General features: G+C 39.6%; 1 protein-coding gene and 1 long non-coding RNA gene across 2 annotated transcripts; one reads left to right on the forward strand and one right to left on the reverse strand.

The window, feature by feature from the left end:
• Window positions 1-1462: 1462 nt before the first annotated feature.
• Window positions 1463-27125, reverse strand: LOC125357679. Its single transcript, XR_007212187.1, has 5 exons — window positions 26611-27125; window positions 20885-20894; window positions 9955-9963; window positions 2740-2742; window positions 1463-1476 (listed from the first exon to the last, which is right to left on the reverse strand). It is a non-coding gene; the product is annotated as an uncharacterized LOC125357679 (long non-coding RNA).
• On the forward strand, window positions 18831-19274 carry LOC125357678 (ferritin heavy chain-like). Its single transcript, XM_048354615.1, has one exon. The coding sequence runs from the start codon at window positions 18879-18881 to the stop codon at window positions 19272-19274; it is 396 nt and encodes a 131-aa protein (XP_048210572.1). The 5' UTR covers window positions 18831-18878.
• Window positions 27126-72089: the final 44964 nt, after the last annotated feature.

The following is a 72089-nucleotide window of genomic DNA, read 5'->3' on the forward strand; positions in this document are numbered from 1 at the left end:
ACGCACAAAGCAATGAGAAATGATGTTTCTGTTGGTGTTAAAAATCCAATGAGTCTGGCACCAGTGGCTTACACTTGTAAGCCTAGTTACTCAGGAGGCTAAGATCTAAGGTTCTCAGTTTGAAGCCCACTTGGGTAGACTAATTTGAGAGACTCTTATGCATAATTAAGCAGCAAAAGCCAGAACTGAAGGTATGGCTCTGGTGGTAGTGTGATCGCTGTGAGTAAAAATGCTGAGTGAGCTATAGCCTGGAGTTCAAGTCCCAGTTCTGGCAAAACAAAATCTTTAGAGGACTTGGTTGGTACTATACATTGGAAGAGAGAGATTTGCTTGGTGTCACCACAGCTAAATTAATGACATGAAATGTTGATCATTATTGTGAAAACTAAGCATTTTGTCTTTAGTCTTACCCCTGAATTACTTTGAAAAGTAAGAAGACAGACCAAAGATTAGTTGGGTTCATGGTCAGATTCCTTGCTGCTAAGATTTGCTGCTGTGGCTTAGAATTCTGGAGTTTACTGTAAAAATAATGGTTCTAATAGAGGGTGTTGAAGGTCCTGGAGGCCAGCTTAAGAAATCTGGTCTTTCCTTTTCCATCTAAGCATCTGAGAAGCCAGAATTTTCTCCCATACTTCAATCAAAACATCACACTGAGCAGAATCAGGCATGGAAGTTCAGCTGTCTTTTATTAAGGAAGAATTCCAGAGGACTGCAAATATCCAAAACAATGGCAGCCTTCTAAACAGTTGCTTATTAATAAAAATTGTAAAAAAATAAAAGGCTATTTCATGATTCCCTTTATTCTTTTAAGCATTGGTGGGGTTTGAACTCAGGGCTTTGTGTTTGCCAGGCAGGTGCTGTAACACTTGAGCCACAACCTAGCCTTATTTTTGCTCTTTCTTTATTTATCCAATAGTTATGTCCAGTCTGACTTGGAGCAGAATCTTCCTATTTAAAATTCCCACATAACTGGAATAAGAGATTTGAATCACATCTCTCAGCTTTTATTGTGTAAAATGGGGTGCACAAAGCATTTGCCAGGGCTGCTCTTGATCTGAAATCCTCCTGATTTTGTCTCCTGAGTATTTAGGATTAAGGGTAGAAAGAAAAAAGAAATAACTAGAAACAGTATGCTGACAAAATCTCTTGCTTCAATTTCTTGGAGTTCATTTCAATAAGCATCATTTTATATGGTCATATGCACATAGTTACTGAGCTATTGTGATCCTCTGCTAAGAATATCCTGGACATTACAAATGAGGGAAACCATGTAGCCTATGTTTCTTTGGGTCTGGTGTGCTTCACTTAATATAATTTTTTTCCAAGTCTTTCCATTTCCTTAGGAATGGGGCATAATTTAATTGTTCAGCATTGTGTATATATGAAGGGACCAATCCATAGGTAAAGAGTAACATGTGAACCATGATCAGACATTTGCAAGATGATACAACCTGTCCCAGTTTTCCTGGCTAATTTCTGGAACCCCATCTTCCTCTCCTGTGTATATATTTTCTGCTTTGCTGCATGAGTAATTGTTGAACAGCAAAAGAACAATCAATTGTGAACTGCCCCATATGTCATAAACAAAGCCATGATTCTGTCACAGAAGTATGGCAGATTGGACTACTGACAGTTCTTGAACAGAAGGATTCTTACCTGAGGCAATATCTGGGCAAGGGCATTAAGCTCCTGAAGTTGTTCTGGGAAGATGTGACCTTGATGCTACCACTACTTCCCATTCCTCCCTTGTATTCTCCAAAGACCTATGGAGTGTCCAGTGTTGGAATACTTGCCACAACCTAGTGAAAGATCTCAGTAGATTCACTCACTTGGTGGGTGGCCAGGCACTCCTTCCTTCTTTGTGGGCTGCCATTACTGGGAGGTTGATGTGGGAAAAGGGAAGGAATGGGTGTTGTGTGTTTGTAAGAAGTCAGTTGAGAGGAAGACCATGGCTTTGTCCCATAAGCATGGATTCTGGATCAGCAGTATGAAAGCAGGATTAATTTATACCAATGACAGACCAGAAAGTATTCCTGAAAGAAGTAGATTTTGCCAAGTTGGAATTTTCCTGCCTATGGATTTGAAAGAAATCAGGTTGGTTTTATTTTATTTTATTTTTTGCTTTTTTGAAAAAAGTGTGCCCTCACCTATAAACACAATCCCCTTTCCCTTTTCTTTTCAGGCCATTTGTAGTCTTTTGTCCTGACATGCCAGGTGAAGGTGACAGAGCTACCACTCTGAGAATCTGCCAATGAGACAATGCTACACATTTGTTTTGCAGTTAATAACAAAAGGTCCAAAGGACATTTGAGGAGTTGGGGAGAGGATCTGTTTCTTCATCATTTCTTGTTTTTTTATACAATTTCGGATCATTATTATTATTATCCAGGAAAAGAAAAAATCAAATCTCGCCAGTATGAGATGTGTGGATGTAGCATAAAATTTCCCAGAAAGATAAATCTGGGAAAGAACTAAACTTTTCCCTTTATTATCCACTAAGCACAGCTATATAAAGTTTCTTTAATGAGAAAGAACTTTCATTTTTATTTTTGGCATTACTGGGGTTTGAAATGTTAGGCAAACATCCTAGCAACTGGACCAGGCCTCTCATCCCCCTTATTTGCTTTAGTTGTTTTCCTGTTAGGGCCTCACCATCTGAAACATTTAAGGACTAGCTTCAGTTCCTGGCACCTGGGATCACAAGTGTGTAGCATCATGCCTAACTTATTGACATCTCACTAACTTTGCCAGGCCTAATATTGTGTGTGTGTGTGTGTGTGTGTGTGTGTGTGTGTGTGTGTGTGTGTATTAGATAAAAAGATGCCAATAGATCCAATTATAGCATCATCTTTCTCCCCCCACATCTGACTACAGAAGTTTAGGTAGAATCTTTCATGGAAGAATCATGTAGTTCTGGGTAACTTGAGTTTGTTCTCAGACATAGAATAAAATATTTTCTTGTCTGAGTTATTTTGCGTTGGTAGATTCCTTAAACTCCTAGCCATCAGGTCTATATGTAAAACTCTCTGCACCTTCTAACTGTCCAAAGAATATCTCTCGCATGCCCTAGCCACTGTTGTGTATAGTTTGACTTTTAAGAGCTCTTATTAAACACGTTAACACAAACACATTCTCATCAGGAATGGTTGGAGATTGCTTTTGGATTTCTTTTTATTGGTAACACTTACATTTCCTTGCCATTATACCTACAAGACCTGTTTTCTTTCTTTTTCGTCCAATTTTTATTCTCAAACTGATGTACAGAGAGGTTACACTTTCATACGTTAGGCATTGGATACATTTCTTGTACTGTTTGTTACCTTGTCCCTCATGCCCCCCTCCCCCTCCCCCTTACCCCCCACCCCCCCGTGTTCAGTTCACTTACACCAAAACAGTTTTGCAAGTATTGCTTTTGTAGTTGTTTGTCTTTTTTTACCCTGTGTCTCTCAATTTTGGTATTCCCTTTCAATTTCCTAGTTCCAATACCAGTATACACGGTTTCCAATATACTCAGATAAGATTACAGAGATAGTGTAGGTACAACCACAGGAAGGTGATACAAGAACATCATCAATAACAGAAGCTGCAGATATACATGGGACGTTGAAAGTAGTTACAACTGTGATATAACAATTGTCTCCATAACATGGAGTTCATTTCACTTAGCATCATCTTATGTGTTCATAAGGGTATAGCTATTGGGCCTTGTGATGCTCTGCTATGGCTTGCCTAAACCTGTACTAATTATTCCTAATAAGGGAGACCATAGAGTCCATGTTTCTTTGGGTCTGGCTCCCTTCACTTAGTATAATTTTTTCCAAGTCCTTCCATTTCCGTACAAATGGGACAATGCCAATCTTTCTGATAGAGGCATAAAATTCCATTGTGTATATGTACCACATTTTCCTGATCCATTCGTCTACTGAGGGGCATCTGGGTTGGTTCCAGATTCACGCTATGACAAATTGTGCTGTGATGAACATTGTTGTGCTGGTGGCATTACTGTGATTTTGTTTGTGGTCTTTTGGATAGATACCCAAAAGTGGGGCTGCTGGGTCATAGGGGAGTTCTATATTTAGCCTTCTGAGGAATCTCCATACTGCTTGCCAGATTGGCTGAACCAGTTTACATTCCCACCAACAATGAAGTTGGGTTCCCTTTTGGCCACATCCCCTCCAACAACTGTTATTGTTAGTTTTCTTGAGATGGAATCTCAATGTTGTTTTGATTTGTATTTCTTTTATGGCCAGTGATGTAGAGCATTTTTTTCATATGTCTCTTGGCCATTCTCATTTCCTCATCAGAGAAGTCTCCTTGTAAGTCTTTACCACATGATGAGGGGGCTATTGGTTTTTTGCAGTTTTGTTTTGGAAGAGGGTAATTTTTTTAGTTCTGCATATATTTTAGATATGAGGCCTTTGTCCGTTGAATGGCCGGTAAAGATCTTCTCCCAGTCTGTGGGCTTTCTGTTTATCTTGCGAGCTATGTCCTTTGCCATGCAGAAGCTCTGCAGTTTGATGCAGTCCCATTTGTCCAACCTTTCTTTGATTTGTAGCCTTTCTGGGTCTTTGTTAAGGAAGTTCCGTCCTGTGCCAAGGAGCCCAAGTGTTTCTCCTACTGCTTCCTTCAGTGTTTTCAGGGTGTCTGTTTTGATTTCAAGGTCTTTAATCCATTTGGAATTGATTTTGGTGCAGGGTGATATATAAAGATCTAGTTTTAGTTTGTTGCATGTGTTGAGCCAGTTTTGCCAGCACCATTTGTTAAAGAGGCCATCTTTCTTCCATACTATTGTTTTAGCTCCTCTATCAAAGATTGAGTAGGTGTAGTTCTGTGGGTTCATTTCTGGGTCTTCAATTCTGTTCCATTGGTCTTCAGGCCTGTTCCGGTGCCAATACCAAGCTGTTTTTATTACTATAGCTTTATAATACAGCTTGAAGTTTGGCATTGTAATTCCTCCAGCACTGTTCTTTCTGCTTAGGATTGTTTTTGTTATTCTAGGTCTTTTATTGTTCCATATGAATTTCTGGATTGCTTCCTCTATTTCATTAAAAAATGGTGTTGGGATATTAATGGGTATTGCATTGAATTTGTAGATAGCCTTTGGCAATATTGCCATTTTGATTATATTAATCCTCCCAATCCAGGAGCATGGGAGGTTTTTCCATTTCCTTAGTTCTGACTTAATTTCATTTTTCAAGCTTTTAAAGTTCTCCTCAAAGAGGTCTTTCACTTCTTTGGTTAAGGTTATTCCTAGGTATTTTATGCTTTTGGGGGATATTGCAAAAGGAGTTGCTTTCCTGATTTCAGCCTCGGTCTTCGGGTCGTTAGCATAGAGAAAGGCCGTTGATTTTTAGGCTATGTTCAATCTGTCTTTCACATCCAGTCTGGATATGGTATCTGCTTGCTTCAGACTAGGATTTCCTCCCCTCTAGTCAGATACTCTTATAGGAGCTCTTCTTCACATCATCAGGTCTTTTAGGGTTGTGTTTTTCTGAGTTATAAAGTCAGATATCGGGAGAGATGGATAGTAATCCCTCGGTCTCACTGAAGAAAGAATTCAGGGGCAGACAGATAGATGTATTGAAACAAAAGCCAGACTTTATTAAAACAGAACGGATTAGAAAGAGACAATACACCAAGGAAAACAGTGTACAGCCTGATCAAAGCCTCTACTCTTAGGTACTTTCATAGTTAGCATTTAATGGATATGCTAACGGTATGTGAATAATTGTGGAGTTTTCAAGGAGGTAGGAGAGCATTTGCAACAACTAAGTAATGGGGTATGGTTTATATTCAGTAAGGTCCTCAGAGCCAAGGTTGCCATTAGAGGAAATGTGCTGGCATAAAACCATAACTATAATGAGATGTAAATATGACTGAGAATGTCCAGTTTGGGGTCATTGCTGGAACAGTTGGTTGTTATACCAAGAAGTGGGGCTCACCCTTAACTCACCATTACTCCAGGACAATGGTAGGACAAGATTTTCCCCAACATTGTGATGCACCCATTTTCTTGCCGCTTTTTGTATTCCCTTTCCATTGCTTGCCCCCAGCTCACAGCCTCTTATGAATTGATATTTGCTTCAAAAAGGCTGGGGAATGATTTGGGGATATTCTGAAATCTGCCTTTGATTTCTTCCCAAGAAGACTCAGAGTCCCCAATTTGTCCTCTCCCTTGTTTTTCTAACTCCATTGTGGTAGGTAGATAGCCTTTAAAAAATTATACTGTCCTTTAGTCCCTATTTTTTTTCAGGCTCATCTTCCTTAAAAATGAGGTGTCTCCAAAATTTTTGGAAATGTTGAAATAAACCTTCCTTGAAACTGTAATGATACATTATAATTTCTTTTAGTATACTTCAGTAGGAGAAAAAATGCTGGTATCATGTATCAACTTGATTTCACAACTTATCAGTGGGATGAGAGCCACAGTTTGAAACACTGGCAAGCACCTTGAGCTTTCAGATCCCTATTTATGGATACTATGAAGAGGGCAATTTCAGTTTCCCTAATACTACTAACAGCTAACAGTTACTCTAAGGGACTTTTAACTAGGGCCTCTTGCTTGCTAGGTAAGTAGTTTAACATTTAAGCCATGTTCTCGACCCTCCCAAGGAGTTCAATATTTTAATTGTCCATGTTAAAATTCCCAGATTTCCTTTATCCTGGTAGAAAGACTACTTTCCTCATATATGGCAACACACCAGAGGTTATAGATTGGTCTGATTCCTTTCTCTCATATGACTGAATCACTGTGTTGGTAGGTCACATGCTTTTGCTATTATTCAGTATTTAGCAAAATATTACACTTCTAAAGAGAATATCTCAGCTGTTACAAACCTAATCCAAGTTATGTATGTTCTGGAAAGTTCCTAACTCCTGCCTTCCCACAGTTCTCCTCGAGCCCAGCTGCTGGGACAATTCAATTAGATCAATCTTTTCATTCTTGCCTTCAGCTTTACAAGTACTGGCTTGTCAATTAGCATCAATGCTCTCAGTGCCATCTCTGCTCTCACTCCTTTGACCTTGAAGAACACTAGCTTGCTCTCTGTCAGAGCCTTATAGAAGTCAGATCCTAGGGGCTCAAAGGCAATTTTTGTCACTTTTAGCTCTGTGATCTCGGACGAGTTATCTTTTGCATAATATCTTTCCCTCAAATTCCTTGGAATAAACCCTGCTTTAATTGACGTAATCCACCCAAACCAAGGACTGAGGGAATAGGTGAGGAGAAATAGAGAAGCCCTTGGAGATGGTAAGAAAGAAAGAAGACGGGAACTTGGTTCAGATTTAAATAATGAAAATGGTGTGCCCACATATTAAACTGAAGAAGAACTTAGCCTCCTTCGCCTGGGTAGAAGAAGGGCTCTTAGAGGGACAAAGAGTTAAGCCTGAACCTTTGTAGATTCAAGGAAGGAAAGCAGTATGGAATCCTATTTGGGATGTAAATGATTTGCATATTTTTTTATTTGGCCATAAAGTTCAAGGTAACCTAAGCAGGAGAGAGCAACGGTTCTTTGTCCTGGTTTTAAATCTGAATCCTATATTAAAAACCAATCGAATCAATCTAGGGATGAATGGGGCCTGGGTAGTAGGACATTATGGACATTCTTCTTCCTTATCCACGTCCTTCAAATGAGACAAATTTCCATGCTTAATTCTGATAACCTGACAATACTCAAGTTATATAAAATGTGTGTTCACTATGATTGCCTAGACTTGTGTTCTCCTCTTTAAGATTGGATGCTCAGGTCTTCTTGCAAGGGAAAAAATGTGTTATTCATACCTTAATGAACAGTTTATTTGTAAAGGAAGCAAGCAGAAAAAAGTAATAAAATTTCCTGCTTTTTAAGTAATTACTGGCTAATTTATAATTATTTGCTTAATGTTGGGTGAAATAAATTTTACTAAAATTCTACATGGCAACCATAGGAGACCTGGTCTATTCTTAGCATGGTAGCTTCTAAGAACCTTCCTTAGAGACACCTGAATGTTCCTTTTAACTACTTTTTGCTGTTCTCTTTTATTGCTGCCTCTAGAACACAGACACTGGACTAAGTTGGTGAGGGGCTGCCTGAGGAGCTGAGAAAATGATGGAGCAAGTATTCCTTGGGGCTCAGAGCCCTTTTATACCACTCCCCTCCCCAGCACTTAAGACAACTTCACTGATGTTATAAAAATGTGTTTCTTTAGAATTACCTGTCCTCGAGTTCATTCCTAGTATATCTTTGGTTCTGGTATACCACGATATGTGACATTAGCCAGGTTCTAGCAACTCATGCCTATAATCCTAGCTACTAAGGATGCTGATATATAAGTATTGTGGTTTAAAGCCAGCCTGGACAGGAAAATCCTTGAGATCTTTATCTCCGATTAGACACCCAAAACCTGGCAGTACAGCTGTGGTTCAAATGGTAGAGTGCTAGCCTTAAGCAAAAGCTCTGGGACAGTGCTTGGGCCCAGAACTACACACACACACACACACACACACACACACACACACACACACACACACAATCTCTAACATAATTGAGTCTTAGACTTTCTCTGTAGGATTCACTTTCTCACAATAAATTCTCTTTCCAAAGGCTTGTAGAGTGACATTGAACACTGTTGTATATGTTCTTTTCTCTGACATTCCTTGGCTCTGACCTTTTACCATATGAAATTTGCTGGGTGTCTTCTGGAGTTTGGACTCTGACAATTTGCCTTCAGCTTCTTACCGCTTTCCTTTTATGAATAACTTCAGTAAATGAAAATGTATAACTAAAGTGTGCATCTGTTTTTTTTAATGAAAATGTAAGCACATAGTCCTATAGAGTACAATTAATCTTCTTTCTTTTGCAAGTAATGTTTAGCACCCCCCCAATAATCTTATACTTCAACTTCAACAGCCACAAACAAATGGCAAGCTTCTGACTTCTAGCACCTGACATAGATTACATAAAAATAAATCTCATATCCTATTATTTCATTTATAAGGCTCGGTAAATAGTTTTAAATGAAATGTAACTAGGAAAATGTACTCAATTATGCTGATATCATACAGAGAAATGAAGGATTCCTTAGCATCCTTAAATATCCAATCAATATTTACAATTTCTCTTGTTGATCCAACTATGAGAGCTTTATTTAAGAGAACTAAGCTATGTTGACCTAGTCCAAGGGGTGTATTGCTTACATCTGAGTTCCATTATATGCTGCCTCAAGGTTTCTAGCCTCAAATTAGGCAAGTGCTCCCTGCAACCCCTTTCCTTTTAGATGGTGCTTAAGAAACTAATCAGTGCTTTCCTCATCCCCATCCCTTCCTCCCGCCATATTGGAAAGAAAATCTTCAATTACATTTGGCATTGTTCTTGAGCAATGACAAAGAAAAACAACACAAAGTGAGGAAAAACAGAAGTGATTCATAAGTCTGCATTTCTCAGAACCAAATCAGGCTCAGTAGAGACAATTTAATTGAATATAGCCTAACTGGTTCCTTGGTTGTAGAGCCTTATGCAAGTAACCATAGCTCAGCTAATCTAGTTGAACTACATTGGTTTGGTCTGTTGGACTTAGCACAGAAGCCTCATCTAAATCAGTGCAAGACAAACTTTGTTTAATGGCCTTCATGGTTATCTGGACATCCTAATTTAGTTTTAAGAGACATTACTTTGAAGTCACCAATAATTTGAAGTTACAATTTTCAAATTTGTGCCCTGAAAGGGTATTTTCTATATTCTGATCATCTTAGTGACATATCAATTCCAAGACCTTTTCATAGCATTATCTGAAGCTTCTTTCTGTTTTCTTTCTGAGTTTTCTTAGTCATGAAAGAGTAATTTCTTGTTAATGGCCAGATCCAGTATTTCTTGAATCTTGGGCTTTCAGTGGATGAGATCTGTGAGGGTCACGTATTCTCTAAATGCCAAAAGCTTGCCTTTTAGACTACCTATGTTAGGTTAAATTTATTTCTACTTTTTTTTTCTTACCTGCCCTGGTGCTTTGAACTCAGGGCCTTAGCACTGTCCCTGGCTTCTTTTTGCTCAAGGCTAGCACTCTACCATTTGAGCCACAGCACCACTTCTGGCTTTTTCTATACAGATGGTGCTGAGGAATCGAAACCAGGGCTTCATATATATGAAGCAAGCCCTCTACCACTAGGCCATATTCCCAGCTCCTATTTCTACATTTTTTATGGTATCTATTGTGAATGAGTTTGCTTTCCAACAAGACATTACCGATGTCTAAAAAAAATGCTATTGTGTTTGACATGTTGATTTTATATTCTAAAATTTTTATTCAACATCTAATAATCTGCATCCCATTTATGATAGAGTCTTGGTTTTTTTCTATGAATAAAATTACATCATACATCATTTATCTTCTTTCTCTCCTACTTGGATGTTCTTTATTTTTTCTTTTGCATAAATTCTCTTTGTAACACTTTCAAGATCTCAACAATGAAAATTACAAAACATTTGATAAAAGGAATTATAGACGATACAGAAAAATGTGAAGACGAGTTGAGACGTAGCTCAGTGGCAAAGTGCTTGATTAGCAAGTACAACATCCTGGATGTGATCCCTACTATCATAAAAGAAAAGAATAAAGATACAGCTTAAAAAAAATCAAACAAAAATGCAAAGCCTTCAATGGTTATATATCTAAAGAACTAATATTATTAAAATAACTGTTCATACCTAAAACAATCTTGGGATTCAGTGAAATCACCATCAAAATGCCAATGACTTTCTTCACGGAATTAGAAAAACAGTTCTAAGATTATCATGTTATCAAAAAGACTCATAATAGTCAAAGTGATTGTAAGAAAACAACAACAAAATTGGAGGCATCATAACACCTGACTTCTATATGTTCTACCAAATGAACATCAAAAATGTGATTCTGACATAACCACTTGTACATAGACCAACAAAACAGTAGAGAGTGTCAAAAGTTAATTCATGAACATATAGACAACTGCTTTGACAAAGGCACTGGGATGATAAATTAGAGAAAGGATAGTCTATTAAATAAATGATGCAAGAGAATGGAATTAAAGTCCTTATCTACCACTAATTACAAAAATTAACTCAAAATTAAACACATAAATGTAAAACTTGACACTGAAAATTATTAGAAGGAACAGGAAATTCTTAAGGACATTGGAATGGAAAAGTCTTCTTTGGGACAAGACACTGAAAGCACAGGAAACAAAAGCAAAAACAGACAGGATTCCATCAAACTAAAAAATAAAACCCACTTCTCTTTAGGAAAGAAAATAATCAACAGAATGAAGCAACACCATGAAGAATAGGAAAATCATATTTATAAACTGTGGTCCTGGGCTGGGAATATGGCCTAGTGGTAAAGTGCTCGCCTTGTATATATGAAGCCCTAGGTTCACCTCAGCACCACATATATAGAAGAAAGCCGGAAGTGGCACTGTGACTCAAGTGGTAGAGTACTAGTCTCGAGCAAAAAGAAGCCAGGGACAGTGCTTAGGCCCTGAGTTCAAGCTCCAGAACTGGCAAAAAAACAAAACAAAACACTTGCCTCATAAACTGTGGCCCTGACAAATGGTTAATACTAAAATTATATAAGTAACTAAAATACAAATAACAAAAAAAAAAAGAAAAAGAGAAAGAAAAATAACAGACTGATTTGAAAATGGACCATAGATTTTTTTTTTTTTTTTTTTTTTTGCCAGTTCTGGGCCTTGGACTCAGGGCCTTAGCACTGTCCCTGGCTTCTTCCCGCTCAAGGCTAGCACTCTGCCACCTGAGCCACAGCGCCCCTTCTGGCCGTTTTCCATATATGTGGTGCTGGGGAATCGAACTGAGAGCTTCATGTGTAGGAGGCAAGCGCTCTTGCCACTAGACCATATTCCCAGCCCATGGACCATAGACATATAAACATTTCTCAAAAGAAGAAATACACAAGGCCACAGCAAGATTCAGAGGCTCAAGTTTGGTTACAGTTTTAATGATAGCTTTGTGAGCCAAAATGCTCCTAGGCAGAGCCACAGATGGAGTGTGTACACTTCTGAAGTATCTGAGACCATAACAAATCGGTAGGCAGACCTCGTGGAGCTGGTTCATGGCCATGGATTACAATAAGTGGTTTCCCCTCCATAAAACAAAGGTAAAGATGATACAAGTGGATATGGAAGGAGAATCTTTTTCCTTTTTGTGGAAGTCTTCCAGCCTAAATGAGCTTGAAGCTAAAGCCAGTCTCTTGGAAAGCACAGGAAACACCCTGAATTGAGGCCCCACTGACTACCCATGCTTCATGGTACAGAACCATAAATTGGAAAGGCTTAGCTATGCTGGACCTCTGTTGCCTGGTTGGATTCATTGGTGGTTAAGGGGGTGAGGGCTCCGTGGCTGATCCCAGCACCTGTTCAGCCCAAGGGCCTGCAGTCTTTTGTAGTCTCTGAGAGCATTTGTGTTCATTTTCCCAGTCGCTGTTGCAGAGGGCCCATATTACATCTCAACAAAAAATAAATTAATAAGGGAACATAGATGAATTTCCAAACAAATGGTGAGGTGAAAATTAACCTGGATTTTTTTCTAGAAATATGATTTAAACATCAAAGATGATTTGAAAAGCTGGGATAGTTTTGTAAAAAGTATCATGTTTATGATCTTGCCACCAAAGCTAACCAAAATTAGGATTGGAGGTTTGATACAACCATATTAAAAGTTACTTGATTTGTTTTTTGTTCAGTTATGCTTAATTGCAATGATTGCCTAAAACATGATATGTATAAAATGTCAAATTAAACTAATTTTAATTAGTCTTTGAGTTTTCAAGATGACATTCCAAACAGAATTTTATCACTTTTTAAAAGTAAAATAACTTTTAAAAACTTACTTTTGTAGATATTTATAATGGTTCATACATGCACATATGAGTATGTTGGGTGCAATTTATGAGACATATTTCCATTGTTAACCAGATAATAAGTGCATGTGGTACATATATTCAAAATGTCAAATCATGAAGTTGTCTCTTGGCACTCTTGTCTCCATTTTCCCTCAAAGCAGTTCTTGTCTCCACTGTTGGAAATTTTTCCTGAAAGAGTCCATGTGTATACATGTATAGTTTACATAAATGTTCACCTGATAGATGCATTCTTTTGCATCTTCATTTTCTCATACCTGAGAATATTTAAGGAAATTGACTTTAAGAAATATTTTCTAGGGAATGAGATAGTGAGCACTTCCCGCTATGTGCTTACCAAGTTGATAAATCAATTTTGTGAAACCAGTTCATCAGATGAGTAAGTTTTTCCAGGAAGTAATTAGTACCTTTCACTTCAAAATGCGTGCTGCCATGGGAGCCATCGAAGGAGTACTGGAAGATCTGATCACTGCACAATACCAGGATGGCCTCAGACCCCAAACTTTTAAGTTAAAAATTCATTTTATTTTTGTACAGAAGTGTTTGAACTTAGCTTCAGATGGGAGTTTTAGGAGCAAGAGAATTTCTTGGAGTGGGTCATTTTCTTGGGCCTACCAGGATGAGTTTACCTTAAAAGCTATTGAGTTACATTACCTGAGAAAACTAAACAAGCATGTCAGATGTTTCCATAGAGAATGAAATTAATATTCAACCTAGGATAGGTTTTAGTCCTCAGAAAACATACACAAACTAAGGGGAATAGTTCTGTCAAGAGAAATAATTACAAATTAAAACCCATGAATATATTTTCATGGGGATGTAATATTTTCTCCTGTTATTAGTAATTCACTTAAGGAGTCTATGAGTACCACAGCTTAGGCAAAAACTCTTTTCCTTCTGTTTCAGAATGGTCAGACTTTACTTCCCTGATTAAACTTCTCACTGAACCCAATGAAAATGTGCCAATGAATTCTGACTCCTATAGACTCCTGTCAGAAAGTAACAGCTTTTCTAGTCATGATATCCCTTGATTAAAATGCAAAGAACATTCTGTTTTAGAAAAGCTTAATAACTTGAGGACATGCTAAAAAATTAAGACCCTTTAGTAGGAAGCAACAGAAATACATTCAAATAACTTACTGAATGTTCTTCTTAAAGAAAAGAGCTTGCTTGTAACTTCTGGTTGAAATATGTTTAACTATGACATAAAAAACATGTTTTATGTAGTAAAAAATTAAGAAAGCTGCAATAAAACTTGGTACTTAGGAAAATGGGAAAGTCAAAGCAAACACAGGCTCTCTGGCATCTGTGGACTCCTGAGCAGGGTAAGTGTTGTGTCCCCTAGGCAAGTACTATTGAAAATTTTAAACTAGCTTTATGTCACTGAATTGCAATTTATGAGACATATTTCCATTGTTAATAACATTTTCTGTATTTTATTTGATAATAAAAAAACAAAAGAAAACCAACCATAATGAACTTGTACTGGCCATATGTAGGCAGGGATATATGATCGGTTTCTGCATTTTACAATTTTTATTGATTGATTGAATAATTGATTTTTGAACACACTGAACTACCACCCAGAAAAGCCCCAAGGACAGCATCCTCAGTTACCTCATCATTATCCTGTTCTTGGTGAGTACCAGGTACTTCCTATAGGTAAATGACCTGACACAAGTATCTCCTCTATGTCATTAACTAGTAGGGCTTCTCATAAAGGACTGCTAACCAGCACCAGTGGTAGGTGTTGCTGAACAGTGCAAACAAGGATCCAGATTTCAGATTTTTTATCTTTTCCCACAATGAATCAGCTCTCTCTTGAAGGTAGATGCTGCTAAACTTGGGATGGGAACAAATATGAAGATTTTGTTAAAAGGTAGCCAAGACATTTCCAGAATTTTCTAAGGTGGAATTAAGAAGGGGGAGAGAACAGCCTCATAAAAGTGAAGGAGTAATGGAAAATAAGTTAGTTATTTGTGAAGTGAATGAGATTGAGTATTTCCAGTGGTCTTAGTATTGAATAATATTTTAAAATTAGTGGCCAAGTCAGAATAATATTGCATAAAAAGAAATATAAATGTCAGTGGAACAGAATTAAAAAAACTTACATAGACACAGGCATTTTGATTTATTTGCAGAAGAGCCAGGAGTGGGGAAATTATCTCTTCAATAAACGATACCGGGAAACTGGTTATCTGTATGCAGAAGACTGAAACTATGCTCCTGTCTCTCATCCTGTACAAAAATGAACTTCAAATTGATCAAAGATCTTAGTGTAAGACCTGAAACTTTAAACTTTGAAATTACTATAGGAATAACACTGGAAAATCTAGCCACGTGCAATTATTTTCTGACTAAGGCTCCAGTTACTCAGAGGTAAGAGCAAAAATTGCCAAATTAAAAAGTTTCTACATTTAAAAATTTAAAATTAGCTTTAAGTAGTTGTACAAAGGGTTTTAGAGAAACATGCCAGTTTATGAGTACAATTCATCTTGATCAGTGTCAATACCATCAATTTCTCCCATCTATTCACTTTTATTGATTGGACTTCCTATTTTATTTCATGGAAATGGTCCTTCATCCCACAATCTTCCAGAAATTAACTGATAGAAGGATTAGTGGTGATTGAATCATAGAATTTCAAGAACAAAATGAAGGTGATTCCTTTTAGTACAAGCAGCTGTGAATAAGTTTGGGTCTATGAACAACAGTGTACCATATTTCCTCAGGGAACCTTGCTCCTATCAAAGTCTTATTTTTGGAAAGTACCAGAAACTATAGTGTTGGAGAATCAGGCTTTATGATTTGATTTTTTTCTTATTCTGGGGACAGATTTAGAAAAGGGCATAGAATGGAGGCAATCAATGGTACAGACACCTTGACAGAAAATGAACAATGAGTAAGTTGTTGAGCACCAAGTACAGAGAATAGGCTCACTCATAGTTGAGGCTCCTGGAGGTAACAACAAAAATCTATAGTCAATCGAAATAGACTCCAGGGAATGGAAACAACAGGATTTTTTCTTGATCTTTGTCTTCTTCTTCTTTTTCATCTTGTTTGTTCATTTTTCTGTCTTTGGGGGCAGTCAAGAAAGGCACAAAAATGGAGGAACAAATATAACAGTGGTATTCAGTAGGAACTATGTTGAAAATGAACTATAAAACTTGTCAACTGGGACAGGAGGGAAAAACTGGTATAGAATGAAGAAACAGGTGATATTGTCCACAAAGAAATGTATTTATTACCTGACTTGTGAAATGCTAGCCCCTATGTAGATCATCTTTATAATGATACTAAAGAAAAACATGCAATATCTAAAATCAGAACTAAATTGACCAAATTTAAAAGCATTATATAATTTACAAATGTATTTGACTGTATAAATTAACACTATAAAATGGATTTTATTATTTAATTGCAAATAATTCAGCTTGAAATTGACTAGGTAAAGCAGAGTTAAAAGAACAACAACAACAAAAAATCATTCTTCCAATGTAGTTAGCCTTCTAAATTTGCTTGTATAAGGAAAGCAGAAATGCTTTAGATCTCTAATTTACCTAAATTAGAAATATTGAAGATAAAAGTTCTTTTGTGGCCTATGTTTCAACCCACAGAAAGCAACTCCCTTTCTCAAACACCATGCACAAATACTCACATACATACACACCAGAGGCACAGGCACACACACAAGCATGCACACACACACACACACACACACAGACAAACACAGAGTTCTTTTTCAAGTTTGTGTTATATAACAAAGACTCATGCGAATATGCTAAGATTATTGACAATATCCACTTTTCTGAGGTTTAAAGTGAGTCTCAAATGCATGCAAAAAGTGTGTAAACCATGTGAAAAGTACAACTTTTTCAAAATGAACACATTGATATGAAAACCCAGTTCAAGAAACAATCAAGAGCTTGATAGAAATGAAGTCAATATTTCACTCCTTGGTATCCAGTTTCCTGAACATGGGACTTTGCTGATGAGATCATTCTATTTATTGTTGTTTAGAACTCTGCATATTCCTTAAATATATTATCATTTGAGAATATCACTAAATAGCATTTGATCATATGATTATGCCACATGTTAGTTTTCATTCTAATCCTGATAGACATTTGGGTAAATCTTAGTTTTGGACTACTAGGAAAAGTGCTGATATGCACTATTTCCTGTGGAAATATATACACACAGCTGTGTATATAGGGTTATAATTCAGCCATATGTTTAGCATCGTAAGTACTGACAGAAACATTCCAATATGTTGGCCTCCATTTAAATTCACATCAGTGTACGAGAGTTAACAGTTGCTTTATATTCTTGCTAACACTGGATTTATTTATTTATTTATTTATTTATTTATTTATTTATTTTTGACAGTCCTGGGCCTTGGACTCAGGGCCTGAGCTCTGTCCCTGGCTTCTTTTTTTTTTGCTCAAGGCTAGCGTTCTGCCACTTGAGCCACAGCGCCACTTCTGGCCATTTTCTGTATATGTGGTGCTGGGGAAGCGAACCGAGGGCTTTATGTATAAGAGGCAAGCGCTCTTGCCACTAGGCCATATCCCCAGCCCACACTGGATTTTTTTTAAAGGAGATTCAGTAATATTCTTTTATGTATTTAATTTCTACAATCATGGTGCCCAATTGTGTGCCTTAAGTGTTTACTTAAATAATCTCCCCCATTTCAAGAGATAATCACTGCCCTAAATGTCTTATCATGTGTAATATCCTGGCCAGGAGAGACCAATATCTCAGGCTCTATTAAGTCTTCATTGTAAGGAGCAATCCTGCCTTTACTTCCAGAGCTACCTATAAAAGTTCTTATACCTAGTACAAAAGGCAAATGTGGGCTCTTTCTTTAAAAGATGAGAAAAAAAATCCATTAAAGATTCTACAATATAAAATTGTTCTGTTTATCCCTTGGTGTTACAATTTTCATGGTTCTTTTATTTGTTATTTCATGTTATGAATAAAAATTAAATTAGCATATTTTCACCATTAATCATTACAACACAAACGCAAACCTTGTAAGCAGAGTTACTAAAATTACAGATTTGTATCTTACACATACAGGTGCATTCTGTGCTAACCAGATTTGTCCTCTAAAATATACTCATTCCAATTCCTACCATCCAATGTTCTGCATCTCTCATCACTACTTGAAGATGAAACAGTATTTGCTGCAAATCACCAAATTGTATTGGTTCATCTTCAGAAGTCTCTAATTACTGAACCCCTGAATTCTTTTTTGCTTTTTCAATTTTGGTCCTAGGGTGTAGATTCGGCATTAATTCATGTTTGTCTTGCTTATACTGTTGGTCCTCTACCATTTGATCCATGTTTCTAGCAGCTTTTTATTTGTTGTTTTGGAGATGGAGTCTGAGACCTCTTCTGCCTAGACTGGCTTGGAAATTCCATTCACCAAGATCTCAGCCTCCTGAATAGCGGCTAGAATTAGGTATGAGTCACTGGTGCCCAACAAGAATGATCTTTCTTAGTAAATCTATGCGCCACCTTTTTTGGTGGTGTACACACCTGCTGACTTTCAGTGAGTCACATTGTCTCTATTGAACCTTGTTTTTATGACTGCTGATGGAAGTAGCCACACCCTGTAATTGGAATGTCAGTATTTTCCTACTGTGCTCCCTAAGGCATGAGTCTTTACCATCTCCTTAAGATATAAGACCAGAAACATTCCTCGCCGAGAGTCATCACGGTTTCCAGTTTCAACAGTGCTTGAACCGAACCCGGCGCTCTCGACCCTCATCCCCGGTTGCCTGCCCAGAGCCACCAACCTCCAGCCACCTGTCTCACTCTACCACGCCCTTGGACCGCCCCCGGGGCTCTGCCGCACTGCCAACGCGTCTCTCCTAGCTCCTGCCATGACGACCCGCATCCCCCTCGAAAGTGCGCCTGAACTACCACCAGTACCCATCAACCGCCAGATCAACCTGGAACTCTACGCCTCCTACGTCTACCTGTCCATGTCTTACTACTTTGACCGAAATGATGTGGCTTTGAAGAACTTTGCCAAATATTTTCTTCACCAATCTCATGAGAAAAGGGAACATGCAGAGAAACTGATGAAGCTGCAGAACCACCGAGGTGGCGGCATCTTCCTGCAGGATATCAAGAAACCTGACCATGATGACTGGGAAAATGGGCTGAATGCAATGGAATGTGCATTGCACTTGGAAAAAAGTGTGAGTCAGTCACTACTGGAACTACACAAACTGGCCACTGACAAAAATGACCCCCATTTGTGTGACTTCATTGAGACTCATAACCTGAAGGAGCAGGTGAAATCCATCAAGGAATTGGGTGACCATGTCACCAACTGGTGCAAGAAGGGAGCCCCTGAATCTGGCATGGCGGAGTAACTCTTTGACAATCACACTCTGGGAGAGAGTAACTGACAGCTAAGCCTCAGGCAGATCCCCCAAAGCCACAGTGACTGCCCATCACTGAGGCAGTGTATGCATGCTGGGATTACCATTACCTTTTCTATAAGTTGTACCAGAACATCCTAAGTTCTTTTAATTTGTACCATTCCTTCAAATAAAGAAATTTGGTACCTAAAAAAAAGATATAAGGCCAGAACAGATAAATCGATTATTTCATCATCATATACATTGTGAATATACTTTAAATCTTGTCCCTTAAAAATATACTTACTCATACCTTACTTGGGTCCAGGCATATCACATTTTTTTCTACATGCATTTTTGTTGTTATTTATAAAGGTGATATACAGAGGGGTTACAGTTAAATCAGTCACATAAAGAGTACATTTCTTTTTGAACAATGTCACCTCTCCCATCACTCTCTCCCACAAGTTGTATACTTCATTTTCAACATAGTATCTGGTGAGTATCATTGCTGCATTTTTTCACCCTTTGTCCTACCATTTCTGTGCCCCCTTACCCTCCCAAAGACAGATAAAGGAAAAAACAGTAATAAGGAAAAGAAAAGAAAAACAGCAAAAAAAAACCCAAAAAACAAAAAAAAAACCCTCTCCTGTTTTCATTTCCTGGAGTCCATTTTGATAAATATTGGTTTATATAATGAAATGCGCAAGGCTTTGTGCCTTTGTATTCCTCTCCTTAGAGTATCTTTCTTTGGTCTCTGTGAGAATTTCTAGAGACCTGTATAATTTATTGTGGCCTAGTGTACTTAAAAAAAATCCAGTGTGTTTACTTGTACACTCATAGTCACAGTCTAACTCCCACAAATGAAAGAAACCATGTAACCTATGTTTCTCTGGGTCTGGCTTACTTCACTTAACATAATTTTTATGTTGGCATAGATCACAGGCATATCAAAATTCTAGGTGCTGCTTCTATTAAAATTTTCTTCAAGAAAGCAATGCTAAATACAAGCAGAAGTCTGGGTCATACCTGACTATAATCATATTCCAAGGTACCTCTTAAATTCCATGGGAGAATTAAATGAGTAAGCTCTTCAAAGCAGCTCATTCCCACAAACAGTTATGACCAGGGACTTGAATAACACCAAGAAATAACCTCTCTCATCTCCAGTGTTCTGCATGCCACTGACACCATTCCTTGATGCTCCCCAGAGCTTTCAGTAGTTCATGAGGTTTTTTTTTTTTTTAATCATATCTTCCACCAGCACAAAAGACTCAACTAGTTTTTCAGTTTCAGTTAAATATCAGGAATAGATTCTCTTGGTGGAACTAGAACGAAGTGGTCACTCCTGGGCCCATCAACTGGGCCATGGGGGTGGGATCAGGTAGGGACACATCACTTCCCAAGGGAATCATTGGGATGCAGCAGTCACAATGAGAATAGTATGTCCTTACAAAGAAACTTTCCAAGCCATTCATTCTCTTAGTTTAAAATACATGTTCTTGGTATAGGTCCACCAAAAGTGTAGCCATGAAAACAAAGGGAAACATATTTTCCATTGCCATTGAGAATGCTTCACTCTTTTTACTCTGAAATATTCAGCTTATAGCAACAAGGCTGACAGCCTAACAGCTGATTTTTAGGAGAGAGATGTGACAGCAGGAGAGAGCTCTAGCAGTTACAGGCTCCCGGGCCCTCACAGACCTGTAAAACCATGACCTGGGAGGCAGCTTTTACGTTCCAGTGTCCCTCTCCTAGTCTATCATCGAGGTGCCTTGGCTGGGCTTCCTGGCTACAACTCCTCCATTCCAGGAAAAGCTACATCATTTGTTTATTTTTATAGGTTTCTTTTTATTGCTATTATAAAGGTAATATGCAAAGGGGTTAGATTTATATGTCAGGTAACGAGCACATTTCTTTTTGGACAATGAGCTACTTTAAATAGCAACTGAAGTTACCTTACTTAAAGACTAGAGATTATATTTATTTATTTTTAGGGCTGGGAATATGAGAAATCGGTTTACCTTTCTTTTAAACATTAAGTGTAGTGCACTTTGCTGACCTATGACTGCAGTAGAGGCAGCGGCAGTGGTGGCAGCGGCAGCAGCAGCGACCTTGCCTACCCAGCCAGGCCCAGGACCACGTGTGCCTCACTGGTGTGAAGCTGCTGTGGCTGCCTGAGAGCAACTGGCGTCTCATGGCTTGGAGACTTGTTGGCCTGGCACCATGTGCTCACCAACACAGGCACTAGGGCACCTGGCCTGGACTCTTGCTCTAGGTGAAGGAGACAGCCAAACTTTCCCATAGGATCACGTGCCCTACATTGATGGGACCCAACCCCCACTTTTTAATCTAGTGCCATAATCATCCTGAGTCCCGAACTGCCCTTTCTCTATCCTTCTTTCCCTCTCCCAGACCAGAAGCTCTGGTGTAACCTTTGTATTATATTCGGGTGCAGAGACAGACATCACTGTGACTAGCAATATTTCCAGTTGACCCAATATCCTAATGCTTTTTCATGTTTGTGTATGCAAGAGCCATCGTTTTATGTGACTTTTTTTTTAATAGTGAGAGATTGCAGTGGAAAGAGTGTAATCTAAGCTTCTTTCTTGTGGTATTATGTTGCACACTATACTTCCCACTCCTCATAGTAAGTTCCAGGCAGGATTCAGACTTCAGGAGCTGGTGGCTTCCAATGGCTCACGCAGGTGCAGGGGGAGGCCCATCCTCAGAGCCCGCCTTCCTACCTAGTTTCCAGTTGCTTCAGCACCTTCACCACTTATCTTCTGTCTTGGAAAAGTATAAACGCTTCAGTTTCTTTTTTTTTTCCTTCAAATTTTATACCAAAGTTTTGGTTGTTTCTCCTCTGCCTCTAATACTAGGGCCCTAGGTGGAAGGACTGATATCCTGGATCAGTCCTGGTCCTAAATAATGTGCTCAGTGGCTCAACCTGTCTCCAGCAAGAGTGGTGGCTGCTCTTGGGTCCTGATGTTCTATAAATTCCAGAGAACAGTGTAGCAAAGGTAGGTAGGCAGGCAGGCAGGCAGATAGATAGACAGATGACAGATAAATTCTTGGGATTTCAGGCTCACATTGCTCCAGGAACCAGCACTGACTCAGTCTGTGTCACTCCCATTCCAGGTGGAAAGAGCTAGATTAATCCATTGTATAACAAGCTGCTGCAGTTGCTGCCGGCCAATGGCTTGGGGGGCAAGTGGTGACAGAGTCAACAAAAAGGGGGCCCAGGCAAGACAGACTCCAGAGACCAAACTCGAGGTACAGATCTAGTTTATTGCACAGTTTCAAAGCCTATATAGGTGAATCACCCAATATATGATGTAATCAACAGTCAGTAGGTAACAGACACCTTTACTTAGGGACTCTTTGGAATAGGGACTTTCCAGCAGGTGCAGGCTTGGGGAAGAGCCAACTCATGCCTTAATGCCCATTGGGTTTGCCCAAGAGCATGTAGTGACTCTGCTGTTCACAGCAGAGTTCAGGGCATGCGTGGCTCTATGCCGATAATCGCTAGCTCCCCTAGGGAATTTCCCACATGTCCCCCTTTTCACTTTTTAGTTACTCACGATCTGGTCTTATCTCATCAAGAGGTTGATACTGGGCGCCAATATGCATTAGCTGTATTGTCTCTAGATGAGACTTAATAAACCTTAAAATCCATTTATAATGCAAAGTCCTATCATTAACGCAAAAAAAAAATTAATAAAGGTCCCATTAATGCAGAAATAAGGGTGGTAAGCCAAGGGGACCAATCAAACCAGGGAGAGTGTTGTTGGTCTTGTAATTTCCTTTCAGGAATGCTTTTCCCCAATTGAGCCATGGAATATCTGATGACCCCAGAATGGTTAGAATAAAAGTAACATTGTTTGCCTAACACTGCACAAAGTCCTCCCTGGTGTAAAAGCAAGAGGTTCAGGCCCCTACGATTTTGTAGGGCTACCTCAGCAAGGGAGTCCAATGCTTTATCTAGGCGGGAGATGGAGGCTTCTATGTCTTTGAAATCAGCATTGATAGCCTCCTTCAGATGTTTCTGATTCTTGTCCTGTAATACATAGGCAGTTTTGCCGACCCCTATGCCTCCCGCAAGTCCAAGGCCCACCAGTGAGGAGACAAGTGCTCCCGCAGCACCTATGGCTCTTTTTGATTGAAGGCGATTAGAGAAGGATGCCTCCATCTGTTCTTCTGTAACATAGGTAACGTGGGGAAACAATTGTACAAGTACGCAAAATCCTAGGCTAGAACTAAGCACCGTCCCAAACACGCAAGGGGTAAGGCCAAAAGAGCAGGCCCACCACGCATCAGGGTGTGGGGCATAGTAGGTATTATCTTGGGCCGTAATGGGGGTTTTACATAAAGGTAAAGAAGCCTTTTGGTGGTGTGAAACAAGACAGGTTCCAGCTCCCTGTACTTGTTCCGGGGTCATATGGGCTGCTCCCTTTGACCAATGGCAAAGAGTAGAGTCCGGGGAAAAGGTAATATTAAAGGAGACAGCAATACCCTCATAAAATGGAGGCTGAGCCGTAAAACAAAGTCAACAGTGAGCTGTAAGATCAGGCTGTGACAGGTTTATACTGTGGTATATACTCCCTGAAGCAGGAACATAATTGGAGAAGCCACCTTTACAAGGGCAGAGGGATTGGGAGGCGTAGAGACAGAAGCAGAGGTCCCCTTTGGGGGAGGGGTTGTCTTAATGATAGGGTTAAAAACAGGGTTGGGTCCCACTGGAGTTGGAGGTCCTCGTTCTACCTGCTTGTGGATGGAAAAAAGGAGGCCACGGTCATACCAGTGTAGATATAGGCGTAGCCCCCAGAGCTTAGCCATCCTCCAGTCTGCCTTTTCCCCCTCATCTGTGAGGGTGATAGTCACAGGGTTACAGCGGGGCGATGGCAAAGTCACTGTACCACAAGGAGGACTGGTTGTCGCGGCCCACTGCAATGAGATCACCTGTACCTGTTGGGGAAATCCAGGGGGCACTGGTTTCACAACCCCACTGAGCGCAGTAATAGTCATTGGGCCTCTCGCATTCCCATTTATTTTTTTCTGGTGCTGTTCCTGGGCACACATAAAACTGTAACTGCTGAAGGCCTGTGCGGTAGCCAGGAAGGAGAGGGCGGCACCCATATTCGTCGTAGTTGTCGACCATTGCCTCCTTCCCCCCTCTTCCCTCCCCACTCCCCACTCCCCACCCCCTGCCCGTGTAGCTTTATTGCTAATCTTAGGGTCCCAAATAGATCCCGCGAGATGGCAGAGATCAAAGTTAAACGTGAGCCATTGAGTATTATCAGGGACATGAAAGGTGATTTCCTTGTCAACCCTTCTTACAGAGATTTCGCTCAGGAACCAGCGCGTATCAACTGGCTCATGGGGGTTGGGGATTACCAGCAGAAAACCAGAGATACTTGCTAAGTGAGAGTTTGTGGTTATAATGGCACAAATCAGTAGAAACAGGTGTAGGATCCCTAAGGCGACATGGCCTCAGCCTGGGAAATTAGGCCTTTAAGGCCCCCCCATGTGATAGGGTGGACCTTCCAGCCTTTCCTCTTTCGGCGACACTGTGAGCCTCCTCCGGTATTTTAGACTTCAGGAATCCCCTCCATTGGCGTCTCCTCCAAGTTCATTTTTTGCATTTTCTTTCTCATTGGCTCCATCAATGGGCTCGTTGCTTTTTTGAGTGGCTGGTCGGTCATATCTGGCAGGAACCCACACGGGTTTGTCAGCTCCTTCTGGAAATAAACAAGCAAAACCTCGCCCCATTGTTAGTAAAGGTGCAGGGTCCTGCCAGGTATCAGAAACTAAATCCTTCCAGCAGACTAGAGGCAGGGGTGTGGGATGCGCCCCAATACTTGTGGGCAGGGGAAAGACCCTGGTCATCAAAGGTTAAAAAATTTAATGTAAATAATGCTTCTACTAGGCGATCCTGGGGCCACCCATGTGCCCCTCCTGGTGGTCCCCTCTTTAATTGATTTTTAAGGGTAGCATGTTTGAGCTCAACAATGCCCTGTCCTTGGGGGTTAAAGGGGATACCAGTTGTGTGCTTGATGTTCTATTCCGCACAAAAGGTGGAAAAAAAGAGAGCTCGAGTAGGCGGAACCATTATCTGTCTTGAAGGAGAATGGAACTCCCATAACTAGAATTGCCTGTTTTAATGAGGCAATGGCCATGCGTGCATTTTCTTTAGGTTGGGCCACCGCAAAGACAAGTGAGGAAAAGGTGTCAACACAAACATGAACATACTTTAGTCTACCAAAACTTGGGACATGTGTAACATCCACCTGCCAAAGAGCATTGGGTTTATGACTGCGGGGGTTAACAGTCCCAGCTACAACAATAGGAGTACATGCGCAAAAGGTGTTTACAAGTCTGTTTTGTGAGCCCTGGAATCAAATAATGAAGGGAGTCCGCAGAGTTGTGAAAGCGGGAGTGAAGGGCACGGGCTTGCTCTGTAGGGGAGGCAAGGAATGAGATCAACTGATCTCCTCATTACCTCTTGATAGGGCCCCAGGTAGATTAAGGTGAAACCGTATATGTTGTAAGTACAGGGGTTGCCCACGCAGTTCTAAAAGAATTATAAGCTGTTGCATGGCCACGTGTAGTGGGCCTGCCATAGGTTTTAAAAAAGAAAATGGTAGGGATTTGGAAACATTTATAGCATACTCGCTGTCCCCCAAAAGGTTAAGAGGATCGGGGCAATCAAGCAGCAGGGCTAAAATGGCTAAAAGCTCCTCAAGTTGTACCGGTCCCTCGTAGTCTTGCCGAAAAATTTGCGGTGAAGGGGGCCTGGGGGGTATAAAACATATCCAAAAACCCTCTTGGAGGAATCAGTGAAACCCACTGCAGCATTGGCTATTGGCTGTGTTTTTAAAGGCAATTGTAGGGACACTGGCATCATAGGCAAAATGGAAAAAATGCTTATGCTGGGGGGAATGGTTATCAATTGTCCCAGAATAAACTAACACAAAGGTTTGGTTTCTGTGCCCCGAGTGGCTTCAAACTGCAGATTTTAGGTCAATGAGTCTTACAAAGGGCCACTTTACTCCAATTAAAAGCAACAAGGTAGTCCACACAGAAGTCGATTTTAAGCATCATCTTACCTGAAACTTATTAAGGGCCAAAGTTACGTTTGATAAACTTATATGAATCATCTGTCCTTTACCGTAATCCTACCTGGAAACTGTTATAAACCCTGCAAGGCAAATTGGAATAGCAATTAAACAATCATTTTGGCAGCCTTAATTATTATTTTTTGTCCAATTTAAAACAAACATTTTGGACAACTTTATTTTTAAATCTCGTATCTAGAAATCCATTTTTTATCTCTAAAGTCTTTTACTAACCTCTGCTTTAACATTTACACTTTAGTTTTCAATTGTATTTGAAGAACTCTGAAATCTAGGGGCACTAGTCACAGTCCATTGCCTCAGGGTGGCCTATTTAAAAAGGGCCATTTTTTTTTTTTCTGCAGTCTGAGTTACTGCCTAGAACACCTCTGAATTCAAATGACAGTTTTCCTTAATGTAAGAATTACAAGTGCCAGAGTTACAAACTTGAGAATCTGAACTTAGCATCTTTGCCTTCTTTTAAGACACATCCAAACTGTAACATAGGATATAAATCAAATTACATTATACAAGTAAACTTTTAACTCTCTTTTCAAAACTTTTTTTTAATTTTTAAAACCTCCTAAGGGGCAGTTTTAGATTTCAATAGCATCATCACATCACCTATTGTACCATCAGGTTTTTATGTTCACCTGTAAGGAAAAGATACAGAATGGGCATATACCCATCCTATTCTTTGGGGCTTGATGAATTGTCTCTGTGCCAGCTTACCCTTTTCCACCATGCATGGACTCTGCCAGGGTCTGTCCCATCATGCATGGATGGACTCCCCCCAGGGCCTGTCCCATCATGGCTGGACGGGCCAAGCTGCACCTTTGCCAGATCACCCCTCACTCCTGAGGATAGACACACAGGCCCATCCTAAGTTTTTTCTGTCTTTTCCTACTGTTCTCTGAATGAGAAACCCAAGAAGTTCTTTACCAGTGATAATCAAACATTAATATCCAAATTTCTAACTTTTAGTCCCAAATTTTAACAGTGGAAATAAAATTTAAGTTCCTAATGCCTTTTGCTAAGCCCCAATAACTTGATTATATTGTAAACAACCTTTTGCATTAAGATACCAGATTTTTAAAACTGCAAATTAAAGAATCCTTGGATATCTTTTAACTGTTTTTTTTTTTAACTTTGCAGTAACCTTTGAGACTTTTGATAATGTCTAAACCTCATGACCTTTATGGAGTTTAAACTTAAGCTCATACTGACAGTTTTGATGTTGAATATGTTTATATTTATATGTATACACATGTACTTTTGCAAAGAGATCTTAAAGCACATAAAATAAACATTGAGCCATACATTTTTGTATGGCAAGAGATATTTTTGCCAACTGTACTCTTGCAGATGGCCAAGATTACAGATAAAACTTTTTTAACAAAGCACTTTATCAGGACCTCATTTTTCCAGGGCTCACTTGTTTGAGCAAGGCATTTTAGTACCTCAAATACTTTTCTGCTGAAGAAAGCTGGGTGGGGGTCCCCTGAAGCTAAACTGAGCCCACTCAGTATTGACTCTAGTCTTTAGCCCAATTCTGACTAGAACATTATTAAATTATCAATTTACATTTTGAGTTGGGAGAAGAAGATAGTTACCTGAAGCTGATCTCTTCGCCCACCAGCCCGACTGTCTTTTGCCAATTTTAGCCAGGAGCATTTTTACAATTTTAACTTACTCTGAGACTAAGATTAGCCAGCTGTTTGAAAGAGGTCCTCAGCAGCCTGCACTTTCCCAACTGACTTCTTGCAGAAGGGGACACAGCACATTGCAGACTCTGATTTTCCCCATTGATGTGCAAATGAACAATAAAAATATGGAAAACAAAAATTAATAATTAAAATTGATACCAACCTCAAAGACAGAACCAATCATGACAAAACAGGACAGAGAAACAGAGATTTTATGTCTTGGATGGCATGTCCAGCGTCAACAAGATGGCTGTCAGAATTATGGAAAGACCATGGGACCTTGCAAAGTCTCAGGGGGATCCTTCCCTGTGGAGATTTCCATCCCCCAGGAATCAGCCTGCCGAGGCCACCCACCAGAGGCTTCAAGGAACCCAGATACCCTGCTCGGCACTGGGAAGAGTAGAGACAACTGACCCACAGAAATAGGACAGTAACAGACACTACCACCAAAACAGCTTGTCAAGGTTTTGGTCCTTAAAATGTTGCCAGACCAAGTTTCAGGGAAATTCCTTGGCAGATGCTGCTTGTCCCATGTCTTCCTGTAAAATAAGTTCGATTACAAACACTGCAAGCAAAAGCAAAAGCAAAGACAAACACAGACATGACCATACACAGAACGAGGAACCAAATCAAATTTTTTAATACATAACTCATACATAGGCTAATTGTCCACAAAAGCCCTTTTGTAGACAATAAATAAAATTGACAATACATATAACACACTCAAAAATTCCTGCAACGACTGCTCAAGAGGACTTCCAGTCCTTCTTGCTTGGTCTCCGCTGGAGGGATAGGGTGTCCCTGCATCCACTCCAGCCCAGGGAGCTGTACTGCATCCAGTTTCTCCCTAGTGGGCCACACCTGGACCTGTGCAACAGACAGACAGAATCTTACCTCTGGAGGATTTTCCTGCGACTCAGAGGCCCACTTGGGAATTGACAGCAGGTGATCATGCAATGCAGGGGGTAGAGCAAGTCACAGATGGGTTAAGCAAGCCATTTACAAAAGCAGAATTTTGTGGTCAGGCTGACCTAGTACCAACATTATTTTAACAATTGCCACCATATTTTCCCATTACCACTAAGCAAGCGTGAGCTGGCCAGAACAATCCACTTCTCAATCATAAGTAAACCAACCCAACAGTTACCATGGCATTTCTACTACTATTATGGTTATTTCTATAGTCTATGACTAGGATAATTTTTTACTGTCCGTTACCATGGTTGCTACCTAGGTACAGAGGGGAACAAGGGCTCCCATATCCCGTGGAGGTGGCATTTCCCCGTTTCCCTGAGGGGCAACAATTACAGGAAAGGCATCACAGCCCCAGAGGGTCTGGCCTACAATTCAGGTAGGCCATAGAAATGGCTGTGGGCGTTGGTTCATCCCAGGGAGGCCCACGAGGAGCAGTGGGAATTGAAAGGAGAGCCTTGGGGAAGGTCCCAAAATAGGGGAGAAGAGTAATGCCCTCTATTTTGGGACTGGGAAGAAGGGGGTAAAGGGGCCTGCTAGCCTTGGCGCTGCCCCTGCCTGTTGTTGTGGAGTCATTCTCAAGCAAAGGGGTCTCCGTGCCTTTATCTATAGCTGTAGTGGTGGCATTTTCAAGGACAGCTGTGGTGACGCCTCAGAGGCAGCTGATGATGGCAGACACAACGGGGGAAACATCAGGGGTAAAGTTTTTAATATGCTCACCTCGCTGGGCCGGATGGGCCACTCATTCCCAAGTGGAATCATCCCAAACCTCCCCCACAAGGACCCAGGGGCAAAGATCCAAAACAGTATCATAAAACTTGTCCAGTTGCTTATCAGAAAAATGAAGATGCTTACTCTCCAAGATCCCTTTAAGAAAATGAATCTGGCTTTCCTTTCTTTGTGAGTTAGTGTTTCCCTTGTCGCTTGGAGAGATCCACTTATCTGCTTATGTGCGTCCCCATTAGGGCACCATTGCTGCAGTTGCTGCGGGCCAGCAGCTTGGGGGGCAAGTGGAGACAGAGTCAACAAAAAGGGGGCCCAGGCAAGACAGACTCCAGAGACCAGACTCAAGGTACAGATCTAGTTTATTGCACAGTTTCAAAGACTATATAGGTGAATCATCCAGTATATGATGTAATCAACAGCCAATAGGTTAACAGACACCTTTACTTAGGGACTCTTTGGAATAGGGACTTTCCAGCAGGTGCAGGCTTGGGGAAGAGCCAACTCATGCCTTAATACCCATTGGGCTTGCCCAAGAGTATGTAGTGACTCTGCTGTTCGCAGCAGAGTTCCCGGCATACGTGGCTCTATGCCGATAGTCGCTAGCTCCCCTGGGGAATTTCCCACATGTCCCCCTTTTCACTTTTTAGTTACTCACGACCTGGTCTTATCTCATCAAGAGGTTGATATTGGGCGCGAATATACGTTAGCTGTATTGTCTCTAGACGACTCTTAATAAACCTTATAAATCTATTTATAATGCAAAGGCATATGTGGCTCTATGCCGACAGCCGATACCGCCCCTGGGGCATTTCCCACAACAAGTCTGTGCCTTCTCCTTAGCCCTCTCTTGCTGTTGATGCCATAGAAGGTGTCTCTGGTCTATACCTGGACTTGGATTAAACTCCTGCTGTGTCCTGAGAAACAAACAAAAAATACTTTAAACATAATATACATCAGGAATTAATTTGGCTATAGAAGATGCTGAAATGTCCAGCCTGGAATTACAAGTACTTCTAAACCCAATAGAGAGCCATCATATAAGCCAGTTAAGTGATTTTTGACAATTCTATTGGTGTATATTATGAATGATTTAATAAGATGACACAAACTTACAGGGAAGATTGACATTTTCTCTCAGTCTGTGTATTTAATGAGAACTAGTTTTTGATACATGTCAAATGAATTGACACAAACTTAACTCTATCAGTTGCTTTGCTGCCACTCATGGACTTCTTATTCTGATTATTTAAAAATTTAAGTGCCAGCTGGGCACCAGTGGCTCATGCCAGTAATCCTAGTTACTCAGCAGGCTGGCGTCTGAGGATCGCTGTTCAAAGCCAGTCTATGCAGGAAAGTCTGTGAGACTCTTATCTCCAATACACTACTCAGAAAAAGTTGGAAGTGGTGCAGTGGGTCAGGTTGTAGAGCACTAACCTCAAGTACAAAAAGGCTCAGGGATAGTGCTCAGGCCCTGAGTTCAAGCCGCAGGCCCGGCACAATAAACAAATAATATATAATTTACTCTGGGGGCTAGGATGTGTGTGTGTGTGTGCGTGTGTGTGTGTGTGTGTGTTTGTGTGTGTGTATAGCTCTGCCTGAAAACAGAGTGTAACTTTAGGATTGGGGCTTGAACTCAAGACCTCCTCTTCTTGCTTGGATTTTTAATTAATTATTTTTCATCATAGCTGGTGCTTTTGCTAACTTATTGGTGACAGAGTCTTGCAGACATTTCTGCATGGACTGGTTTCAAATGGATTCCTGGTCTCACTCTTGAGAATGGCTAAGAATAGGTCTCTGGCACTCACCGAAGGCCTACTGTAATTAAGATCTGAATACTGAATGAATTCCTCACAATCTGACTATGAAGAGATTGAAGTATTCATGGTGTGTACTTCAGAGCTCCCATTTATTGTTGGCAATGATATTGATTGCATAAATTAGCTGCCTAAGTATTCAAAAATTTAAATACATCTTACAAATGGTTGAAAGTTTTCTTGGAATTAATGCTTGATTTTTTTTTTTTTTTTTTTTTTGGCCAGTCCTGGGGCTTGGACTCAGGGCCTGAGCACTGTCCCTGGCTTCTTTTTTGCTCAAGGCTAGCACTCTGCCACTTGAGCCACAGCGCCACTTCTGGCCGTGTTCTGTATATGTGTTGCTGGGGAATTGAACCCAGGGCCTCATGTATACAAGGCAAGCACTGTTGCCACTAGGCCATATCCCCAGCTAATGCTTGATTTTGAAAAGCAAGATAGCATACTCTGGGTTGATAACTGTGAGTTTAAAAAATACTAATGAAGAATATTCAGAAGTATTCCACACTGTTATAATTTTCTCTGCTTCAAAAGTTTACCAACTTTCTGACCAAACATGATTATTTCAGATAATCTCATGTATGTATGAGGTATGAGAGTTTCAGTATTACGTACATTGTTCTAAAATATCCCATTTGAGTTCTTTAGCATGATACCTTAGTATTCCTTTTTACTTAAAGAATGTATGTATATTTATGTAGATTGAATTTTATACTTCTGCAATGTAGATGATGAATCATTAAGGTCTTATTAATTTCAGATCACATTAAAATCAGAGCAAGTTAAAACACTCAGGGATGAGAGAGTCGGGGCTGAGACTAGAAATGTATACAGTGCATCTCCCATGTCTGTTTTAGCTCCAATTTTGGCTTCACTGTGCATAAGGAACAGAAGAAAAGCTCCATAGAAGTGCTGGGAACTACAAGTAATGTTCTTTTTCTTCATTAGTGAGATCCGAGCTGTAATAAAGCTGGGAGACTTCACATAGAGTCAGAACTCTCCAGACTGTAAGGGGAATGTTTCAGATTAAATAGCCAGGAATAAAATAGAAGTAACTTATTATTTATAAGTGTTCTATGTTCCCCTAGGAGTTTATGTACTGGAAATTTAGTCCTCAACACAGCCCAAATGCCATGTGGAGCAATTAGGAGTTGGTCAGAATCTGGTGACTCCTCACAGATTATGTTGTGATCATTGAAGTAGATTCCTAATAAATGGATGAGTCCAGTCTATTTCACTCTAGTACACTCTACCATTCTCTAGTACATTCTACCATTTCTACCTTTCTTTTTCCAAATCTCTCTTTCATATCTGAATCAATACACACATACACACACACACACACACACACACACACACACACACGGTGAAGATATTCAGAAAAGAACACTTAGAATTTGACAATCTAATCAGAAGAGTACCAGGTGATAAATGTTTAATCTTCATCTAATGATCCTTGAGATCTTTGGAGAAATTGTAAAGTTATAGAGCCAATGGGTGCTGCACTTAATATATGCCAAGATCATATCATATCTTTGGTGATTACAACTAGATACTTGATTGTGCATGAAAAATAAGCTGTAACAAAGAAATGAAAAAGAAAAAACACTGCTCTGAAACATGTCAAATAGCATTCTAAACAGAAAAATAACTGGAATGGAACTGAGATGTGTTTTTAAATTTTTTTTCTTTATTGTCAAAGTGAAGTACAGCGGGGTTACAGTTTCATATGTAAGGCAGTGAGTACATTTCTTGCTCAACTTGTTACCTCCTCCCTCCTCTCTCATTTTCCCCCCACCACCTCCCCTCTTCTTCTCTCCCCCCATGAGTTGTACAGTTGGTTTACACCAAATACTATTGTAAGTATTGCTTTTGGAATGACTTGTATTTTTATCTTTGTCTCTCAATTTTGCTATTCCCTTTCCCTTCCATAGTCCTAATACCTGTATGAACTGAGATGTGTTTTACAGGCAGCTGGTGAACTTTCATCCCAGTCTTTGGGTGACAATAATATTTTTCCTGGCAGAAACATTGTAAATATATTAGCTAAGTACATGTAAAGTCAATTATCTGGGAAAAAGGAGAAATCTATTAAGTATTAGCAGTTGTCATTGTTGAAAGTATATGCAAACTTGGCTTCATATTTCATGTAGAGAAGGTTCCTAGTATTCTTGCAGAAGTGTTCCTAAGGAGAATGATATTAAAGACCAGCACATATGGAGGCACAAAATCAACTGGAGAAATCTGAGTCTGATTTAGCAGAATCTTCAGCCTTTGCTATATCAGTTGTGAAAAGTATGAATCTTCCTGAGACACCAAGAAATAGTAACATTCATGATATCAGCATAAATGTGCCAAACCTGTGCTCTTTTAAATAAAATGTTGAAAAAACCCTTATAGGTAAAATCCAAAGGGGAAAAAAGCCATGTAAGTTTACTATTTAATTGTTCACCATTTGGTAAACAGCTTTGTGAGGTGCTGCACAGAAGTTGTATAAAGTCAGTATGGAAGTTCTTCTCTAAGTGGCTCTCTGGTCTTATATGAAGACAGGATATTCCTACTATTAGCCTCCATTATTAAACTAACAATTCTTTGCAGTGTATGGAACTTTCCAAGTTTGGATTTCTGTTGTTCTTGTTATTTTTTAAAGATTGTCATCCTCTTCTCTATTATAATGTTTAGCATATTCACCATTTTAGAAGATAAGTTCAGTGTTATGGACATCACACTGTTATGCAACTAATCTCTAGAAATGACGAATTTATCAGACTGTTGGCACTTGCCTAAAGCAGCTGTGTGTAGCAATTTAGCATGAGGAGACATTGCTAGAACTGAATTCTCCTTCATGCCTTGGAGAGGGGCTCTTTTCCACTAATTTATCATTGTAGCAGTCTTCCATGGCTGCTGAAACAAATCATCAGAGGTCTGCGACTTAAGACAATGAATGTTTACCATTATATAGCACTAGATCTCTAGTGTGACCTGACTTGATGGGCTACCATCAAAGTTCTGGCAAGGCCGTGTTCCTTTTTGAAGAGGAAGAGAGATTTATGCCCTTGCCTTTTTGACCTTTGAGAGTTTACACATGTTTCTTGATGTGTGGTTCTCTGTTTTCATCTATAAAGCTGGAGACATAGCATCTCTGATTCATATTTGTTTCTCAGATTCATCTCTTTTGCCTCCATCTTTCATTTTGAAGGACCTTTCTGATCACACTGAGCCCACCCAGAATCATCTTAGTATTTTAGCTGTTGATTTGCACTCTTCCTTCCATCTGCTACTTTAAGTCCAACTTGCTATGAAATCTACCATATAGGTTGTAAAGATTAGGTTAGGGGTACTTTGGGGGACCGTTATTCTCCCTACTTTAAGCATCAACTATTTTCATCCATCCAGATAGTTAAGGTGCTGTCTTACAACCAGTTCAATGAACCTCTGAGGAAAGAAAATGAGAAATGAAAAAGTAAAAATAAAAAATGAAATTTTAGGATATTTAAGTATGAGACTAATTTTGCAGCAGCTTTGCATGGACTAGAAAATAAAAAAGTATGACATTGCTACCTAGAAAAATATCTCAGATTCTGTCAGGTGAAAGATGGAAAACAGTGATTTTAGCCTGGTATTGGTGGCCGCATGCCTGAAATCCAACCTACTTAAAAGGATCATGGTTTACACCAAATGGTTTCTAAGTGTTGCCTTTTGAATGATTTCTCTTTTTGTTCTTTGTCTCTTGATTTTGGTATTTCCTCTCCCTTCCCCAGTTCTTTTTTTTTTTTTTTGGCCAGTCCTGGGCCTTGGACTCAGGGCCTGAGCACTGTCCCTGGCTTCTTCCCGCTCAAGGCTAGCGCTCTGCCACTTGAGCCACAGCGCCGCTTCTGGCCGTTTTCTGTATATGTGGTGCTGGGGAATCGAACCTAGGGCCTCGTGTATCCGAGGCAGGCACTCTTGCCACTAGGCTATAACCCCAGCCCCCCTTCCCCAGTTCTATTACCCATATAAACAGTATCCAGGGTACTCAGATGCAATACAGTGGTAGCGAGGGTACTGCCACAGGAAGGGAGTACAAGAGAAACAAAACTAAACAAACCACTCAGTCAAACAAACAGACAAGGAAAAATTGAATAAAAAGTAGTACGAGTTCACATGGCATGTTGAGAATAATTACAACAGTGGTATAACTCTTGTTTCTGTAACGTGGAGCTCATTTCACTTGGCATCTTATGCGGTCATATGTGTGTAGCTATTGGGGTATTTTTGTCTTCTACCAAGACTAGCCTATTCATGTACTAGCTATTCCCTGTGAGGGACACCATAGGATTTATGTTTCTTTGGGTCTGGGTCACTTCACTTAGTATGATTTTTTTTTTCCAAGTCCTTCCATTTCCTTATGAATGGGGCAGTGTCATTCCTTCTGATGGAGGCACAGAATTCTATTGTGTTTATGTACCACATTTTCCTGATCCACTTGTCTCCTGAGGAGCATCTAGGTTGGTTCCATGTTTTAGTGCACAACTCTTGGGGGGAGAGGGGAAGAGAGAGGGGGGAATGAGGGAGGAGGTAATAAGTAGAACAAGAAATGTACTCACTGCCTTTCATATGAATCTGTAACCCCTCTGTATCACACTTTGACAATAAAGAAAAAAAAAAGAAATATCTCTAAAAAATAAATAAACAACAAAAGGATCATGGTCTGAAGCCAACCATGGCAGAAAAGTCCATGAGAGTCTTATTTTCAAATAACCTGCAAAACCTGCAGTGGAACCATGGCTCAAGTGGTACAGCACTAGCTATGAACAGAAAAAGCTAAGTAGTAGTACAAAGACAGTCCAATTTTCTGAACACACACACACACACACACACACACACACACACACACACACACACAGAGGAATCCAGTTTCTTAGTTCTTGAGGAAATGAAATGACTTATAAACAATATCCTAGAAAGACTAAGAAACCACCTACAACATGTTTGCTTCTTCTGTAAATGCTTTTATAAATTGAAAATTTTCTAACACTTTATGACTGTGAACTTGATGGGAAGAATAAATAAGTAAAACACTAATGAAAAATAACTTCCTATTATTTGCTCAAAATTGTTCCTCGAAGAGTGGGAAACTGTCAGAGTTCTAAATCATGCATTACTTGAGGAGATAGATAGCATAATTATCAGGGCACTTCTTTCTGTAAGCTGTAATTTAATAAATTAAATAATCCTGTTTGAATCTAGCTATGAGGACAGGAAAGAAATATTGAAATACACATTCAATTAGGATAATTCTATTTTATATGAGTTCTAGGCTTCAGAATATGGGACTATCCTTCAAGATGACACATCAACTTATCACTGGCAGAGAAGACATTCTAAATTAATAAAAACTGAACTCTGCCTTCTCTTTTACCCCATGCTGTCTTATCAGAACTAAAGGTCAATAAGTCAGTCAGACAATATTGTTTAGGGAACTTTGATGTTCAAGTCACTGTGATTAATTCAGCAAAGCATATAAAAACAGTCATTCAGAAGGAATCTTAGGAAGATAACGGGGCACCATATGTTGAAAGAAAGGTATATATGTAAAGAATATATCTTAGTTTCATTTTGCGGGCAATTTACATGGTGGATATATGTGCTATTACTTTGTTGAATGCGTGAATAAATGAGAAGACTGATTTAAATTAGATTTGAAATCAGATTTCCACATTCTAGCCAATATGGAACTTGAAGTCTCTTGGATCTGAAATACCACAAGCTTTAAAAGTGAAGGGTCATTTACTCAATTAATTTACACCGGGCCCAAGGAGGCCAAATAGAATTACTGTATCAGACACTGCTACTTAAAATTCCATATGTTTCATTTTTAAAGTAACTGCTGAATCCTTTTGATTTTTATTATATTTAGTTGAAGACCAGCTCAATTTTCTTATGAATTTATAAGATGGTTTACCAACCTGTGTTCATGGGTTGCTATGGAGGCTGCTGCCTAAGTTACAGTTTTTATGAGTCCATTGTATAGCTCAGAGATCTGGGAGTTAGCTAACTACTTATGGTTGCAAGTCTGGAAGGGTGGTACTTAATCATTTAGGGGCCCAAGAGCAATGGAATGGCTGCTGAACAGTTTAAAATTGCAGAGAGAACATCAGATGTCAACTATGTAACAACATATCAAGGTCATGTACAAACTGGGAGTATTGACTGAAATCTTTCATGTCTTGTTAACTTTTGGAAAAGCAAACCTAAACTCAGTGGAGGTGGTGAGAATGTTTTGTAATCAAATTTCAGTAGAAAGGTGAATGGTGCTTTATTACTATTCCCACCTTCAACTCCCTAGACCTTAATAGTAGAATGCATACTGGAGTGAAGTTGAATCCATTTGTTCGTTTATTCATCTATCCATTTGTCCACTCACAGTATGCTATACATATAGGTGCCTGGAACCCAGCTCTCTGCCCATCTGAAGCAAGCAATGCCTTTATAGTCAATAAGGAAGGAGATGACAAAGATAATGATGAAGGTGAGAAATTATGTGAAGGAAAGTACTGAAGGGAGGCCAGTAGGTTTCTGAAACTCCATCCAGATAGACTTGAGTTAGAATTCTGCTTTTCTGTAACTTCTTATACTAGTTGATGAGCCTCTTAAGCCATTGTTTCTGGGTATAATGATGGTGGCAACTTCATTTAATTCTTTTGGGGATCAATATTAGTCTAATGGACTTCAGCAGCTGTTGTTATTATTCTGTTGTTTTTATATAAAACTTCCCAGAGTTTTGGGGGAGGGGGGAGTTCTTTCTTGTGTGAGGCAAAGAATTCTATTCAGATTTCCCCTGCTGGGGATGTACTGGATTTGCAAATACCTGCTTGTGAGATTTCACTGTGAGGCTTTCAAGAAATTTCCAAGGCATTCACCTTGACAATAGGGAAAAAAATAAATAAATTCTAAAACTTAAAAAAGTACCCATACAGCTGTCATCGAAATCATCCATGCTCAGAGAATTTCCATGGTGAAATCTAGCAAATGCTGCAAATCAGAGCTCTGGGGTGCCCATTTGATATACTCGGTCATTATTGCAAACAAATTTGAACCTAACAGACCTATGGGACTACAGGGAGTAGGTGGATAGGGCTGAGGTAGGGAGGAAGCCTCCATATAATTCAGATTTTTAAGTCCTATACTGAAGGAACATAGCCAGGGTAAAAGGTGATGCCAGAATGAGAAGAAAAACATGGGGAAATAAATCTTCTCTTAATTTAAACATTTTACCTAAGACTTAAAAGCACTGTTTAAATGTAATATTCATTGGTGCATTCTAGAATTGAAATCACAGCCCCAGAACAACCCAAATGTTTGTTCCTTGATAGCAGCTGTTTTTCATATAATTGGAAGAAATGGAGCACACATGTAGTCACAATATTTATAAACACTCATTTGCAGATCCTTGCAGTGAACAATACTGTTCCGAGGCACCCCAGTAGCCCTTGGGTAAATCTTCTGCAAACCTTTAGTAGGAGGATCTTCAGTAGTTGGGAGGTATTTTAAAATTTGATCTGAGTCTTATTAGTGGTAGTAATTTTTTTAGTGTTCTGATCATTGTTGCTTATATTAAATCCCATTCCTACATTCCTTTGCCTCCATGGGAGATAGAGAATTTCAGGGACTCCAGAGCGTCCACAACTCCTCATTTATTTCATTACTGAAACTAATGATGCTGTACTTAAGTTCCTCCAAGTGCTTGCTATGTTTAGTATTTTGAAATTTCTCTTTCTGGTACTGTTTTATGAAATTTTCATCTAGCTAGGGATCTTTTTTTTTCTGTATTCTCTTTCATTTTTCCATCTCTGTTTCTTCTCAGTTTGTCTTTATCTTTTCAACTGTAAAATTCCTTTTTGTTTGACAATGTCCACATTGCCTGTCTCTTAAAGTAATAGAGCTCAGTGTGATAAATCACCACCCAGTGATTTTTTTATGCTACCTAGAACAGCCTTTTTACAGCCATACCTGTTTCTGAAGGGACTCCCTGCCCCTCTAAGGCTAGAAATTAGAAGTGTTTTTTTACAGTTGCTATATTTAAGTAGCCTGCTTAGATGTTTAAGTCCTGTAGCAAGGGAGTACAACCATGGTCAAAGGTGATACCAATTTGTTCCAAAGTAGGTGACCAATGATGTGTGAAGTCATTTGCATTTGTTTTCAAAATGAACCTGGAACTTAAGAGTGTAGGGTTGGTCCAGCACTGTTGCTGACACCTGTAATCTTAGTTACTTAACAAGGCTGAAATCTGGAGGTTGTGATTTGAAGCCAGCCTGTGCAGAAAAGTCTCTAAGATGCTTATCTCCAATTAACAATCAAAGAGTTGGAAGTTTAGCTGTGGCTCAAGTGATAGAGTGGCATCCTTGAGCAAACAAAAGCTCAGGGACAGTGCTCAGTCCTGAGTTCAAGCCCCAGGACTGGCATACACACATTGAAAAAAAGTGTAGGGTTATTAATGGATATTTTGTAAACTATCAGACTGTTTGCTTGGAATAGAAGACCTTGGGGCCAAGGTAGAAAGAGTACTGCTAACATCTTAGGGACTATCTGAGTTACAATGAAATTGGTGGTAAAGTGAAATTATCTCCAATGAACATTTCTTCCTTCTTACAGACCCAGGATAACTTCTTGTTATGCATGGCGTACTAGAAAAAAACCATAGCATTAATAATAGAGAAACTGAATAAATTTTGAATTTAGATTGATCTATTTTTTTCTATTTTGTGCCTCTATCCTGGTTTGTACTCAGGTTTTTTATTTTTATTATTATTTTTTTGGCACTCCTAGGGGTTTGAACTAAGAGCCTGGGCACTGTCGAGACTAGCACTCTATCACTTGAGCTACAGTGCCACTTCCAGCCTTTTCTGCTTATGTGGTACTGTTTATTTGGTGCTATTCAAGCACTCTACCATTAAGCCACATTCCCAGTCCTGGACTCAGGTTCTTAAGCTTTCAGTTGACTTTCTTGCTCATGGCAGGCTATATCACTTGACTAATGGCTCCAGCCCAAATTCGTTTACATTTGTGACTGTGGATAATTCTGCCTGATTTTTAGCTCTCTTGTTTACCAATGTGGACTGTTTATTGCATTAAGATTATATAAAATATGATGCAATAACACAGAAAGACTATAATCTGGCTGTTTCATTTATGATCCAAACCCAGACAATTTTGAAACTGAAAGAGGGAGTAACTAACAATTTTACCAGGCAAAAAGAGACACGAATAGGGGATAGCAAATGAGGATGTCCAGTCATGGTCAATAGAATTGCTTTTGGTGAGTGACTGATATATTTTTGTGAATTCTGATTTAGACTAGGAATTCAGTAAGAATGTTGCAAAGTAGATGTTTTGCTCTGTTTAATTTTATTGCATGCCCTTCTACCTTGGTGCTTTAGTATGTTCCAGTGAGAAAATAATAGTTCATAATCATCCTACAAAATTAAGAAAAGTGAGGGAAGGGATTGGGAGGGATGGGTGATTATGATGAAAGGGGGTGGCACTGACCAAGATATGCTGTATTTACAAACTGTTTTGTTTTAATGACAACTCCTTTGTACAACTATTTTAAAGATAATAAAATAATAATAATAATAATAGTAACAGATGTCAGAGTTTTAGGTAAAGAATTTTATGGCTTCTAAAATGTAGGCTGTTTTTACAAGTGGCTGGGGGCAGTGATCTAGAAATTCCAGATGGATTTAGGTTAAAACAGAACACAGAAGCCCAAAATGCACAGGAAGATATTAAAACTCAAGAGGGCCCTTGTTTCCACTGCTGGGTGGGAATAGAAGCAACATTTTTATAGGTTGTCTTGACCTGAACTTTTGTTTTAATTCTTAGTTATACAAAGGAGTTTCATTTGAACATGTCAGTTTGTGAGTACAATGCATCTAGGTCAATGTCACACCTTCCATTGTTCTCCTTCATCTTTCCCAATCCCACCTTTCCACTCAGTTTATGAGCTCCATTCTCATATATGTCTGTGTATTATGTATATGGCATGTTGATTATATGAATATACTCATATATACGAATATATATGTATATTGAAATTAGAACTGCATTCGTCCTTATTTCCTCTCTCCATTCACCTGCCCCTCTTCTCCTTGACCATCTCTTTACATCAACAACCCATGTACCAGCTTCCTAGTGTTGATTTTGTTAAACTGGAAGTTAGTTGTTTAAAGGAGTTTTACCATTGGAAACCTTCTCTGCATATGCCATACTTTAGTTACTATGTGTGTGTATATGTTCATATAACCCTTTATTGCCCTGTACTCTTTGTGTGGCTTTTGACTTTTTGCAGTGTGGCTAGGCCAAATTGTAGGGTCATGTATAAAATATCTACAAAGTGTTGATGTCTTAGCATGACAAGAGAGTGTAAAATATCTCAATGACATTTTTTCTTTCAATTTTTTATTGTTAAAATGTGATACAGAAGGGTTACAGATTCGTATGAAAGGCTGTGAGTACATTTCTTGTTCAACTTGTTACCTCCTCCCTCATTTCTCCCCCTCCCCCTTACCCCTTTCCCTGTCCCCACAAGAGTTGTGAAGTTGGTTTACACCAAATGGTTTTTAAGTGTTGCTTTTTGAATGGTTTCTCTTTTTGTTCTTTGTCTCTCGATTTGGGTATTCCCTCCCCCTTCCCCAGTTCTATTACCCATATAGACAATATCCAGGGTACTCGGATGTAGTACAGTGGTAGTGAGAGTACAGCCACAGAAAGGGACTACAAGAGAAACAAAACTAGGCAAACCACTCAGTCAAACAAACTGACAAGGAAAAAGAGAAAAAAAAAAGTAGTACCAGTTCATATGGCATGTTGAGAATAATTATAACAGTGGTATAACTCTTGTTTCCATAACATGGAGTTCATTATACTTGGCATCTTCTTATGTGGTCATATGGGTGTAGTTATTGGGGTATTTTGGTCTTTAACCATAACAAGCCTATTGCTGTACTAGCTATTCCCTATGAGGGATGCCATAGGGTTTATGTTTCTTTGGGTCTGGGTCACATCACTTAGTATGATTTTTTTTCAAATTGGTTCTATTTCCTTAAGAATGGGGCAGTGTCATTCCTTCTGATGGAGGCATAGAATTCCATTGTGTGTATGTACCACATTTTCCTGATCCACTCCTCTTGTCTACTGAGGGGCATCTAGCTTGGTTCCATGTTTTAGCGATGACAAGTTATGCTGCGATGAACATAGTTGTTCTGGTGGCTTTAGTGTGGTCTTGCTTGTAGTCTTTAGGGTAGATGCCCAAATGTGGAACTGCTGGGTCATAGGGGAGCTCTATGTTTAGCCTTCTTAGGAACTTTCACATTGCTTTCCAGAGGGGATGAACAAGTTTGCATTCCCACCAACAATGTAGTAGAGATCCCTTTTGGCCACATCCTCTCCAGCACTTGTTATTATTAGATTTCCTGATAGTAGACATTCTTACTGGGGTGAGGTGGTATCTCAATGTTGTTTTGATTTGCATTTCTTTTATGGCCAGTGATGTAGAGCACATTTTCATGTGACTCTTGGCTATTCTCATTTCCTCTTCAGAGAAGTCTCTTTTTAGGTCTTTAGCCCATTTGTTGAGAGGGTTGTTGGTGCTTTGATTGTTTTGGAGGATTTTAGCTTTTTGACTTCTGTGTATATTTTAGATATAAGGCCTTTGTCCGTTGTATGGTTGGTGAAGATCTTTCCCAATCTGTGGGCTTTCTATTTATCTTAGGAGATATATCCTTTGCCCTGCAGAAGCACTGCAGTTTGATACAGTCCCACTTGTCCAGCCTTTCTTTGATTTGTTGGATTTCTGGGCCTTTGTTGAGGAAGTTTCTTCCAGTGCCAAGTAGTCCTATAGTTTCTCCTATTTCTTCTTGTAGAAGTTGCAGGGTATCTGCTTTTATTTCTAGGTCTTTGATCCATTTGGAGTTTATTTTGTTGGAGGGTTATAGATAGGCGTCTAGTTTTGGTGTTGACCCAGTTTTGCCAGCACCATTTGTTGAGGAGGCTGTCTTTGTTCCAACCTATATTTTTAGCTTCTTTGTCAAAGATTAGGTAGCTGTAGGACTGTGGGTTCATTTCTGGGTCTTCAGTTCTGTTCCATTGGTCCTCAGGCCTGTTCCTGTGCCAGTACCAGGCTGTTGTTATTTCTATAGCTTTGTAGTACAATTTAAAGTTTGACATTGATATTCCTCCTGCAATGTTCTTTCTATTTAGGATTGTTTTAGCTATTTGGGGATTTTTATTGTTCCAAATGAATTTCTGAATTGCTTCCTCTATTTCATTGAAGAATCATGTTGGGATATTGATGGGCATTTCATTGAATTTGTAGATAGCTTTTGGTAATATTGCCATTTTCACGATGTTAATCCTCCCAATCCAGGAACATAGGAGGTTTTTCCATTTCCTTAGTTCTGCCTCAATTTCCTTTTTTAGGTTTTTAAAGTTCTCATCATAGAGTTCTTATACTTCTTTGGTTAAAGTTATTCCTAGGTATTTTATGGTATTTGGGGCTATTGCAAAAGGTGTTGCTTTTCTGATTTCAGCCTCGCTCTTCAGGTTGTTAGCGTATATAAAAGCCATGACTTTTTGAGGATTTATTTTATATCCTGCTACTTTGCCAAAGTTTTGAATCAGCTCTAGTAGCTTGGGAGCAGAGTCTATGGGGTTATTTAGGTATAGGTTCATGTCATCTTCGAAGAGAGAAAGTTTAAGTTCATCTTTTCCTATTTGGATCCCCTTTATGTTTTCTTCTTGCCTAATTGCTCTGGCTAGGAATTCTAGTACTCTGTTGAAGAGGAGAGAGTGGACGTCCCTGTCTTGCTCCTGATTTTAAAGGGAATGACTTTAGCTTTTCACCATTTAGAATTATGCTTGCTGTTGGTTTGTCATAGACTGCCTTTTTTATATTCAGGAATGTGCTCTGGAATCCCAGTTTTTCTAGGGCTTTTATCATAAATGGGTGCTGGATTTTATCGAATGCCTTTTCTGCATCTAGTGATATAACCATGTGATTCTTTAGCTTGCTCCAGTTGATGTGGTAGGTTACATTAATTCACTTGTGTATATTGAACCAACTTTGCATCCCTGGAATGAATTCAGTTGTTTTTTTTTCTTTTTTTGGCCAGTCCTGGGCCTTGGACTCAGGGCCTGAGCACTGTCCCTGGCTTCTTCCCGCTCAAGGCTAGCACTCTGCCACTTGAGCCACAGCACCGCTTCTGGCCGTTTTCTGTATATGTGGTGCTGGGGAATCGAACCTAGGGCCTCATGTATCCGAGGCAGGCACTCTTGCCACTAGGCTATATCCCCAGCCCGGAATGAATCCAGTTTGATCATGGTGTATGACTTTTTTGATGAATTGTTGAAGTTGGTTGGCCAGAAGTTTGTTGAGGAACTTTGCATCGATGTTCATCAAGGAGATGGGTCTATAGTTCTCTTTCCTTTAGGTGTTCCTGTCTGGTTTGGGGATTAGTGTTATTCTAGCATCGTAGAATGTGTTTGGTAGTGAGATTTTTTTTTTTTTTTTTTTTTTTGGCCAGTCCTGGGCCTTGGACTCAGGGCCTGAGCACTGTCCCTGGCTTCTTCCCGCTCATGGCTAGCACTCCGCCACTTGAGCCACAGCGCCGCTTCTGGCCGTTTTCTGTATATGTGGTGCTGGGGAATCGAACCTAGGGCCTCGTGTATCCGAGGCAGGCACTCTTGCCACTAGGCTATATCCCCAGCCCTGGTAGTGAGATTTTACTCTCTATTTCATTGAAGAGTTTGAGGAGTGTTGGTGTGAGATCTGTTTTGAAGGCCTTGTAGAATTTCGCTGTGAATCCATCTGGACCTGGGCTTTTCTTGGAAGGTAGATCACTTATTGCAGTTTCAATTTCATTGTTGGATATGGGTCTGTTCAGTAGATTTACATCTTCTTGGTTAAGCTTGGGCATATCAATTTTTGCTAAGAATTTGTCCATTTCTTCCAGTTTCTCAAATTTGTTGGTGTATAGGTTTGCAAAATAGTCCCTTATATTCTGGATCTTTGGTGTTTCTGTGGGGATGTTACCTGTTTTGTCTCTGATCTTGTTTATTTGGGTGTGTTGTCTAGTGTGTTGTCTATGTTTTTTGGTCAGTTTGCTAGGGGTTTGTCTATCTTGTTAATTTTTTCAAAGAACCAACTCTTTGTTTTGTTGATTCTTTCTATGGTTTTTTTTTTCTTTCTGGATTCCAAGTCATTTAATTCTGCTCTGATTTTAATTATTTGCTGCCATCCATTGGCTTGGGGTTTGGCTTGTTGCTCTCTTTTGAGGAGTTTGAATTGCTTTGTTAAGTTGTTGAATTGGGATTTCTCCAATTTGTTGATGTGGGCACTCAGGACTATAAATTTTCCTCTGAGTGCTGCCTTTGCTGTGTCCCAGAGGAGCTGGTAATTTGTGTGTTCATCTTGGTTTAGTTCCATAAACATTTGAAATTTTGTTCTTATTTCCTCGATGATCCATTGCTGGTTCAGCAATATATTGTTGAGTCTCCATGAGTTGTGGAGTTTCTTTGATGGCCTTTGGCGTTGAGCTCTAGTTTTATTTCATTGTGGTTTTAGAGAGTGCAGGGGAAGACTTCAATGTTTCTGAATTTGTACAGGTTTGCTTTGTGCCCTAACATGTGATCTATTTTGGAGAATTTTTTCATGTGCTGCTGAGAAGAATATATATTCTGTTGTTGTTGGATGGAATATTCTGTAGATGTCAGTTAAGACTAGATGGCCTATTTAGTTGTTTAGTTTTGAGGTTTCTTTGCTCAGTTTTTGGCGTGTTGATCTGTCCAGAGGTGAGAGTGGTGTGTTAAAGTCTCTAACAATCAATGCGTTTGAGTTTATGAGAGTTTTTAGAGTCAGTAGTGTTTGTTTGATGAAGTTGGGAGCTCCTGTATTTGATGTGTAGATGTTTACAATGGTTATGTTTTCCTGTAGAAGAGATCCCTTTGTTAGTATGTAGTAACCTTCTTTTCTCTTTTTGTTGTTTTTAGTTTGAAGTCAATTTTTTCTGATACTAAGATTGTGACACTGGCCTGCTTGTGGGGGCCATTTGCTTGATAGATTTTATTCCAGCCTTTCACTTTTAGAATATGTTTGCTTTTGCTGGTAATGTGAGTCTCTTGGGGGCAGCAGAAAGATGGATCTTGTTTTTTGATTCAACTTGTCAATCTATATTGTTTAATTGGAGCGTTAAGTCCATTAATATTGAGAGTTAGGATTGGGAGGTGATTGCTTGTTCTTTTAATCATATCTGTCTTTGTAGGGGCTGTGTCTTCTCCTTTTGCTTGACTCATCTTGAGTTTTATTTAAGGATGCTTTCCCTGTCTGGATTGTGGTCTTGGTGGTCCATGTGGAGGACATCTTTGAGGATATTCTGTAATGCTGGTTTGGTGGAGATATATTGGCTCAATTTTCCCTTGCTATGGAAGACTTTTATTTGACTTTCAGCTATGAATGAGAGTTTAGCTGGGTACATAATTCTTGGTTGGATGTTATTTTTCTTTAGGATATGGAAAATGTCATTTCAGGCTCTTCTTGTTTTCATGGTCTCCCCTGAGAAATCTGGGGTTATTCTGATTGGTTTTCCTTTATATATGATTATTGTCTTTTCCCTAGCACCATAAGGATTCTTTCTTGGCCTCTATTGATCCTGTTTTGATTACAATGTGTCGATGGGAAGTCCTGTTCTGGTCTGGTCTGTTTGGGGTCCTAAATGCTTCTTGTATCTGGATAAGCCTGTCCTTCTGGATGTTTGGAAAGTTCTCAGCTAATATTCTGTGAAATAAATTGCCTAGTCCATTGACTTCTTTTTCTAGGTTTTCTTCAATACCCGTTAGTCTTATATTGGGCCTTCTGATTGTTTCTTCAAGCTACTGAAGTGATCTGTCTTGCTTTTTGGTTTGATTTTGTATGTTTTTTTTTGTTATTCTCCATAATGCCTAGGCTGTCCTCAATTCCTGTGATTCAGTCTTCCTCATCATCCAGTCTGTTCCCTAAACTTACAACTTGGTTTCTTATCTCCCTACCTTTGGATTCATCTATCCTGATGGCTTCCATGTCTCTGCTATAACTCTCTCTTAGTTCCTGTATGGACTTCCTTGCTTCATTGATTTGGTTCTGGGTGCTGTCTCTAATCTCTTTCAGCTGAGTAGTTATCTTTTCATAAGACTCTTTTTCTTTCTGTTGGAGTTCATGTAACATACTGTTTGTGGAGGCCATGAAGTCCTGTATTACGATTGGATTCATCATGTTCACGAATTATTTTTTGGTTCACCTCCTCATGCTGTAGGATACTTGTCTGGAGAGACTCAAACTTTTCATTTATCATTTTTATCAGCATAGTTGGTAGAGCATTTTGAGGGCTCTCCTCTGGGATTTCAATTGAATGCTCTGTTTCCTGTTTGTTTTGAGTGAAGTTTCCCTGTCTTGCAATACTTTCTGTGTTTCTTCTTCCCATTTGGATTTGGAATGCTAGTCTGCTAGTTCCCTTTGGCACTGTTTAGGACCTGAACCAGACCTTATCAGATCCTGTTGTGCTATTCTTATAGGTACACAGACCTAGACAGGTAAGTTCTCTTTCTTTGTCTGGCTATAGCAGCAGATTTTGTGTACCCACAAATTACACTTTGGAAGTAAAAACCAACCCTGAGCCCCATATACAGTAGCTCTTCAATCTTGTTATTTCTTTTTGGGTTGATAGAATTGCTCTAGGAACACCTTTGATTCACTCAGATTGTCCCTGGATGCCTATTATCTTGCCTACCATTAACCTGGGCTCAATGGATTCTGGAAGTCCTGGGTGGTGGTGCCTCTAGTTCTCTGAGGACTGTGGGTAGAAGTTGGGTGCCCTCAGTAATAGTCTGTTCCTCCCGAGGTGGTGAGAGCAGCAGCGTTCTACCTCAGAGGCAGTGGGGCCTATGGAGCTCGGCTGGTACCTCTGAGCTGCCAACAGCAGGCGGCGGGTTCTGGCTGGGCCTCCTGAGCTGCCTGCAGTGCATCCCAGATGGGACCCCTGGGCTGCCGAAGGCAGGGGCTGGGCTTTGGCTGTGACACTTGTGCTGCCTGAGGTGGTCCCAGCTGGGATCTCTGGGTTGGTGACAGTGGCCGTTGGACTCCGGCTGAGATCCCTGAGCTGCTGCTGTGGCACTGGCTGGAACCCCTGTGCTGGTGACCGTGGGTGGTGGACTCTGGCTGAGACCACTGAGTTGCCTGGGGTGCCCCGGGTGGAACCCTCAAACTGTGGGGGGGGAGCCCGGAGTAGGACCTCCAAACTGTGGACAGAGCCCTGGTGGGACCCCCGACCTGCCCACGGAGCCCCAACTTGGACCCCTGAACTGCCTGTGGAGCTTTGGGTAGACCCCCCTGAGTTGCCTGTGGAACCCCAGCTCAGGCCCTTAAACTGCCTGCAGGGTCCTGAGTTTGACTCCCGAATGCCTGCAGTGCGGAGGTTTCAACTCCCAAATTTCCTGTGGCACCTGGGCTGCGACTCCCAAATCGTCTGCCAAGGGTGGGCTGCAATTGCTGAATTGGCTGTGGTGCCAGGGCTGGGACTCCTGAATTGTGCCAGCCAAGCCCACGCTGTGACTCTCCAATAGCCCTGTTTGGGGCCTTGGGGTTGCTGAAGGGAGAGGCAGCTGGCTCTGACTGGAAGGATGGATCTGCCTGCAGGGCAGTTCCTCCCTCCTGGGCGGGGCTGGTTGTGTCCTTTGCTGGGGTTTGCGGGAAGAGGCTGCGTGCCCCCAGACACTGGTGGACAATGTTTGGCTTGGGAAACCAGTCTGTTGCTGTCTCAGCAATAGCGGCAGTGATGGCAGCCTGGAGGCGGGCCTCTTATTGTGTTTACTGGTATTGCTGGGCTGCTCACAGGGCTGCTCACCCCTCGGCAGTTCCTCCTGTCTGGGCAGAGACTCCTTCCCTGGGAAGAGCTGGGGCTTGCTACTCAGGCACCTTTGCCCTTTTCAAAGATGGCCCCTTTGATCTTACTTTCCCCTTGCACACTTTATTTCCGGTTTTCTCTGGTCATCTATGCCAGGGACAATGATGGAGATTCACTATGGTGGATGGGGGAAAGGGCTACTTTCTGAATGGTGTTCTGTGGGTGCAGACTCCAGTGAGACTGTCTTTTCTGGAGTACTAACGCTTTCTCTGATTACCTGGAGCTTTCCTACTCTGCTTGTGGACTGCATCTGTCTGTTGCTGTCTGGCGGATTTCTCTCCTTGTTGCTGGTGCATGCCAGAGGTGGGTGTGGGTTTGGTTCCATCGGGTAAACAGTGGGCTGGCAATAGCGCTGCTACCTGTGGCTGAAATGATTCTTGGATCTGCTCTCTTATTTTTTCCTTCCTACCTTGAATCTGTGTACTATTATACCTGGCTTAGGCTATGTCTTTAGGGTTAGAAGTTTCCCTGTAGAAGAAAAACTGGGTTCTTGGAGTGAGCTTAGATAGGGCTCTGCTTCTCCTCCGCCATCTTCTTCTGCCTGTCTCAATGACATTTTTATATTCATTACATGTTCAGTAGGTCCTAATATCTAGATCTATCATATTAAATAAACTGCCACATTAAAATTAATTTCACCTGCATCATTTTACCTTTTAAGCGTGCATATTAGAAAATTCTAAGCTTTTTTGTTTGTTTTTGTTGTTGTTGTTGCTTGTGTTGGTGGTGGCTTGCATTATATTTCTATTGGTCAGTGGTGATACAGACCAAGGGACTAAGATGAGCTAAGGCTCTATGAGCTCTACACATACCTGCTTTGGGCAGGAGCAACGCAAGAGCCTCTGAGTTCCCAGAGCAGCACAAGGGCCCCTGAATTCCCAGAGCAGCACAGGTGGGCCACTGACAGCCTGCAGATTAAGATTGAGAGTGAAGAGAGGCAGCAAGGATCTTCTAGGACCTATAGCCCCTAACCACATGATCCCAATAACTGTGAGAATGTAATCATGATTGCCATGTGGTGAGAAAACAAAACCAAAGGCACAACACTTTCATACTCATCCTCACATTTCCCTATACAATACTTTTGTACTACGTAAGCTTAGAAATGTAAGTACAACCTCTGAGAAATCCCAGGAAACTTGGAGGAACTAACATTGTGCTGTCTGTCACTCAGTAGAATGGGGCACTAAAATTTGAAACTAACCCTAAATATAGATCAGGATAATAGTAAATGCTCAGCAACTGTGCCAATCAGCATGGATGTTGCTTGAGAAATCCTGGAGGTTTTGTGCTATGCTTGACATATTCTTTTAAATTGCTGAAGTTTCAGAGAGCTGGGTTTGTAGAGTAAGGCCAATGGAGACAATGTCATAGAGAAGGATGTTCTGAAACTGATAATGAAACATCTTTGTATTTAACAAGAATTGGACCTCCAGTATCATATATGGTTAAAAATTAATAAGCAAGTTATATTTTTCTCATATAAATGAGAAATAAGTATGATTTGCATCGCACATAAATTGATATGCATCTCACATAAATTGAATGTAAGTTCTTAGCCCAGGCTGTTCTTAAAGTGGAGATTCCCCTGCCCATAGCCTCCTAAGTAATGGAATTATTGTATAAATGTTTCCTCTAGTGCTAGGGATTGAATCTAGAGCTTTGAACAAGCTAGGTGTCTGCCTTCCCCTTTGGTTTGATGCGTGTAGGCATGGCATGTGTCACACAGGCCACTGTAATCCCCATTGCTTCTTTCCCACAAAAAGTTTTAATTACCTGTGTTCGAACAATTATGTTCTAAGGTATTTTCATTATGATTCATGCAGTGTAATGATTCCATTTATGAATCAGGATGCAAAACGAGAGTCATTCATTACATGGCTCTAAGTGTATCCACAGCTGTAAAGATAGCGTGAGATATGTAATTAACACTCAGTAAATCTTTCTTGAGCAAAGAAGTTGCTTTTCTAAGTTCTAATGGAAAAATTAATTATACAATTTGATTGTCATCCACTGCTTTTTGGAGACATTCAATATTGGAAGCCAAAAAATAATATCTTATGGGTAGATATTCTGTGACAGGGATCTTCCGAGCAAACTTTTGAATTGTGTTAAAATTAACATTGACAAAAGATTCAGATACAGGTAGCTTTAAATTGAAGTTATGATCCAAGTGAAACTTGGTTACATTTAATAAGCACATTTTTGGAAGAATTCACATAAGTGGGTAGAATGTTCAACAAGACATTAAAGAAACGGAATAAAAGTTAAGCATACTTGGAAATTGCTAAAGAGACTCAGCAGTTTTTTTAATTTAACATTTTTGAGTATTTCAATTTTGGAAATGTATATTAACAGTATAAAGATACAAAAATGCAAAAGAGCTATTCATTTAAAATGTTATCTTTGGCAATAGTGCCTCATGCTTGTAATCCTAGCTACTCAGGAGGCTGAGATTTAATGATTGAAATTCAAAGTCAACCCAGGCAGGAAAGTCCCCATGAGACTCCCTCCAATTATCTACCAATCAACTGCCAGACAACTGAAAGTGGAACTGTGGATCAAGGTGGTAGAGTGCTAGCTTTGATCCAGAAAGTTCAGGGACAGCTGTGCCCAGGCCCTGAGTTCAAGCCTCATGATCAACAATAAGAAAGGAAGAAAGAAAGAGAGAGAGAGAGAGAGAGAGAGAGAGAGAGAGAGAGAGAGAGAGAGAGAGAAGGAAGGAGGGAGGGAGGGAGGGAGAGAGGGAGGGAGGGAAGAAAGAAAGAATAAATTAAAGAAAATGCTGTCTTTGCAATGTGAAAGAAGAAAATCTGTCTTATGTTTACTGAAAGGGACACAAGAAAAATAAACAAGAATTAGTGAAATAATAACATGGATAAAGTGTATTGTGGGAAGAGGTTGGGATAATAGGATGTCTTTGTTGTATGGAACTTTTTTATTTTGACTTTGACCCATGTTAATATTTTATATTAAATGATATTTAGTCAATGCATATGAGAGAAGAACCTCAGAACTGACTACAGGCATAAAGAAATCTAACCATTTCTTTTCATGAGGAAAGAAATCCAACTAACCTTTGAACACAATTCACACAGTAGGAACAAATGAATAATAGGAGAACCATCAAGTGCTGGATTGGAATTAGATATTACAATGCTTAAAACAGAAAACTAAAAAGTCTCTATCTTCTGGAAAGGTCTAGAAGGATTGAACAATTGTATCCATTGATTGGGAAATTATTTTACTTCATAAAGAGCACACACTAATAACAAGAACATGAACTCTTTTGGGGAAATGTCAAACTCCAGGGCTAAGAGAAGGAAAATGGGAAGGCAGAAGGAAGGGGAATGCAGAAGAATAACATATTTAAAAACTTATTTAGGGACTGGGCACTAGTGGCTCATTCCTGTAGTTCTAGTTACTCAGGAGGCTGAGGTCTGAGGATAATGGTTCAAAGCCAGTCTAGGTAGGAGAGTCTATGAGACTCTTACCTTTAACCAACCACCAAAAAAATCCAGTGGTTGAGGACTAGCCTGGAGCAAAGAAGCTCAAAGATAAGAGTCCAAGTCTTGAGTTCAAACCCCAGAATTGGCACACATGTAAAAACTTATAGGGATGTATCAAAAGGATGTCAGAATTAGCTGAAAAGAATTTCCATTGGCTGAATTTGAAAAGATGAATAATAACATGGATCAAGTTGTTAAATTTATGTTCATTCTAATTGAAATTCTGTAAATCAAACAAAAAAAAAGCCAGCCATACTGAAGAATGCCAATTATAAATGTGGGAGGAAATGAATAGTATAAATAGAAAAAAAAAACCCTATTGTCTACAGGCACTAGAGCAATAATTTGACTCAAGAAGAAAAATCACTCCATATGCCAAAATCATGAGTAAAAGATAAGGAGCAGTATTTTCATTTGTCTCAAAATATCATTTCTCATATGACTTATTAATTAAAAAGAGCAAGCTGCTTTTATGATATAGGTATCAGTTACCAACTCAAATGATAAAAATATCAGTGAAGGCACAGACATGTCTAATGAAATATGCTGAGAAAAATCAAACCACTATTTTCCAAATAATTTAATATATACCCAGTTTTGAGGACAAATCCAAATGGAGTGATATTTTGTATAACTACTGCCTGAACCATTCAAATATTGTCCATAAAGACCATGTAAGTCAATTAAAAAGAGGTGAAAGACACAGTAAACAAATGCAATGTGTGATCTTTGATAGAGTTCTAAATCATGATTGGTACAGTGGAATAACTGCATGTGGATAATAATAAATAATATCATTATGTTAATATGATATTTCTTGGTGGTAATTATGTTTAATTAGGCAAAATAATATTCCTTTTAAATAATTACTTATTTATTGTCAAAGTGATGTACAGAGGGATTACAGTTTCATACATAAGGCAGTGGGTACATTTCTTGAACAATTTGTTACCTCCTCCCTCACTCCCCCCTCCCACTTCCCCCTTTCCCTCTCCCCCCATGAGTTGTTCAATTGGTTTACACCAAATGGTTTTGCAAGTATTCCTTTTGGAGTTGTTTGTCTTTGTATCTGTTGTCTCTCAATTTTGACATTCCCTTTCACTTGCCTAGTTCTAATACCAGTAGATACAACTAAAGAATTTGGCATAAAGGATGCTGCTTATTTCTGCTAAATTTTAGATGTCTAGATTTAAATGTTTAAAATAAAGCTGGAGAAAAGTTCCTAACTTAACTTTTTCTGGGAGGAGAAAGAACTAATATATTATCATTTCCCATGGCAAATATAGTAGCTTGCTATTTTTTTTTAATATCAAGCCTATTATGGTCAAGGATGCCAATCTTAGCAAACCACTGAGACTGTTCCCTTGTGGTAGGTCTAAAGGCCACATGTTAAAATTGCTCATGAGTGAAATGGAGGTAACATGGAGTAAATGGAGCTGACTGGCTACTCAGTGTCTATTCTTTCATTACTTTTTCATTCGAACAAAACCTACTTGATTAAACTGGCCAAGTTCTCAACCACATAGCTTTATTTCACTGATTCCTTTGTTACATGATCACTGACTTTGCTTAGCTTTGATCCAAGTGCCAGTTGTCCAATCAGTATTTTGATAAATGACTTTTTGCCTTTGTTCCTTTCCTTTCTTCTTACTCCTGCCTAGAAGATTATGCAGTGTTTGGAACACCAAACAATCTTGTTAACACAGAGAACATTGGCATCTAGGAGATGAGCTTGCTGTGGGCACTGAGGGGCTTCTTCAGCAACCTAAGAATTTTTAGACCTCCTATTACATGTAAAAATAACATCAAGAATTATTTGTCAAATTATTTAGATTTTCTACTAAATTTGGTCAAATGCAATGTGTAATGAAATGTGTAAACATTACCTTTGAGAGTTACAAAGAGAGAAATTAGTATATGTAAAGTGCTTAGCATCCTTAACATATAAAATAGGCTTGATGAATATTCAGTCATTGTGGAATGAAGAAGGAATGAATTTTCCTATTGCCCTAGAATGAGGATTAAAAATTTTCCTTTCTTTCCTTTTTTAAGGACGATACACAAATTCAGAGATTTTCAGATACGTTTAAACACAATTCTTAGCAATGGTGATCATAATCTGGCCCATATTTGAAATGAAGAAATAAGTAATTTTCTTGAATGAAAGTCAAGAAATGTTCATTTATGTTTGATAAATACTTGCTGTTCAAAGGGTCAGATCATTTATAAAGTAACAAAGATGATTAGTATGCTACATGAATTCTAAGCACATACTACATATTTTATGTATATAAAAGATCAGTGAAAATACTGGGAAACTAAGCAAACTGTATGGACAAATAATATTATATATGAAGGGGAAATTCTGTATTTCTTATGGTATAAAATGGCAAATCAATACACACATTCTTAACTGGGTTTGGAGTAAAATATGACTAGCCTGGTTGGATTCCATAGTCAGAAAATTATTTTTAAAACATATATTAAATTTCTTGATCAAGTAACCCCTAAAAGTTCCTTATTTAAGTCCTGTAATACGATATTACCAATATTTTATATAATATATAGCATAGAGAAATTTTCCCTTCTTCATGTGCCTATCATAAGAATATACATATATATGTACACATATGTATATATGTGTATAAATGTATTTACACACATATATTTTTTTCCAAATTTTTATTATCAAACTGATGTACAGAGAGGTTACACTTTCATAGGTTAGGCATTGGGTACATTTCTTGTACTGTTTGTTACCTTGTCCCTTATACCCCCCTCCCTCCTCCCCCTTTCCTTTCCCCCTCCCCCCTGGAGGTGTTCAGTTCACTTACACCAAACAGTTTTGCAGTATTGCTTTTGTAGTTGTTTGTCTTTTTTTACCCTGTGTCTGTCAAATTTGGTATTCCCTTTCAATTTCCTACTTCCAATACCAGTATACACAGTTTCCAATATACTCAGATAAGATTACAGAGATAGTGTAGGTACAACCACAGGGAGGTGATACAAGAACATCATCAATAATAGAAGCTACAGATACACATGGGACGTTGAAAGTAGTTACAACTGTGATATAACAATTGTTTCCATAACATGGAGTTCATTTCACTTAGCATCATCTTAACACACATATATTTTTAACAAGACATTTGTGACTAGAAAATGAAAACCCAACTATTGGTTAAATAAGATTTCTCTTGAGTTTTTAACTCTTTATTATTCAATCTTTGTAAGACAAATATAACACAGCAATTCTTTAACCTAGGCATATAAAAACCCATTCTGTAACGCACAGTGAATTCACTTTTGCATGTAATGAAAATTTATAATTGAACCAAAGATTTCAAAAGATAACCAACATATAATGAATACCAGAAAAGTGCCTGCGCCTACCCTCATTTCCCTTTCATACTTCTTGATGACCTGTGAGATGAGGATGCCAGTTTCTGTCTTCCTATGTATAGCTTAGGGGATTTTATCAGTCAGGATTTTAACAGGAAGCAGATGGCAATATTGAATTATATAAATAAAGGTTGGTTTAGTCCAAGCACTCCACAAATATGACCCCCAGGTTGAGGAACTCATGGAGGACCAAGCAAGCTCCAAGGGCTAATCACAGCACAGTTGTTACCCTGGCTCAAAAGACCAAGGAGTGGTCCATAACCCTAAAAGGAGAGAGACTGATAGAGAAGGATAGCTTGAAAGATGCGATCTTCAATCAAGAGGCATGGCCATCCAGAGATACCTTTGCTGGAAGGGAGTAAATACCTGGAAGGGAGCAAATACAATTTCTTCCTTCTAATCTGCTTCTCATTCGTGAACCTGAATGGAAGACAGGTGAGTAAGGGAGTCTGATGACAGTCCTTGCAGGTCAGCTTTCTGTGAGTGAGGGCAAGGTGGACATGGGTGGACAGAGCATCAGGGAGAACAAATAGAAAGTATCCATCTAGGAGATCTGACAGGTTAAGTTCAGGGTCAGAAGTAGCAGGAAGTTGAGGAGATTCTATTATATTAAGTGACAAGGAGTATACTTAAATCTACAATGTCTTCTCTAATCACCAGGTATTAATATTTTTTAAAGGATACACTCATTTGTTTAATAACAATGCCAGAGAAAGAAAAGAATGTAAGAAAATAATAATGTAATAAAGTGATACATATAGTTTTTACAGACAAAGAGAAGATTAATTTTTTACATAAATAGTATACTTGAGTAATTGAAGAAAGAATAATAATAATTTTCTCTCTTTTTGAGGGCATCAGTACTGAGGATTGAACTCAGAGCCTCAAATTCTCTACCACTTGAACCACATCGCAATGTCTTGCTTTGGTCCAGACTGGCTTCAAATCTCAATTCTTCCATCTCTGCCTCCAAAGTAGCTGGGATTTGAGGTGTGAACCCATTCCAAGTACACAGTTTCACCTTTTTTATTGCTGGTCATGGGGCTTGAACTTAGGACCCAGGTTCTTTCCTGAGCTCTTTTTGCTGAAGGCTAGCACTCTACCTCTCACAGTGCCACTTCTGGTTTTCTGGGGTTAGTTATAGATATGAGTCTCCTGCCTGAGCTTTGAACCATGATCCTCAAATCTCAGCCTCCTGAGTAGCTAGGATTATCGGCATGAACGTGGCTTGTTTCATCCTTTTAATTATGTGTTTGATTCTCTTTCACTGCAAATGTCATTGTTGAAATTTAAGGTTACAATCCAGTATCTCTTGATGATCAATATTATTAGTTTGCTAAGGTTTTACCCAGTAACAGAAATCTAGTTTTACATCTTAAAATTGTCTAAGAGAAAAATTATATTTATAAAAGGAAGTTGCAAGTTTAACTAATAACAGGAAATCTAGTTTCACATCAAAAATTGTCTACAAGAAAAATTATGTTTAAAAAAATGAAGTAGCAAGTCAGGAGATTTTTCCTTATTATGTGCATTAGTCATTGCCACTGGTAAATACAGTGAAACTAAAATGAAATGCCATTCTGCAGCAGCAGTTGAAAATGAATCACCTTTTTACAGCTTTTCACAGATGTAAAGGAATTTTCCTTAAGCACTCAACACTGTAGCTTAGAAACAGGAGAATACAATTATGACTCAGTTATTTCTAGCATGTTGCAAGTTTTATTCTAATTAGTAGGATGAAGAGTATAGAGTATGATTTGTTGGGTAATTCTTTAAGTAAATCATTTAATTTCTCAATGGAATTACTGAATTTTTAAGGGATTAGCAAATTTCTGAATTTTGAAATTTGTAAGTTATTGTTCTTAATGAGTTGGTTAGTGTGAACAGTTACAGATTAAGAAATAATATGCTCACTAGTGTGAAAATTATTGACTTGGCTTATGGCTTATGACAAATTCTGTGTGTTATTACCAGAGTAGCTGAGAATCAGTTCAATAAACAATGAGAGTAACTTTTGGAAATATATTCTAAGTGCTGGTGACATGGACTATACTGGCTCATTTCAGGGATTCAATGATTTCAACCAAAGCTGACACGAGTCATGTTCATATTCACTTGAAATGCTTTGCACAGGCCAGTTATAACAGGCAGAATTTTAGTAGGTAGAGCTTCAGAAAGAATATCATGCAGCATATTTTATAATTTATTTTTGTAGTGTTTTTTATTTAGTACAAAGTGAACAAAATGTGTCCAACTCTGGAGAAAGGATATTAATACTTACTGTAATTTACTAAATATCCAGAACTTTAGCCAAGCTGGGTGTTGGTGGCTCACACCTATAATTCTACTTATTCAGGAGGCTGAGATCAGAAGACCAAGATTTGATCTTGGTTTGAAGCCAACCAGGGCAAATTCAAGAGATCCTCATCTCCAATGAACAAGCTAAATGCTGGAAATGGAGTTGTTGCTCAAGTAGTAGAGTGCTAACCTTAAGCATAAAAAACCAAGAGAGTGGCAAGTCCTGAGTTCATGCCCCAGGACTAGCACACACAAAAATTAAGTAGCAATCTTTAAAAGTTACCTTCATCACTGGACATTGATGAAAGTGAACCCAGCAACTCATAAGCAGAGATGGGAGGGAAGGAATGAGAGAGAATGAAGGAACAGCTGATACTAAGCAAAAGGAAAAGAATGTACTTTTGAACCAACATATGTAAAGGTAAACCCTCTGCACATAAGCCTTAAAGCAACAATAAAAAACTAAATTATCTCTTAGTTAGCCTCCCCCCCACCCCCCAAAAAAGTACCTTCATCAAATAAAAAAATATGCAAACTTGGACATTCACTTGCTTGGATTCAGTTTCATTATATAATAGTACTGTAATGTGAACAGAAGAATAACAGTAGCTTCTGTAGGCTCCTTCTCCTTCCTCTTCCTTTTCCTCTTCCTCCTCTTCCCCCTCCACTGCCCCTCCCCCCTCCCCTCGCCCCTTTCCCCTTCCTCCTCCTCCTCCTCCTCCTCCCCCCTCCCCCTCCACCTCCCCCTCCCCCTCCTCCTCCCCCTCCTCCTCCTCTTCCTTTTTCCTTCTTTTGTGCAGGTCATGGGGCTTGAACTCAGGGCCAGGGTACGGCCCGTGAGCTTCTTTTGCTCAAGGCTAGCACTGTACCACCTGCGCCACAGCACTACTTACATCTTCTGAATAATTTATTGGAGAACTTTCCATCCTCAGATCTCATCCTCCTGTGTAGCTAGGATACAGATGGGAGCTACCAGTGTCTGGCTGTCAGATTCAATTAAGACACTGAGTTAGGTTAATCTCTTATTAGTGCTTGCCACATAGCAGGGCTCCAATAACTTTGAAAATTAACTGGGTCGAAGATGCTATACTGCCTCTACTCTGGTGTGGGCTATCCTTACCACTGGCATGCCACCCTTTTCTACACAACTGCTCATATGCTATACAGAGGAACAGTTTTGGGGGATTTGTTTGTTTTTGTTTTGTTTTGCAAAAACTCATTCCAAGAATGTAATCAGAAAAAAATTAGACTGATTTTAAGTCTTCAAGTTTCTTATCATTACTGCTTGAGAAATTAAGAGATGGAAAAATTGGAAGGGTATTTTAAGAATGATGGAAGGAGGGCTGGGGATATGGCCTAGCGGCAAGAGTGCTTGCCTCATATACATGAGGCCCTGGGTTCAATGCCCCAGCACCACATATACAGAAAATGGCCAGAAGTGGCACTGTGGCTCAAGTGGCCGAGTGCTAGCCTTTAGCAAAAAGAAGCCAGGGACAGTGCTCAGGCCCTGAGTCCAAGCCCCAGGACTGGCCAAAAACAAACAAACAAACAAAAAAAAAAAAACAAAAGAATGATGGAAGGAGAAAAAAAAGAGAGAATATAGTTTTATAACTAGGAAACCTATATTTTATTTTTTTTCCAAGCTTGATGATTAGTCATTAATTAACTATATCTTCTCAGGGGACAGCACTTAATCCCTTAGATCTTACTTCTCTATGCTCTGGAATAGGCATATTTATGCCCTTGAGAAATAGTATATGCTCATAAGCAATGTGTTCTTGTCATTAATGCTATTTACTCTCACATCTTGTACCTCCAATGTACTTGGAAACTATTTATTCCTGGATTTTGAGAAATCTAAAAAAGACAATGTCCTATTACATTTCATTTCCATCCTTTAGGTCATATGAGTTAAGGGCTAGGAAAAGGGGTATGGAAGGAGACCTGGAGAATCACTTTCACAGGAAGTAAAAAAGCATTAGAATATTTAGATCTGTGACACCACTGGGCTTTCTAGCCAGGCATAGTAAGTTCAGAGGTAGAAGCCATTAATTTAACCTCACTGGATGTAGGCATTTCTCACTTCATTAGCTTGCTCATTTTGATCTGGAAATCCTACTCCAGGAACACAGTTCATTTCACTTCTAATTTAGAACACCTGGACCCTTATGGCCAGAGGCCACATTCAGTGGCCAGTTTATCTGTCCATGGAAACTTTGGGCCTTGCCTCAGCATGCATATACATCACATGGAAAGATTAAGCTTAGAAACAAGCCAAGTAAAACAAACCTGATTGAGAGTATGAAATACTTAAAACCTATTATTTGAGACAATGGGAAGCCAACTTCAGCCCTAAAGTTAAAAAAAAAAAAAAAAGTCTGGGAATATGGCCTAGTGGTAGAGGGCTTGCCTTGTGCACATGAAACCTTGGGTTTGATTCCTCAGCACTACATATATAGAAAAAGCCAGAAGTAGCACTGTGGCTCAAGTGGTAGAGTGCTAGCATGAGTAAAAAGAAGCCAGGGACAGTGCTCAGGCCCTGAGTTCAAGCCCCAGGACTGGCAAAGAACAAAACAAGCAAAAAAAAGTGCCTAGTTAAAAGAAGTACAGGCTATCAGAAACAGAATTATAGAGAATGAAAGAAAGAAAATTCATAACAATAATAGGACAGTAGTAAAATCACTGTCAGACCTTAGTTCAATGAAGAAAACCACTAGGCTTAAAAGCATATGGCTGACTTTATGGGTGGCAATATATTATTGCACTGATAATACACTCTGATGACTTCTTTATTTTGTGTTTGTTGCATTCTTCCCTGTGACATTCCATTACTAATCTTTTCTAGATGTTCCCTTTTGATTTTCTTGGGCATTTATGTCACAGAGAAAAGGCAGGAATAGGAGATGTTATTCCAATGAGGATAATTATTCTGCCAGGATTCAATGACAGGTTTGTTTTGGCTAGACAAGGTTTTTATTGAGTGCTTTTACTGTTATGCATACTGCAAGAAGCTGCAGAGATAAACAGGCTTTCCTTTTACCTGAGCTGAACACAAAGAGCTTCTTTTTTTTTTTTTTTTTTGGCCAGTCCTGGGCCTTGGACTCAGGGCCTGAGCACCATCCCTGGCTTCTTCCAGCTCAAGGCTAGCACTCTGCCACCTGAGCCACAGTGCCCCTTCTGGCCATTTTCCATATATGTGGTGCTGAGGAATCGAACTAAGAGCTTCATGTGTAAGAGGCAAGCACTCTTGCCACTAGGCCATATTCCCAGCCCACAAAGAGCTTCTTATCTTGAGACTTGCTGCTGCTTGTCATAGTCAATCCTCTGCACTCACCCAAGGTCTTCTTTCTCATCTGAAGTCTGAAAGCTTAAACTACTCACAATGTACTTTCCTCCCAATGCAATGAACTGTTAGCAATATTGATAATAGAAACAGAGGAAGATGAGGTCTCAGATAAGATTCTTTTAGTATAGGTGGTAGTTTGGCTTTAGCTAAACAGTGACAACTGATAGTGTTTTTTTCATTATGAAAATATTAATATTTTTCACAAAGATAATTCTTTAAGTATTACAAATCAAAATTTTGTCCAGTGCAAAAAATAAATAACAAGCCAGTATCAAATAGTTTATATTTAGAAAGAAGCAAATGTTTATTAAACTCCTACCAAGTTTCTAGTAGATTCTGTCACACTAATGATTTTCTGAAGGTGAATTGGGCTACCTTGTAATGGTGGTTAAGCATTATTCTATACCAGTTAGAATTTATTGTTTCTTTGGCTCATTAATATGTCTTCTCCATTCACTGTCCAATGAACATTTCAGGATATTTCCTCCATTTTCCTAAGCCTGGAAATTGTAAAACAAATGCCTGATTTCACCTGATTCTCATATTTGTCCCAGAACTAAAACTACACTCTTCCTGATTGTTCTGCATCTGGGCAATGCAGGATGTGTTTTATTTGAGTACTTTTTCAATTGTCTCATCTAACTGTGCAGAAGACAAAGTTCAACATAATATAGTTGCTTGCTAACAGGGTCAAGAATGATTGGAGGCTGACTAAGCCAGATCAATGAGCCTGAGCAATGAAGGACTTTGTGGCCAGTCCTCACTCATCTTTGGGTTACTGCTATTTCCCCTACATGTATTCAGTCTGAGGATTTAACAGGTACTTTGTTATATGAGGGGAAGATGAATGAAAGGAGAGAATGAGAAAAGCAAAAATATCCAGTTTTCTCCAGATGGGAATTTACACCCACAAAAAGTGTGTATAATAGCAATAAAAAAGATAATAATTGGAACATCCAATAAATGAGAGTGGCTAAATCCATTGGAGGACCTCAGTAATGTGAACTAGGGTACAGCACTTTACAAGATTGGGGGGGGGTTAAATATGCTAATAGAGACATGTATTCAAGATCAGGAGAATAAATGTAGCATGCTCCCTTTAGGGTAAAAGTAGTAGTAGCTGATAGGCAAGATAGTGTGGTATGAGAATTTAAGAAGCCTGTGGGAAGGCAGGATATATAACAGAGAGATCAAATTCACAGAAGACAGTAGGCAACTATAGAAGCCAAATGATGGCCAAAGTCCATGCACAGGATGTTTTCCAACTATGTGATCACAAAAAATGCAGGTTTGGTGGGGTATGATAGTCACACTTCAACATAACAGAACTTATTGCAATGGCTGAAGTTAAATATACTGACCATGTCAAGAGTTGACTAAAGGGCTGGGGATATAGCCTAGTGGCAAGAGTGCCTGCCTCGGATACACGAGGCCCTAGGTTCGATTCCCCAGCACCACATATACAGAAAACGGCCAGAAGTGGCGCTGTGGCTCAAGTGGCGGAGTGCTAGCCTTGAGCGGGAAGAAGCCAGGGACAGTGCTCAGGCCCTGAGTCCAAGGCCCAGGACTGGCCCAAAAAAAAAAAAAAAAAAAAAAAAAAAAAAGAGTTGACTAAAATGTGGAGCAACTGGAACTCTCATATACTCTTGGTGGGAATATAGAATAGCATAGTTCCTTTGGCAAATGTCTTAATAATTTCCGACAATCTAATCAGATGTCTCTCATAAGACGCAATCATTTATTTCCCAAGCATTTAGCAAAGGAAATGAATGATTGAGTCATTGTCCACATGTCCATACAAAAATTTGAACATACACAAAATATATCAGTTTTATTTCAAGTATTCACAGAACTTAAAGAGCTCAAATTTCTGAAAAATAGATGAATGTATAAAGTGAGTTGTACCCTATTCATAAAACTATGAAGTATGAATGAATCTCAAAATAAGTATGTCGCGTAAAAGATGCCACACAAAAATGTAAGTGGAAAGACAGTTAAGAACCAGGAGTGGATGGATGGAGAGAGTCAGGATAAGTAGTAGAAAAGAAGAAATTGAAAAGAAGGGCAAGGTGATTTTTCGTAGTGATGAAAACATTTATCATTTTGACATTGGTGATAGTGTTATTAATACATACATATTTTGAAAACTTATCAAACTCTATACTTTATGTGCAGTTCATTGTTTGTTAACTATATCTTGATAAAGCTGTATTAAATGTACAAAATGGGAGCATAATTTAAGAGGACTCATGATTCCCTTTTAGCAGATGAATGAAGCATCATATATACCTTTGTAAATGTATAAATGTAGAGTGGGAAGGGGTGTGGAAGTGGAGAACTATAGACATTTTGGAAGTCATTTTGACATCCAAATCTATCCATGTATATATATATTCATAAGACATATAGGTAGATAGAAAAAGCTCCAATTTTATGATAGCAATTCAGGCCTGTGTTCTTACTGATGTGCCTTTGGGTAAATAAATGTCTGAGAGTGCCCTGCTTGTTACTGAATAATTAAAAATAAACTCTGAATTTGAGGAAGAAAGTGTTCTTTCTGTAATAATGAGGTTGGTCATTAGTTCTCAGAGAATCTTCTTCAAGATCACTCATAATTTGACTCTTTCCATTTTCTTAAATTCAGAAAGGAAACATTTAAATTTTTAGTGACCCATTTTTCTCTTCATGGGATTGCATTTTATCCCACACGGCTGTTTTGGGGGGGAGGAGGGTTTGGGGTTTTTTTTTTTTTTTTGGTAGAATTCTTGAATGCCTTACCACCAACTGAGCCAGATGGTGTCTTAAATCTTTGGTATAATTGTTGAGTCATTTGTTTTTCTCAAATATAATATTTAGGAGCCTGTTTGAAATAGGAACCCCTCAATAGCTTGCTTCAAAGACTCACCAGGAAAAAGTTCTAGTCTATTCTTCATAGTCTTTATAGAGAAAAAAAAACTGATGTATTTTCTATGTTATTTATTTCATTTCTATGATTGTTTTACAGAAATGCAACACTGAGTGGTATAACTTGAAACCTGAAACAGATGCTCAGGGTAAAGGTGATGGACGGTACTTTCTTCTCATGGAAAACACAGCTTGGAAAATACCAAAAGGTGGCTTTAGGAGCAGGAATTCTATGTCCTTCACTGTATTTGAGTTTCCCTAATAGAATTTCATACAGAAAATTAGTGCAGAATCCAAGGCCTTTGTGTAAGATTAAGACAAGGGACACTACACAGGTTGCATGCTAATAAATAGGATAACTAAGTATTGTTGGTTACTTTTTCCCTATTTGCCTCAGGTTCCATTCCCTGCTAATCTTGTAGAGAATCAACTGCACTTCTGTTTGTTCATATAGAGAGTAGAGTCATTGGTTATCAGTCTAAATCAGTTTCTTCTTCTTCTTCTTCTTCTTTTTTTTTTTTTCAGGCAGGAAAGAAAGTTTATTACTGAATTGCTGGCCTGTGGCCAAGATGATCCATGGCAGGAGAGAAGGGAGAGAGAGAGAGAGAGAGAGAGAGAGAGCGACCCCCACCCAGCCCTGCCTTATATCTAGGCCAGGAGCAAGGGGTGTGGCCAGGTGGATTAGGATGTGACCTCAGGGAAAGGGGAGGTAACTGCCTCCAGGTCTGCAGGTTACCCAGGGTGGAGACTTCATGAGGTGGGGGCATCTACATGGAGCCTTCCAGGGACAGACCTTACATTCCAGCCTTTTAATAGTTATGAAAAAGGACAGGTAAGCCAGACCCTAAGAAACATAGACTGCATGGTTTCCCTCATTTGTAATAACTAGAATGTGCCCATAAGCCTGTAAGTAAACTCAATGGACAGTAAGAGACAAATAATTACACCTGGACATGATTAAACAGCAATCTAAACATTCACACAGTGAGAACAAAGGATGCTATTCTTAGGAGAGGATCCCGAGAGCTTAATAGTTATGTGCGTAAGATCATATAAAATGATGCTTATTGGAATGAACTCCAAGAAATGGAAGAGTTTTATTTTTTTATTGTACTATATGTAGTTCTTTTTTGTTTTGTTTTATCCTTTCCTTTTTTCTTTGGTTTATTCACTTCTGTCCCTGTTCTTGATTTTTGTACCCTTTGTTTTGTATGTAAGTTCATCTGATTTGGGGAAAAGAGAGGAAGCACAGAAACAGTGAGACAAAGGGTGAACCAATTAAGCAGTAAAACCCACTAGACACTGTGTTGGAAATGTATACAACTTTGGGGGTAGGGAAGTTGGAAGGGGAAAAAACAAACCTGGAAGAGAATGAGGGAGGGAGTGACACTGTTCAAAAGGCAATGTACTCATTACCTGAATCATGTAACTGTAATCCCTTTGTACATCATCTTTACAATAAAACTTTTTTTAAAAAGTACAATAAACTTGTAGCTGGGTGCTGGTGGCTCATGTCTGTAATCCTAGCTTCGTAGGAGGTTGAGATCTGATGATCACAACTTAAAGCAGCTCAGCTAGCAAAGTCTGTGAGATTCTTAATTCCAATTAACTGCCAAAAAAGCCAGAAGTGGAGCTCTAGCTCAAGTGATAGAGTGCTAGCCTGGAGCTAAAATACTCAGGGACAGCACCCAGGCACTGAGTTCAAGACCTAGGACCACATATATACACAAAAGAAACATAAACTTCTGAACAAGTATCAGAAGGGATATTATCCTGACTAAAGTACATTTAGTGATAAAAGTACATTTACTGTTAAGTATGAGATTTATGCAAGGCATTGATGGTGCATGGCTATAATACCATCTACAGGAGAGAGCATGGAAGAGAATTACAGTCTAAGGCAATTCAGAAAAAATACATGAGGCTAAGCAGGCACTGGTTCTCAGGCCTACAATCCTAGCTACTCAGGAGGCTGATACCTGAGGATCATAGTTTGTAGCCAACCTCGGTAGTACAGTTCAGTTTAGAAGACTCTTACCTCCAATTAATCTGCAAGAAGTTGGAAGTGGAGGTGTGGCTCAAATAGTAGATTGTGAGCCCTGAGCAAAAAGTCAAGCAAGATACTGAGGTTCTGAATTCAAGCCTCAGTACTGGCATAATCAACAATAAGAACAACAACAAAAGAAACTCTCCCACCCCCCCTCCCACCCCCCCACCCCCTGTACGGCCATATTTGAAAAACAAGAGGAGCTGAGGTATGATGAATAAAAAAGTTGCTCAACTGATATTAGGAAACCATTTATATATAATAAAGACCCAGAAAAACAACATGTCAGAGAAAGGTTGGACAAATGGGATTGCATCAAACTACAGAGCTTCTGCATAACAAAGGACAGTTAGCAAGATAAACAGAAAGCCCACAGATTGGGAGATCTTCACTAGCCATACAACAAAGGCCTCACATCTAAAATATACTTAGTCTCTTGGTAAAGTAGACTAAGGTTATAGGTTCCTGGCTAGGTAAGGTCAACACCCCTGAGCCAGCCAGAAGAAGTTTACAGAAGATGAATGATCTTCGCCCATCAGCTCCCTTTAAAAGATGAGGCAGGATAAAGTAGGAGTCCCTCTTCTCCCCCTGCTGTACTCCCACTTTGACCCTTCCTTCTCAAAGAAGCCTCAGACTCTAGATGTCCTCTTCACCACTGAATTCGTTGGCAGGTAGGGAGTGCTTAAAGGTTTATTGCCAGGTGTTAGGTTTTTTTTAAAGTAGGTAGCCGGTAAAGGAGAACACCACGCGGTATTCAGGCAGGAGAGAAAGTTTATTACCGAACTGCTGGCCTGTGGCCAAGATGATCCATGGCAGGAGAGAAGGGAAAGAGAGAGAGACCCCCACCCTGCCCTGCCTTATATCTAGGGCAGGGGCAAGGGGTGTGGCCAGGTAGATTAGGATGTGACCTCAGGGAAAGGGGAGGTAACTGCCTCCAGGTCTGCAGGTTACCCAGATAACTGGGTGGAGACTTAATGAGGTGGGGGCATCTACATGAGCCCTCAGGGAGAGGACCTAACATTCCAGCCTTTTAATAGTTATGAAAAAGGGTGAAGACTCTCTCTGGCTGCTTCCTGCTGGCAAGGGGCTTCGGCAAGGGGTAAAAGGCAGAAATGTGGCCTCTCCTGGAGAAGGCGAGCAGCAGGGTCCCTTGGTGGTAGATGCCAGTCCTTGAATGAAGCCTGGAAGAAGTCTCATGAGGCAGGGGCTGGACAAAAAAAAAATACTAAGGCAAAAGGAAGGGCTTAGGGCACAACATTAAAAATTGGGTGACTTGGCTAGTTCTTACACTCAGGTATGGACATTAGATGGACAAGTTACTATCTCTTGATCCCCCGGCTCTGATTAATTTTGAAAGGGTGAGACAAAGTGACTCCATTTTGGATGCGATCATTTTCCTCTTACTCCACTCCATGATACTTGTTCCCGGAACTGGCTGAGTCCCAGGGGTCTAGGTGCTTGTTGCTGGGATGGCTTGCCCCCATTGACATTCACGGGTTTGAACTCGGGGCCTGGGCACTGTCCCTGAGCACTTCTGCTCAAGGCTAGTACTCTACCACTTGAGTTCCACTTCCAGCATTTGTCTGGTAAGAGATAAGTCTCTTCAGCCATGCTTCCAGCCTGGCTCTTTGCTGGTTAGTTGGGAGATGGAGTTTGAGAGATTTTCTGCCTGGGCTGGCTTCGAACTGCAATCCAAGGCATCTTTGCCACAAAAGCCCTTTTTTTTATTTCCAATTAAAACGACAAGGAGACCAAGAGGACTAGAGCTTACCTGTACCTTGTCAAGAATTGACCAAATACTTGCCAGAATTCTGCAATGACAAAACTCAGTAGATGTGATGAGTTTTAGCACAGATATATAGCTAGATGGACATACTAACAAATGACATTTACACAGACATACACACTGTGTACATATGTTTTACAGCATGCAAAAATGAATTTCAGCAGTAGAGTCTTTTGGAATTCCAATAGTAAATGACTTTTTTTTTGCCCAATATTTTAAAACCACGTGGTTAGTTAGAAAAACAATTTTGCTAGCAAACAACAATTTTCAGATTATAAAATGGAGAAACCATATTTTGATAAACTCCAGTGGGATGCCATGTTGAGGGGGGTGGCAGGAGGACACAAACACACTAATAGAGAACACGTGGCATGGCATAATAGCGCCTGAGCTGGTGCCTGTTAAACTCAATATCCACCACGTGGTCAATGCTAGAGAAAAGAACTTTTAGATATCTTTGCTGACAAAGCACATTGGTTGTCAAGCCTCAGTATCGGAGGTCTGTGAAAAGAGGCAGCTTTGTGAGCAAGGCACGTTATCAGGATGGTACGACTTGGAGTTTTTATAAAGTAAGCAAGTAAGCAGGCAGATGAGAGAGGGAGGAAAAGGAAGAGAAAGAGAGGAAAAGAGAGAAAGAGAGCCTGAATATAAGTGACTTCTGACCATTTACCATTGCAGTGGCAAAAACTGTATCTGTTTGAGTATTTCGAGCAGGCCTCATTGCACTGTCAAGAGGCGTGCTAGCAGTTTCCCGGCTTGGGTGTGACTGTGAGGCAAAACCCAAAAAGCACGGGAGGGAGGCGCCTGGTGAGTGGATGAGAGCTTACCGGGCAGAATCGGCAGAAGCGGTGGATGGAGCGGCAGAGAACCGGAGCAACAGCAGTTTCACTCACCAGGGTAGACAAGTGGTGTGGAGGTGGAGGTGGAGGTGGAGGCCAGCCATGGTATTAGTGAAAAGTGCCGCGTGGTGACTCACAGAAGTTTGGTTCGTGGAAAAAGGGCCATCAGGACTGGGGATACTCGCAGAAAAAGAAGAAAATTAGATGGGAATTCCGCCTGTCCTGACTGTTAAGCCCCATCTGAGTCCCGGCACCATATATGTTAGGTTTTTAAAGTAGGTAGCTGGTAAAGGAGAACACCACACGGTATTCAGGCAGGAAAGAAAGTTTATTACCGAACTGCTGGCCTGTGGCCAAGATGATCCATGGCCGGAGAGAAGGGAGAGAGAGAGAGAGAGCTAAATCAGTTTCTTCTTGAAGAACAAAACTTCTTAGCCTCTTGTTAAACAGCTCTTATTAAACAGCTGGACCCTGAATGGGAGCAACTAACTCTCAATTTACAAGTTTACAGCTTGAAACAAAGAATAAAGCTTCCTCGGCCACTAACACAAATAGGGAATATGCCTTTCAATGGAATTACTGAGGAAGAAGAAATCCCTCAATGAAGGTTACTAACATGACAGGAAGTGCTATATCAGTTCCACTAGCTCAAAAATAGTTGCTTTGGCAGACTATAAGAAACAGTCCAACCAAATAGTTTAACTAGAGGTTTCCCTTGCTTCTATATGACACTATTGTCCTTTGGGTGCAATTTCAGGTCAGAATGATAATGAATAACAGGAGTAAAATGGTAAAAAAGAGAAAAGAAGAAAAGGAATAGCATGGTGGAAAAATGACAATAGCTTGTGGAGGAAACCTATAATACAGCAAGGCTTTTCCCATCTAGAATGGGTGTAGCACTTTGCCACCCATTTCTCTCTCTCTCTCTTTTTTTTTGGCCAGTCCTGGGCCTTGAACTCAGGACCTGAGCACTGTCCCTGGCTTCCTTTTGCTCAAGGCTAGCACTCTGCCACTTGAGCCACAGCGCCACTTCTGGCCACTTTCTATGTATGTGTGGTGCTGAGGAATTGAACCTAGGGCTCCATGTATAAGAGGCAAGCACTCTTGCCACTAGGCCATATTCCCAGCCCCATGTTTTCACTGTAATCTCCTGCCTGAGAATCATGTCCTAAAGAAAAACTAACAATTTGCTTTGCAATACAGTTTCCATATAACATGTCCCAAGTTCTCCCAAACTAGATTGAGGTAGGTTTTAGTGTCTCCCTAGTTTGCACAGGAAGAATCAGGTTCGAGGTCATTATATTATTTAGAACACGTGGATAGTTAGAGATGAACATCATAAATTGAGTCTGTTTTCTCTTATGCTAAACTCAGTTTCTAGTTGTTTGATTACACCTATTTTTTTTTTTTTTTTTTTTTTTTGGCCAGTCCTGGGCCTTGGACTCAGGGCCTGAGCACTGTCCCTGGCTTCTTCCCGCTCAAGGCTAGCACTCTGCCACCTGAGCCACAGCGCCCCTTCTGGCCATTTTCCATATATGTGGTACTGGGGAATCGAACCGAGAGCTTCATGTGTAGGAGGCAAGCACTCTTGCCACTAGGCCATATTCCCAGCCCCTGATTACACCTTTTTAAAAAAAAATTACAGCATTTTGATACCAACTAATGGCTGTGTATCTGAAGAAGTTTGGCATAATAGTAAAGTGAATGGAGTATTGAGTTAAAAATGCCAAAGTTCAGATCCAGGCTCTATTACTCCCAACTGTCTGACCTTCAGCAATAGTCTTAACATATTTGTTACTAATGTTACTTATTTCATAGAGCTGTTTGTTATGGGAATTAACGAGTTAATAAGCATAAAACACTTGGAACGGTGCCTGGCACCTTTTAAAGGCTCCCACACCACAGCAGCAAATACTATTATTGTTAGCATAATTGATGCTTATTATAATAGAAATGGAAAGTATTTATTACATTTCTTCCAGCCCTTTGGGAATACAAATTAGGTCCGAATGGCATGCTTTCACTGTTTATTTGAATCCTACCAGGAATACATTAGGCATTGGAGGGTTGCATTACTCTAGTAAATTCTTGTTTCCATTCCCAGCCAATACCTTAAGGAATAGGAAATGTATATTCATTTTCTAAGGTGTCTCATTTCTACCTCTTAACATATTTCTGGGAGTTACTGGACTCATCCATACTATTTTGAGTTCCATACTACTAGGGAAGGCTTGTCATAGAGCTGAACACTTACATCTAGGATGCACATGTGTTTGTTCCTTAGCATGTTCTCTCTCTCTCTTTTTTTTTTTTTTTGGCCAGTCCTGGGCCTTGGACTCAGGGCCTGAGCACTGTCCCTGGCTTCCTTTTGCTCAAGGCTAGCACTCTGCCACT

Source organism: Perognathus longimembris, chromosome 9 (assembly GCF_023159225.1).
Source record: "Perognathus longimembris pacificus isolate PPM17 chromosome 9, ASM2315922v1, whole genome shotgun sequence".
NCBI lineage: Eukaryota > Metazoa > Chordata > Mammalia > Rodentia > Heteromyidae > Perognathus > Perognathus longimembris.

Bases quoted from the DNA above. Each gene is read 5' to 3' on its own strand.
- LOC125357678 (XM_048354615.1), top strand. From the start codon at position 18,879: ATGTCTTACTACTTTGACCGAAATGATGTGGCTTTGAAGAACTTTGCC.